Source organism: Delphinus delphis, chromosome 6 (genome assembly GCF_949987515.2).
Source record: "Delphinus delphis chromosome 6, mDelDel1.2, whole genome shotgun sequence".
Classification (NCBI taxonomy): Eukaryota; Metazoa; Chordata; class Mammalia; order Artiodactyla; family Delphinidae; genus Delphinus; species Delphinus delphis.
The window spans coordinates 96,571,715-96,643,803 of NC_082688.1; the positions used below are offsets into that span (position 1 = coordinate 96,571,715).

Consider the following 72,089-nt stretch of genomic DNA (forward strand, 5'->3'; position numbering starts at 1 on the left):
GGGTTTTACTTCTATAGAATGTCTAAATTCTTTGATAAAATCATCCATTCAATCATTTTTGTGTCTTTTTCTCTATTTTTTTAGCATATTAATCATGATTACTTAGAGGTCCTGTCTGCTAAGGTTACTTTTTGGATCATCCATTGAACTTTTCTACTATCTGTTCTTTTTTTCTTGTGGGTTTAGCCACACCATGTTACCTTGTTGCATGTCTTGTAACTTTTAATCGCATGTCACAGATTTTGGATAAAAGAACCTTTGAGGATCTAGATGGTACCTTTTATTACATATCCATTTCTTCTATTAGACAGAAACCATAAGTGGCTGGTTGCTTCCATCCAATTAGTAAATTTCAGTTTGGGTAAGATTTCATTTACCTCTCCCTCATCCTTCTTTCTAAGGTTGGGTCCTCAATAGCTTTCAATTGACAGATTGTTAGATCCTCCAAACAACATAGCCCTAAAGTAGATATTCTAGAATTTAAAAGTACATTATTTAAAATAAAACACAAAAGATGGGTTTAAGAGAGACTCATTTTTGCCCTTTAAAGATTTGTAGCTTAGTCTATCAGCCAACAGCTTCAAAATTTGAAAACTGGACTTCAGTTTTAGATTGGTGATGTAAGGAGTTAGAAAGAGGATTGCCCCCATCCTTAAAACAAGAAAAAAGCTATAACTAACTAATTTTCATGAGACTATAAGAGAACTGAGGACACAGCTGATCGATGAGAATCTGTAGGGAGAACAGCACCAGAACATTTGCTTACCTGAGACAGAAGTTGCCAAATAACATATAAATAGGTAGAAATGTTAAACAAGACATTTTAAACAAATTGTTGAAGCATGGGCTATATTGAGAGTGTGAAGCCTCTGATATGAGGGCGGGATTTTGCCATCTTGCAGTCTTTTCCCTCTAGAAACCCCACCAGACAACCACAGGGAAGATGGGGAGAATGCTGAGAAAGGTACTGGCTGGTGAGGGAACAGCAGCCACTACCAAAACCCCACCCAGACCCCTCCCTCCTTATTTATCCTAAAGAACAAAGATCTTAATTTAAAGGAGGAAGATCAGTTAAATGTGCAGTTTGGGGAGCTGGGGAAGAACAATGGAGGCCACCACTGAAAATCTACCCAGATCCATCTCCCCTATCTTTCCAAATGAATAAAAGCCTCAATCTTCAGAGGGAAGAGTGGCCAAACCATAGGGGAGGGGGCTGATGGAAATCCACGGAACCTGGAGGAGGGGCAAGAACACGAATGAGGTCCATCTCCAAAGACCCAGATTCAGAGTGACTGCTTAAAACTGAGGTTTAATTAAATAATCAGAGGATTCAACGATCATCCAACCTCCATCCCAAGCACCACCCTAACCAGCCTGGAATAAAAATATCAACGGACCACAACAGAGAACTCAACATCACTGGTTTTCAGGAAATGCAAATTAAAATCAGAATGAGATACCACAGTTAGAATTAGTAAAATTAAAACAATAAAATGATGACACTAAATACTGGTGAGTATGCAGAACAGGAATTCTCCTTCACTGCTGATGTGAATCCAAAATGGCAGAGCCACTTTGGAAGACAGCTTCTTGTAAAGTTAAACATATGCTTATGTTACAACCCAGTAATCTCACGCCTGTGCTTTACTCAAGTTAATTGAAAAATTATATTCACACAAAAATGGCCTGTACATGACTGCTTATAGTTGCCAAAAATTGGAAACAATCAAGATATCCTTGAACAGATGAGAAACTAAAAAAACTGTGGTCCACCTGTACAATGGAATACTGCTCAGAAATAAGAAACAATGAGTTGCTGATTCACATAATACCATGAATGAATCTGAAAGGCATTTTGCTAAGTGTAAGAATCTCTCCCAACTTCTCTGTCCCTTGGAAGATGCCTTCTGACAAAAGCACAAAATATGTCCAAGTGAAACACAGCTGTGTTCCTCAGTGTCAATTCACTGCTCTCTAGAACTTTCTTCCCAGTCTGTTTTATTTTCTGGGTCTGTTCACCTTCACCAGGATGGAGGGCACAGGGAAATGTTTTTTTTCCTAAAGATTGTGAAACTAGTAGAGATTTTACTCTGCCTTTTATAAGTTTATTTATTTATTTATTTATTTATTTTTGCAGTATGCGGGCCTCTGACTGTTGTGGCCTCTCCCGTTGCGGAGCACAGGCTCCGGACGCATAGGCTCAGTGGCCATGGCTCACGGGTCCAGCCGCTCCGCGGCGTGTGGGATCTTCCCGGACCGGGGCACGAACCCGTGTCCCCTGCATCGGCAGGTGGACTCTCAACTACTGCGCCGCCAGGGAAGCCCTATCAAGAGTTTTAATTCATCATGGATAATCTGTCGGCAGAAGAAATTCAGCTGAGGGCTAACCAGGTTACTGATGAGTCTCTGGAAAGTACAAGGAGAATCCTAGGTTTAGACATTGAGTCTCAGGATGCACGAATCAAGACTATCACTATGCTGGATGAACAAGGGGAACAACTAAAACACATAGAAGAAGGCATGGACCAAATAAACAAAGACATGAGAGAATCAGAGAAGACGTTAACAGAACTAAGCTAGTGCTGTGGCCTCTGTATATGCCCATGTAATAGTATTAACAAAGGATGCCAGGGAAGACGAAATGGGAGAGAACCTGAATCAAGTGGGCAGTATCCTAGGAAATCTAAAAAACATGGCCCTGGACATGGGCAATGAGATTGAGGCTCAAAATCGACAAATAGAACGGATCACAGAAAAGGCTGACACCAACAAAGGTCGTATTGACAATGCCAATGCCAGAGCAAAGAAACTCATTGACAGCTAAAGCTACTGCTGTACTTCTTTATCATGTATTCACTTCCCTAGCTCCTCCTTCAAAGTCATTACCTTTCCAGAGTTTGAAATTTTGTTTCCACACTCTTCTAATCGGGAGATGATGTGGAAGAAGATCTAGGAGTAACAGCCCCCCTATTCTTTTATTTTCTCTTTTTCCCTTGAGGGTAGACTGCTGCTTAGTTTGCCCTCTAGTATTTTCTTTCTCAGTCCATACTCTTAGGTTGGTATGCATACATCATATATGGTGTTGTTTTTCATTCTCTCCATTTACTTAGCAGGTTCTTCTGCTTTCAAAATTTGGAAGCATTGCCAAACACAGCCATGTAAAAGGAAGCTGGGGGCATTGGGGCAGGCACAAGGACGAGAGGCAAGAGATAAGAGGTTGTTACCTCAGTAAAATCTGCAGACCCTAAAGCCCAAAGTTGCATAACCACAGTGAAGATCTAGTTGGGTTTAATTTCTATTTAAGTTGCAGTTATTGCCAATTTAGGCCAATGCTTGGTTTTGGAGTCTGTATACACAATATTTTTGTTATACATCACAACTTTGCAACCTCTGCTTCAAAAAAGAATTGAATGAGTTTTCTTAAAGTGAGCTTAATTTCTGAACTCTTGGTGATTCATTTATGTACATAAATTCTATGATCCCATTTCATTTTGCACCATATAGGAACACATGGTATGAATGAATGGCTTTTTATTTTCATATTATTAGTACTATCATTTGGACTTCCCTGGTGGCACAGTGGTTAAGAATCCACCTGCCAAAGCAGGGGACACGGGTTCAAGCCCTGGTCTGGGAAGATCCCACATGCCATGGAGCAACTAAGCCCGTGAGCCACAACTACTGAGCCTGTACTCTAGAGCCCGCGAGCCACAGCTACTGAGCCCACGCACCACAACTACTGAAACCCACGTGCCTAGAGCCCGTGCTCTGCAACAGGAGAAGCCACCGCAATGAGAAGCCTGCGCACCGCAATGAAGAGTAGCCCCCGCTCACCACAACTAGAGAAAACCCGCATGTAGCAATGAAGACCCAACACAGCCAAAATAAATTAATTTTAAAAAATAGTATCATGGTCCCATTACAGGCCTATTAACCTCATAAATGTGTCATTAGTCTTTGAAGAAAAAATATGTAAATATGTATATATGAGAATTTCTTTCTACAGCAGGGCTTAAAATTTTTTTGAAAAGTTTGACAAAGTATATCACATGAATTCAGATTTACCTCAATGTCAAGAATTATGTTTAGATAGGAAAACAGAAACTTGTTTTGATCTCAGGTAGAAAATGGTTAGATTACTTTGAGTTTTATGTAGCTTTAAACTTTTTTTAAAACTAGAATTTATTCTGTTTAAAAATGATTTAGAAAATTATGTCTTTGGTTTACTTATTGATGACTGCGCTATCATTCTCTTAGCCTTTTGTATTCAACTTCCAGAATCACATTTGTTTAGACCTTGAACAGTGTTATAAGAATTTGATTGGTATTTGTCACCTTTATTTTAAAACTAGCTTCTGCACACTTCAAAGCTATTGATGTCGATTGGTTTGACCAATAACCACTGTTTGATCCTTATGATTAAATTTTGTAACTTAGGAAACTGTTTTTTCAAATAAGCGATGTGCTTCTGTGACTACTTTTTGGGTGGTGGAAAGCAATAATTTTCTCAACTCTTATTTGACAAACTGAATAAAGCAAAGATCCATAAATAAAAAAAAAAAAAGAAAGAAAGAAATATGGATAGAAGGGAAGAGGGAATCAATAATAAATTAGCCAGGTAAATATGTCTTAAACAATAGGTTTTAAGTAGACCTAGTATCATTAAGATATTAGTTATTCATAAATTAATGTATACATTTAATGTGATCCTAATTAAAATAACAACAGTTTTTGTTTTCATTTTTGTTTTGGTGAGTGGTGAGGTGCTTTAGACAAGCCAATTTGAAAGTTCACATGAAAAATAAACAAAAAAATTTAGTAAAACTCTGAGTAAAGGAGCAATAAAGTGTAACGGCTCCTACCTGATAGTAAACATTCACATCCCTCTCATGTGCCCAGTACATTCACCCCATTCTAATATCCCCCAAAACCTTAACCCATTCCAGCATCAACTCTAAGCTCAAACTCTCACCTAAATATCATCAACATAAAAGGTCCCAAATCTCATCATCTAAATCAGGCATGGGTGAGACTCTGGGTAGTATGGTCCATGCCTGGAAAAACTGTCTCCCCATCTGTGGACCTATGAAACTAGAAAACAACCTTTTGTAATATGGAAGAATCTTTTGTATTCTGTTACAAGTTAATCACTATAAGCTTAAATTATACATAATGGCCCATCTCTGGGAACCCTGCTTTCCAGGTAATGAGCATTAAGCTAAAATACCTTTGTTTAGCTCACAGGAAACATCCTGATCAGGCCCACCTGTGAATGACTGCAGGGAGGAAAATATAAACACATCCCCTCCAGAGGCTGATGGAAACTAGGAAGTGTTTGACTTTACTCTCTCCCCTTTTAGTATAAAAGGAGCCTGAATTCTAACTCAGGCAAGATGGTTCTTTGGGGCACAAGCCCACCATCTTCTCGGTCTGCTGGCTTTCCAAATAAAGTCATATTCCTTGCCCCTACAACCCGTCTCTTGATTATTGGCCTGTCGTGCAGCGAGCAGTATGATCTTAGACTTGGTAACACTTTCTCCTCCAGGATAGAGTGGTGGTACAGGTACAGAATAGACATTCTCGTTTTCATCTAGGAATGGAAAGGGGTCACCAAGCAACTCTAAGCCCAGCAGGACAAATCCCATTAGGTTTCAATGAAGATTCTCTGTGGCTTGATGCCCTGTCCTTTGGGCCCATGGTGGTGGCCTTGTTGGCCCCTGGCCCTAAGCCTGTGTCTCTGGGCTCTACTTCCATGCCCACACTCTGTCTTTGGAACTGTTCATCCTTTTTCCTGAAGGGCAGCCCATGTTTGTAACCAAGTAGTTCTATCAGTCCCATGTCCTGTTTGTAAAATCTCAGGAGTTTAATAGCCTCCCTTCATTACTTCCTGTCTCTGTTCCCTTCAGTCTAAGCTGGTAGTGTTTCTGCTGATGTAACATTCTCAAAAACCCCATTGGTCTTTGGTGCATGTCAAGGGGGTCTACTCCATTAGGCAAAAGAGTTCTTCACTGAATCTTCCCGTATAACCCCATCTCTATTCCAGGATTCTGCTGAGATGGTTGAGTGGACCCAGGAGTCACCTACATAATCTCTTCTGCAACACATTTTCCAGCCACACCTTGGCCCTCTCTCCCCAGCACACTTCCCCCCAAAAATGAATTTCCTCGTTTCTTCATACTTTGTAATCTGGATTGGCTTGAAACACTCCAAATAATCAAGGGCTGGTTCCTTTTTGCCTAGTAGTTCCTTGTTCAGTTTCTCTCTTTCCTCAGGCATTTTACTATCAGCAGGAAGGAGCTTTGCTTGGAAATCTCTTCAGCTCCATATCCAAGTTTATTGCGTGTAAGTTCTATTTTCCACCCAGAATGAAAGAACACAATTCAGCCAAGTTTTCTGCCACTTTATAACAAAAAATACCTTTTCTCCAATTTCCAATACAATGTTCCTCATTTCCTTTTAAAGTCTCACCAGAGAGATTTATATTTATATATTTATGTCAAGATTCTGTTCATGAACAATGGGATGTTCATGATGAGACACTTTCCTTACAATGCTTTTGACTTCTCTCTGAGCTCTCATCAAAATCACCTTTGACAACATATTTCTACTTTCTCATCAAGATGATTGAGGCTTTTCCAATCACCAACCTCTAAATTCTCCTAGTCTTTACTCATTACCCAAATTCAAAGCCACTTCCACATTTTTAGGTATCTGTTACTATGGCACCTTAGTTCCCAGATCTGTATTAGTTTCCTAGGGGCTGCCAAAACAAATTTTCACAAACTTCGTGGCTTAAAACAACAGAATTGTTTTCTCCCTACAGTTCTGGAAGGCCAGAAGTCAAAAAATCAAGGTTTGGGCAAGGTTAGTTCCTTCTGGAGGCTCTGAGGGACTATCTGTTCCATACCTTTCCCCTAGTTTCTGGTGGTTGCTGGCAATCCTTGGCATTTACTGGATTGATCACTCAAATCTCTGCCTCCGTCTCCAATGGTGTTCTCCTTTGCGTCTCTGTGTGTGTTCTTTTCTCTTTCTTATAAGGACAATCTCATTTGATTTAGAGACCACTCTCACCTAATAGGATCTCATCATAATCCTTACCTTAATTACATCTGCAAATACCCCATTGCCAAATACATCACATTCTGAGGTTCTGGGAGGACATGAATTTTGAGGGGACACTATTCAACCCATTATGGTTAGTTATACTTCAAGAAAATTATTTTTAAAAAGTTGCCAGAGCTTGCTTATATAAGATAGATAAGATAGTGTATTAGGGAATTTTTCTTCTACTGAAATGTTCTTCTCTAGCCTGTTTGGCCCATTTTAAAATCCTGTTAGCCACATGGTGATTTAAAGTGATCCTCCTTTTCTGTCAAGTAAATTAGAATTTGTCTCATTATGCCCCCAGTGTTGAATTGTCCTTTTGATCTGATTGACTTCTGAAGTGATAAGTTCACAATTTGTTTTGGTACTTTGAGCATATAGTTGCCGTTTTACACATCAGAGCTTAAGGTCCCCTGAGGGGTTTCTGTGATTTTCCCAGGAATCTCAACAGTAAGTTTCATTCATATTTTCACACCATATTTACTATTACTTTTCAGACTCCGGTTTATTCTATCCATTTGTTGCATTTTCGTTGATGTGTATGCTCTATTTCTCCCTCTCTTGTTCTCTCTGTGGAGTACAGAATGGCTGTGTGCTGCTTTTCTCTGTTACGCGGTGCTGGTGTGACTGGACCCCTCACTAAAGAAGACTCCCTACCCTTCCTGCTGGTTTCTCCTCAAATTTATCAGTTATAAAAATATTCACCTCATAGCAGACCTTATTATGAGGTCTAACATAACACTTGTGCATCAATAAAGCCTTTTTTTTTTTTTTTTGCGGTACGCAGGCCTCTCACTGTTGTGGAATCTCCCGTTGCAGAGCACAGGCTCCGGATGTGCAGGCTCAGCAGCCATGGCTCACGGGCCCAGCCGATCCGCGGCATGTGGGATCTTCCCGGACCGGGGCACGAACCCGTGTCCCCTGCATCGGCAGGCGGACTCTCAACCACTGCGCCACCAGGGAAGCCCAATAAAGCCATTTTTAAAACACTTGTAATTTCCCAACATTTCATGAAGTAAGCAGCTCCATGTTTTTTTAAATGTTTCCAATATCATGATTTCATCTTTTTGTTATGCTACCTGACCGTGACCGATGTTAATGTTGTGGAGGTTGCTTTCTGATACAAACTAAGTTATAAGAACTTATTTATGGTCAGGAGTATATAGGCAACTTGTGGGCCAAATTCTTTTGTCTCTTTCAACATTTTATCCAGCCAAGTACATACACATATCAAAATGCAGCCACGAGCGTCATATAACACTCTGACCTGCTTCCAAATTCAGAGTTCTGTCCTTTTATCTCATAACATGGCTGTTACCATCTTGTCCAGAGCCAAGTGTTCCTTGATAATATGCATTCCTTATCAATGCAGCCTCTGCATGGAAATCCCTGAAGAAGAAGGCTGGTGTAAACCTTCCTATGTCCATGAAAGTGGTATCAACAGTGTTTGATACATGAACAAAGTATGTGTGCACTTCTGATGGAAGTTGGGAGAAAATGTGAAAGAGTGTAATTGATGGAGTACCAAATGAAATAAAATATAACAGTTCAATGGAATGACTAGCAGGATCTTGATCTACAAGATGTATAGATCAGGGATATATACATGTATATGAGAATTAGAGCAAAAATGAGTGGGGATTTTTTGTTTTGTTCTTGAGCTCATAGAGGAGTTGTTAAGAAGACTCTTGAAGTCATATCATGGAGGTGCTACACCCACAAAGTGCTGTCCCTTTGGTTTTTTATGAGAGGGAAATATATATATATAACCTTTATATATATATATATATTTCCCTCTCATAAAAATAATATATATACTACATTAATATTATAGTAAATTATTATATATTATGAAATAGTAATATTACATTAAATTATACATTATCATATTAATTATTATATATTATGTATATTATATTAATAATATCTATATTTCCCATATATATCACCTTTATATATATAGATATAGATATACACATAACCTTTTTAATTGTTCTGGGGCTAGTATTTCTTGCAATTGAGTGCAGTTTCCAGTTTTTCACTCCCATTCTTGCTTCCCCTCAAAGAACAGTTCTTATGCTTACATAGAAGTTACTAAAAATCTCAACATAATTCCCTACTACTCTTCTTGATATAGATAAACAGATACAGATAAATATATAGATATAGATATAAATATATAGATAAAACCAATCAACATTACATTGTATAATTGTGTGGTGATGAAATGCAAATTTATTTTTATTTATATTCTCATATAAAACATCAATAAAATAAGTTCCATGTAAGTAAAAGTCAAAAAATGTATAAAAACTAAATAAATATTCATGCCAGTGAGGTCAGGTAAGGTTATGCTGTGGTATAAAAACTCCAAAAATCTTAGCTGTTAAACAACAACACTGATTTCTTAGTTATATATGTCAAATACATATCATATAGGTTGGCAAGGACAGGCAGGCAAGACTTGACTGAGGCCAAGAGATTTGATCTCCAGTGATTTTTTTAATGATCTCTCTCATTGAGAAGGGTGGCGTTTGTCTAAAAATCCTTCTCTGAGAGCTTTGTCCTTCAATCTATGAATCTATGTAACATCTCAATGGTAAAGAAAAGTGTGTGCTTCTACGTGAAAGTGGCTTGAATATTTAGATGAAAAGAACACAGTTTAAGTTTTAAACAAAGTGAATACTCTCTACCTACAAGGGGGAGAGCTCAATGGACATGTAACTACAATCTTGGTATTAGAAATACGTCTTCTCAAAATAACATTACAGAAATACAACTTGAATTTGCTAAAATAAACAAAAAGAGATTGTTTCTCTTTTCTCTGCTTCCCTATATGTGTGTACTTTATTCTTATCCTCCTGGGTGGGATGGCTTTTTTGTTCCTTCAATGAATGTGGGTACCTAAGATTATGTCTTTTGTTCACGAGATGAATCAGATGGGAGTGGGGAAGTGAAACATTTTAGTCTCATTTTAGATTCCTAGGGAAGAATCCTGATCATCCAACCCTAGGTCAGAAGCTCATCCCTGATGAATCAACCAGGGGTTCGTCAGCTAAGAATATGACACCTTCTGTAGAGATCATGTGGATGGAAGGCATTGCAGAGATGAACAGGGTAGAAAGTGTCTCCCAAAAAGAGAACACTGGACAGATAGAACAATAAGTGTCCAGAAAAAAAACAAATAACAAGACCCAGAAAAGAAGGTGAGTTACACATCACTGCAGAGTTAGCCAGAAGGACAATTTCATCTAATAGACATTGGGGGCTCAGGGGAAAGGAGTGGTCACAGGTCATTGTTACCAAATGATCCAAGGACTCAGGATCTCTTCTTCATCTCCCAAGGGAGCTTGAGACCTAAACTCAAGAGCACTCCTTGTGTCAGCAGGAAGTAGATACCACCTTCCCCATATCCACCCTCCTCTTTCTCCTTCCTTTCATTAGGAGTTCCTAAATTCACATTGTTCTGAATTTTGCCCATTGCCTCCACTGCATAGTATTTTCTTGTTGCTTTAATTTTCTAATTTTTGTACATGCAGTGTATTTTCTTGCCTCTTAAAACCATAGATGATTCCAGGGTTTATTTACTTAAAACAGAAAGGTAATTTTCAGGAACTTGGGAATTTTCTTGTCTGTACCCAACACTATCATGGTCTATTTTGAAATGTGAAAGAATGTGATGATTCCCAGCCTTAGTCTAAAAAGGAGCTAAGTAACTCTGCAATGAAACAAAATTCTAGATATTTAGCATTACTTTTGTTAAAATTGTTTTTAAAAAATATTTGGTTTTTACCTGTGTTTTCTTACTGCTTTACCCCACTCTAGTAGAGGATTACCCCACCCCCAGTAATAAAAAGAAGCAAGCATACAACTTGGCAGAAACCCTCGAGAATATAGAAAAACAAAGTATTTGGATTATTGGTGGAGCTCTTCCCATTTTGTTTTCTACATTCACTATTTAAAATATGCTTCTTACACATAGAAGGGCAGCAAAATGCAATGGCTCTAACAACTTGCAAACATAAAATGTTAATTAAAATTTGTGGCTCTCAAAGTTTCTAATGGCCTATAAAATTCATTCTGCTATTAGAATTTCAGTTTCTGTTCTCTTTTCTTGATGGTATCTCTAATTATAGACTATAAGCTAAAATAATTTTATTTTTATATTTTACAAGAGCTATAAAAGAAAACTAGCAAATGTTTAAAAATATAAATGGCTTCCTAAGGTTCAGTTGATGCAAATACTATTAAATAATTTGGTTTCGCTATGAAGTGAAGACTTCTAACAGAAATGATTGTGCCTTCATGGATTAGAATTTAGGGAAAATAATTTCAAATACTGATAAGGTCTAATTAAATTATGGACATAATCCCATCTGTAGGTGATGATATTACATATTCTTCATTTTCTTTTTTATCTAAATGGCACAAGAATGTGGCAGGAAAAGGTGAGTTATCACTCCATTTTTTGAGTATGTATACAAGTTTGGTCTCTTAATCTTACATAGTAGTTAAGAAGTCGAAATGATGACAAAGAAGAGTCAGAAATCAAGACAATAGTGATACTAATAGCTGCCATTCATTAACTAGCCCCATACACCATGCATTTTTTACCACAACACTGAAAGTTACCAGTGTATTTTATTTTTTTACCAGCTTTATTGATGTATATATATCATATATATATACACATAAAATTATATATTATATGGTATAAGTATACATATATACATACCATAAAAGTCACCAAATTTAGGTGTACAATTTGATAGCTTCTAGTAAATTTGTAATGTTGTACAACTAAGACCACAACCCGACTTTAGAACATTTCTGCCCCCACATAAAGATCCCTCGTGTTCATCTGCAGGCACTCTTCATTCCCACTCCAATTCTAAGTGATCACTAATGTACTTTCTGTCTCTACATATTTATATTTTGTGGATATTTCATATAAATAGAATTTTATAATCTGTGCTTTTTAAAATTTACTTATATCTGAGGTTCATCTGTGTTGTAACATGGATGGGCATTTGTGTTATTTCCACTTTTTAGCTGTTATAAATGATCTGCTATGACCATTCGTGTACAAATCTTTGTACAGACACACATATTTTTATCTCTCTTGGATGGATGCTCAGGAGTTAATTTTCAAATAAGTGAGAGCGGCATCTTTTTATATTCCCTTGAGCAATGAATGAGGATTCCAATTTCTCCACATCTTCTCCAGCACTTGTTATTGTCCAGTGTTTTTATGTAGTCATTCTAGTGATTGTGAATTAGGATCTCATTGTGTTTTTTACTTGCATTACTAAAATGTCTAAAAATATTGAGAATCATGTATGTGCTTGGTCACTCCTATATATATCTTCTTTGATGAAATGTCTATTCAAAAATATTTGTTTATTATTTATTGCATTTTTCTCTTCTGGTAATTGAGTATGCTTTGAAAATATATTTTAGATACAAGTCATTTATCATATATATGCTTTGAAATTTTTTTCTCCCATTCTATGGCCTGTTTTTTCATGTATTAATGATGTCTTTTGAAGTTCAAGATGTTTGAATTTTGATGAAGACCAACTTATCTTTATTTAATCACTTGTGCTTTTTTTTTTTTTTTGCGGTACGCTGGCCTCTCACTGTTGTGGCCTTTCCCGTTGCGGAGCACAGGCTCCGGACGTGCAGGCGCAGCAGCCATGGCTCACGGGCCCAGCCGCTCCGTGGCATGTGGGATCTTCCCGGACCGGGGCACAAACCCGTGTCCCCTGCATTGGCAGGCGGACTCTCAACCACTGCGCCACCAGGGAAGTCCAATCACTTGTGCTTTTGATGTTGTATCTAGGACTTTGCCTAACCCAAGGTCACTCTTTTACTTAATTCTTACTGAAGAGGAAACTGAGGCTTGGCAAAACCAAGGAGACACTTACACGCAAGACTGTGTTCCTCTGCAGGATATTGTCCCTGCACGACTTTCCTCTCCACTCACTGCTACCAGTGTAGAATTCAAGTGAAGTCTGATACTGGGCCAGGTTTTTTGCAAGCTGAAATGTTTCTACAGGCAGCATACCCATTTTGAGTGACTGAAGTTCACACAGAAGGACCAGATGTGTCTTTCCAGAAAACTCTCCTCTAGTTTCTTCTGCGTACCTTTGGGATGAAGGTAAGAAGCATACCTAGAATAGAAATTTTTACTAGGGAGTTTGAATGAGATAATGCAACTCTGCTTTTAGAGCATGAACCTGTTGATCAGCCCTGTCTGCAGCTGGCTGAGCTGTGGTCCTTACTGGGGAGGGAGGAACCTCATCATGACATCTTGGTCTCAAGTGGGCCTTCTGGGTGTATGAAGTGTGAGATCTATGCTGGATACTGATGAGATGATATTCTATGTGAATTTGTCAACATTAACCATTTTACTTCTGCCAAATTACTATTTGAAAGTTCAACTATGTACTCAAACTTGAAAGGTTCTATAAGCAAACACATAGTACAAGTAAGTTTCTGAGGACGATTTAATCATCCCAAAATAAAAAATAATTTTCTTTGAGCTTAAGACCTATAAAAGTATACATTTAAGTTCAACACTGTCCTCTAAACTTTTTAAAAATTTTCTATACAAAAAATTTTTATAAGAGAAACAAAACAAATTAAATGTGGAGTGATCAAAAATTTCAACTGTATTATCAAATTAGAAAAATGGACTATGTATTGTGACAGGCCAACAATTAAGGCTAATTGCAGTGTATGCCGGTTTGATGTTAAGACTGACCAGAGAAATTTTATGATGAATAAATTGTGGAGACTGGCTCATTTTGTATATGTAGAAAGCATTTCAAAAAAGTGTTCTTATGGGAGGCAGCCTCTAAGGTGACCCCCAAAGGCCCCTATCTTCTTGTATCCCCACTGTTGTATGATTCCCCCTTCCCTTAAATATGGGCTAGACTTATTGACTTCCTTCGAACAAACAGTATATAGCAGAAGCATGAATAGAGGTACTGCTTCCAAGATAAGTGACAAAATGACTTGCTCTCCCTCTCTTACTCACTTGCTCTGGAAGAAGCCAGTTTCATGCTATAAGCTGCGCTATGGACAGGCCCACATGGTAGACGCTGGGCCTCTTGCCAACAGTCAGGTAGGCCCTGGGGCTGGGGAGTGTCATTCTCTGGCCCTGGGGAGTGGCCATATCTTCAAGGGATCCTCACCAATGAGAATTTTCAAATCTACAGAAGAGTAAAAATATCCTTTAAATCAGTATGACTTTTGGAAAAACTAATTATTCCAATTAAATGGAGATTGGTCAAACCAAGAGATAGTGAGTTCATTTTAAGTATCCCTCTATTCTCCAAGCATGTTACAGGTAAGGGCTAATGAGAAAACGCTATCAGCAGCCAATGTCACCGCACTAAACTCTGTGGGCAATGAGCTCTGACTGCCATGATGACATAATAATCAAAACAGTTCCTGGCACTGTTTTACTTGAGGGCTGCATTGAGGGACCAAGGATGTCTTGCTCATTCAAACTGCACATTCTTAATACTTGATGTTCTAACTACTAGAATTTAGGGGTTTATTTTATATTCTTGGTTCAGTGGTAGCTTACTGAGCAAAGGATGCAATTCAAAATCAAGCAATTAAAGGGAGCAAAATTTCTTATAACTTACCTCTCTTCAGTTATATTATAATGAATGGTTCTAAGCTACTAGGTATGGAGAACACAGCAATGATGAAAATGGAAATAAACAGGGAATCTTTCAAGGCAGTGCGACTCAAAATGTGCTGATGACTGCAGCATCAACAACATCTTGTATTAGAAAAGCAAATTCCCTCCCCCTAGTCCCAAAATACTGGATCAGAATCTCTGGGTCTGGGGGGGTCCTCCCAGTGATTCTTACATTCTCTGAAGTTTGAGAAACACTACTCAAGAATTTGCTTTCAAAATGTGGCCTTGTCCTAGAACCAAGAGAGTCTCCAAGACTGGCTAAAATTTGATAGCAAATGTAATAGAGAATACTATAGTTTTTCATTTTCCATTCTGCTGAGGATTAGATGTCAGTAAACCAAACTGGACTTATGATTATTCATAATTTGTGGTTATTCATAATATTATGGTTATTCATAATTTGTATTCATAACCTAAGATCAATTATTCAAGTTTAGTGTTTAAACCAGTTTCACTATGTATTTTAGAAATCTGGTTGCAAAATTCCTGCACTAGAAAATAGTCAAAAGTTCCACGTGTTTTCAAGAATGACATTTGGTTATCAGCGCATCATCAGGATACACAGTGGGACTGGTGAAATCTGTTGCTGACTGAGAGGCCAGATTTAGAAGGAAGAATTAGGCCTCATTAGGTATAGTTAAGCAATGAGATCATGCATCTAACAGAAAAAGCAATAAGTCTTTCTTTCTTTCTTTCTTCTTTCTTTCTTTTTGTTTTTATTAATATTTCTTTGCCTCTGTTGAGAGAAATATTACTGCCTGGGACCTTTCCTGGTCCCCAGGTTTTGGAGGATTTGAGATTGGAGAGAATAAGGATGGGGGTTGGTACATGCCCACCTTGAGTTCAAGGATATGGAGGGCAGTGCTTTGTGTGGGGATGTGGGGGAGGACTAGGTCTGATGGTTCAGGACTCAGAGAAGACTGTGTGAGGAGTTTTGGAAGGAAAAGAAGTATTGAGACAAAATTTCCCTTCTTCCTCAGTGAGGCTGTGAGCCCCTCTGAAAAGTTCTTTGCATTTCTGGAAACATTTTGGCTTTTTTTTTTTTTAAATCTGTGCAGCAAGAGTAACTTTTTCTAGCAAATAAAACTGTGAACTGGAAAAATGAATAATCAAAAGAGGAGGGCCTAGGTGGGAAGGGGATTTGGTGATCCCCAGGATCAGCCTGGCATCTTCCTATCTACCTGCCCAATTTAATATCTTTCAGTTCAGTCATGAAGGGGTTTCCAGGGCCTCTAAAGTGGATGTGCCATATGCCCTGACCTGGGAATTTGGCTCTCTCCTTCAATTTAAGACATCTTTAATCCACCTCTCTCTTCTCCCCAAAGTTCAGTCCTCCCTGTGTTATGTGGTCAGAGAGGGTCCCTTTCTCGTGGATTTCTAGGATAGAGATGTCTGCCTCTTTCTTCATACTCATTCCCTTTATTCTATTGCCCTAAGTCTGATGATTATGTTTACCTTTAATTCACTGGGAGGAGGATGTCACGAGAAGGTCGGTGAGGGCCAGGCCTGGGGGAGTGCCACTGGACTGAGGAAGGAGGCTTTGGGTAACATTTCAGAGAAGAGTCTCTGGAAAGGCCGTTCAGTAGGCTGCTTCCTGCCTCTTCCTCAGCTTTTATTTCCAGACTCCATCTACCTCCTCCTTCAAGAATCTTCTGCCTCAAACTAACCTTGCTGCTGACCTCAGTCTCATCATCTACTACCTTTAGAGTATCTAGATTCACTTATTCCCAATAACTGATCTCTTCCCTTTTCCTCATTTCCAATAGTCAACAGTTTCCTTCACCTTTGAAATCCCCTTAAAATGCTGATGTCTGTCTCCTAAAACCTGCCATGCTCTTGCCTACCTCTGTTTATCCTGTGTGCCTAGTGGCCCCTGCACATGTCTTTCCCACCAGAGACAGGGAGGCCCCTGTCCCCTCACTCATGCTATGCTCTCGGCCTCCTACACGTGACTGCTCATGCTACTATTCTCCAAATTGTCAGTCTTTCTTCTTTAAATTTATGTAATTCTGACATATGCTTAAGAACTAGTAATTTATTTTCTAGTCTTTAAAGTATCTACCATGACCTCTACCTAGCTGAATACTTTTTCTTCCCAAATTCTTTCTGCATTTCTAGTGAATTACAAATGGATGCAAGCCATGATTTATACACATTTGCTGTTGGCCATTGGGCTATTAACAAATGATATATTGCTGATTGAGATAGCAACATTTGGAATATCTAAGATGGTTTTTAGTAGCTGACAAATAGAAATTGTCCCCCAAATAGGTGTTACGTGGTGAATAAGAGGTGGTAGGTATGCAGAATAACTCTGATTCTACTGATAAAAATATTTCTGTATTGAAAAATCACTGTGAAATGCAGGTAATAGTTGGGTCATATTCTTTTGGAATTGGTAAAGTGTTAGAATTTTATAGGTGACAGTGAGTTGCCTGGGTTTTTCCCTTTTTGCATCTAATATTCCAGACTTGGGTCTGGAGAAGTCAGCACCCATAAATGCCAATTGGAAAAGGCAAAATAGTGTACAAAGTAAAATAAAATCCCAATAAAAGCCTGTCCTCTCTAGCTAACGGACCAGAATACGTGAGGCCTAAAGATACAGAAAACTTTTAGGCAGTAACTATTCTACTCTAGCCAAACACCACAGAAAAACTACAGCCCCCTCCCCAACCCTACCAGCAAAGTCCAATTTGGGAGTCTAGACTTCCACCCCTGCCAGTCTGCAATAAGGCAACCCAGTACTGACTCCCCCAGTCCCTGGGCGTCAGAGAAGGCCTGAAAAGGTATTGCCAGAGTCGCTCCAGATCTTTGCTCAAAACCCATCCACCCCCAACTTTAGTAGGAGTGTCCTTGCTCACAACCCTCCAACTCTCCCCCCACCAACCTTTAGCAGGAGTGAACATAAATCCTTAAGCTAAAGGGTCCACAGATAAGAAAGGAAGATACACACACAAAAAAAAGAAAAAAAAGAAACACATGGAACCGCTTGAGACCAAGATGGCAACGAATCTGACCTCCAACTGACCCTGAGTCTCATTATATGTTGATTTTACTACATTAGCATATTAAATGACACACCTACTGGTGGCCAGAACCAGACATTAAGGACCAAAAATGTATATAAAGGGGGTAGTATCCCACTTCCTCAAAAAAGCCCTGCCCCTTCCCTGGTTAACTAAGGCATGTGCCTCCCCATCCTCTGCCTCACTCCCTTCCCTTTGTCTTTACTCTTTACAGTTAAATCACTTTCACCAGGTGGGTGAGAAGTTGATCCATGAACTTACTTCCTGCTCCTCCTTTTTTTTTTTTTTGCCCATTGAATAAGGCTTGTGCTGTGTGGATCTCTCGTTATTCGCCTACTCGAAAAAAAAGAACCCTCCCCTGCTGAGCTGGGCCTGAACAAGGTCCATACGACTTAACATAAGGAGCCAGGATATTCATCCTCAGCAGGTGGTAATGCCGGTGGTAATGAGTGACCATCTCAGCAGTGTCCCTGAAGACCACAGAGACCCTGGACTTCCACTTCCACCCAGCAAGAACAAGGCACACTGACCCCTCCCTGCAGAGGTGGTTTCAGAGTCAGGACTCTCACCACCATCCAAAGGTAATGAGGCTCTTCCGTGATGTCAAGTTAGGCAAAAGGAGGTGCAGGAACAAGGCACCCATGCCCCTCCCAGCAGGGGGTATCAGTGAAGGTCCAGTGGGAGCCAGAACTCCCAACCCCACTGAGCAGTAACAAGGAACCCCTCGCTCCCTGGGTGAGAACAGAGACAAATCCAAAACCTGGAGACCATGACCTGGACCCCCATTTCCACCAGGCAGTAATGAGATGGCTTGTCATCCCCTGCTAGAGTGGTGTCAGAAGAGGCAAGTCAAACAGAAAATTTATATAATATCCAGAATCTCATAATGTAATACTCAAAACACCCAGGTTTTTATTGAGAATCACTTATAGTAAGAACCAAGATGATCACAACATATATGAGAAAGGACAAAGACACTCAACGGACACCAACAACAAGATGTCAGACACACTGGAATCATCTGATTCCAACATTCTTGCATAGCACTGGATATTTCATAGGAAAATAAAGAGATCTGATTTATTTGCAGCAAGAACATTCAATAAGTAGGAAATGGGAGAAAACAAAACCACTGCCTTAGTTTACTTAGTTTACATTGTTTTCTAAACTGCTTTGTGCAGAGTCTTGCATCAAGAATACAAAATTTGGGGCTTCCCTGGTGGCACAGTGGTTGAGAGTCCACCTGCCAATGCAGGGGACACGGGTTCGTGTCTGGGAGGATTCCACATGCCACGGAGCAGCTGGGCCCGTGAGCCATGGCCGCTGAGCCTGCGCGTCTGGAGCCTGTGCTCCGCAGCGGGAGAGGCCACAACAGTGGGAGGCCCACGTATCGCAAAAAACAAAAAAAAAGAATACGAAATTTAAAGCTGTAGGGAATCCAACAGGGCTACAGCAGTCTGGTATGAATCATAAGAATTTCTTTATTCCAGGACATGTTTTACTGCCTGGGATATCTACTACTACGGCCTAGAGTTTGGGGAAAGTCCTTAGTTTACTGTCTTGCGGATGTGGCTAAATGATGTAGAAGCACTCATAGATTATGGGAAGTTGCATCCTGGACCACTGAGTAAGCTTCATAAATAACAGTGTTAATCACAGAGAATAAGGTGGTATGAGATACACTATATGATACTGCCATGGACCGTAAACCTTTTCAGACAGGGCTGGATGGTGAAAGGAGGAACCACCCCTGAGTCAGGAGAACCTGGGTTCTGGCCCCAGCTCAGTGCCTGACTGAAGAGAAATTACTTAATCTCTCTGATCATCAGTTTTTTTATCCAGTGTGTGAGATGAGGGATGTCAAAGCCAGTTGTAAAATGCTATCATTCTCACTACTCAATATAAATACCTACAATCTTCACAGTTGTCTTACAAAACAGAACACGTTATGCATCTTCAGGATTATTTTGTTACAACTACACAAACAAAACAATCTATGTGTAAAAATGGTATTTAAATTTCTATGAAGACAGTTATGTATTTTAATTTTGATCTTTTTCAGTAGTGTACATTTTAATCTCCTTAAAAGTACCTTTTATGGCTACCGCGTATATACCCCAGGGTCGGTTAACTCAGAAAGCCACTAGACTGATGTCATACACATTTGATCTGACGTCCCATTGTGAATTCAGTTTTTCCATTTGTGAGGGTCTCCTGATCCTAAGAGGCTTTGCAGTGGTACACCAGGGACTGGGTGTGGTCAGATCATGGCATAAGACCCACATCTATGAAACAACTACAGTCCAACTCCAAAAAAAGATGTAAGAGGCATGTGTCAAAGAAGAAATAGAGTTCTATATTGCGTTTTAGGTTTAAAAGCTGTCAGAAGTATCTTAGTCGAATCCACCTTGTCATAAACAAGGTAGCGGGAGGGAACAGAGAATCACTGTTTCAAAAGCTAGGAACCTCACTGCAATCATTAAGATGTTGTGAAACAAAGCTTTCCTCTGGTGTACAAAGAACCCATTTGAATGTGTTTTTCTGTGTCCTCTGTAATACTTTCTAGCAGACAGGGCTCACTTTTTCTTGTTGCTATTGCTATATTCCTTTTCCCCAATTGTTTGTTGACATTATTGTTTTGATTTGTCTTTTAAAACTTGCAAAATAATGTGTGAAAGTTATGTAGAAGATGTAAAGAATAAAAATAAATGAACACTCATGTGTAACCACTCTTCCTAAAAAGAAAACTTACCCATATCTTTGAAGGCCTCTGTTGGTCCTTCTTTAATCCTAACCTGTTTGTTATTTCCACTGTTTTTCTTTACAGTTTCATCAATATGAATATACTGCTAAATAAGATATTGCTTTGACTTGCATATTTTGAACTTTAAAAAAATGGAATCATACTGTACGTATTCTGCAACTAGCTTTTTGCTCAGTGTTATAATATTATTATGAAAATTTTACTGTAGTCTATTGTCATTGCTTTATTGTATCCCTTATAAATTTATATTAAGCAAATGCATCTATTCCAATTGATTGGATTGTTTTTCCCCCATTTTTGATATTACAATAAAAACAGCTACGAATATTCTTAAATGAGTTTTCTATGTAAAGAAGCTGGAATTTCTCTAGGTTATATACAGTGCAATTGCTGTGTCAAAATGTTTACACCTTCACACCTACGAAATTATGAGAAACTGTTTTCCAAGGTGGTTGTAACAATTTACATCCCTACAAGCAGTTTAAAGACAATGTCACCTTTTTTAAATGTGTCCAATTTGGTGTTGTTCAGGAAATGGTATCTCACTGTGTTTTAATTTACATTTCCTTAATTACTAAGGCAGCAGACAAAGAAAAATAATTTTAGTTATTAATAAATGCCATGAAAAATAAACAAGTCAAGGAGAAAAAGATGGAAAGGGGTTACTTAGGAAGAAGGATCAGGGGAGAGATCTCCCCATGGAGGGTCATCAGTGTTAGAAACAAGTGACAAGATGGGGTGAGCCAGGTAATGAGGTAGGGGCAGGGGGCTGCAGGGCAGAACAAGTGGGTTCCAGCTCTAAGAAGAGGCAGAACAGTCTTTCCTTTTAAGTGCTGAAACTAAGTATTTTTAGTTGATGAGTTAGAGAACAGGCCAGAAGGATCTCAGCTAGACTGGGAGATTTAAACAGATGGTGTTGAAGAGAAAACAGAGCTTTGGGTATGAAAAGGGGGCGTGGAGGGAGCCATACATGGTGCCTATTTATTCTCTTAATTAGGATCTGAATTACTTTGCATTATAAAAAAAATCACATGTGAAAACAAATTTTTTAAAATCCTTGAAAAAAATTAACCTGTCATGAATTATGCAAATATTTTAAACTTAAAAGAACAATTAAGATCTTTCTAGATTTACACAATTTAAACAAATTTTGATCTATTGAATTTAAGATCTGTGTGGTTTTATAGGACAATGCCCTGTCTGTGTTAAATCTAGATGAAGCATTTCCAGTCCTTTGGAGATGCCTCTTATTATTCCCCAAGTTTTATTATCTGCAGTCCCAATGGGTCATTCATTTTCTGGAGTGAAAAATAATCCTTGCTTTCCTACCTTGAATGTTAAGCTGAGTTGAGTGTCGCCATTAATTCCTAGAAAAGGATTCACTTGCTGTTGATCAAGTGGAGTCTAGAGGAGCCCAAAGGAAATTTTTCTTAGTGGATCACTTAGGGTTCTCTTGCAAGCAGATGCCAAGATGAAATCAGACATGTAAGTGATCTGCTGGGGAAACACCTGTGGAGGATAAAGAAGTGATGGAGCAGGAGTAGGAGGGAAAAGCATTCAAACTGCCCTGCAGATCTGACACCTGTGAAAGGAGACAGGGAAGGAGGGAGGATTGTGGAAGAAGAGCCTCAGACTTCAATGCAACTCTGAGAAAGTCTTGGCTACACGTATAGGGAGTCCCGGAGCAAAGGCTGCCAGCTATGGTAATCCCACACAGGGCAGGGAGGGCCGTATTCCATTATCCAAACGTTGGCTGGGAGCAGCCTGGGGAGAGCATAGCCTCAGTGTAAAGGCTGTTGGAGGTCCCAAAGGTCCAGAGGCACAGCAGCTGGAGGCTGTCACTTTCTCACACTTCTCACAGTAGGTTCTTTTGAAGGGTGAGCTGGAAAATGTACTTCCTTAGCTGCCACTTAGAAATAAAATATATCAAATTTGCTAGAACAAGATGCTTACAGTCTTTGATGTCTGTATAACAATGAAATATGATAAATACATCTCGGTTTCTAATCAATATGCTGACTTATTAATTACCATGTATAAGAATAGCTCACTGGTTTTCCTAATGATATTGAAGGGAAATAGGAATTATTTGGCTCAACAGATTATTTTAAAGGACTTTGTTTATAAACAAATTAAAACCTCACAATATTTTTCAATAAAGAATATTCCATTTAGTTTATATTTTTAATTCTCCAAAACCATTCCATGAATGAGCCTGCCCCCTGCCCCCATAAACGCATTTGTTTTTGGTTCAGTTTGATTTACTAATTTATCTCAATAGTTATAACATCAGATTTATTTTAAAATTCCTTCATAACCATTTAGTGACAATTCTTTTTTTTTTTTTTTTTAATTTTTGGCTGTGTTGGGTCTTCATTTCTGTACGAGGGCTTTCTCTAGTTGTGGCAAGTGAGGGCCACTCTTCATCATGGTGCGCGGGCCTCTCACTATCGCAGCCTCTCGTTGCGGAGCACAGGCTCCAGATGCACAGGCTTAGTAGTTGTGGCTCATGGGCCTAGCTGCTCCAGGGCATGTGGGATCTTCCCAGACCAGGGCTCGAACCCGTGTCCCCTGCATTGGCAGGCAGATTCTCAACCACTGCACCACCAGGGAAGCCCTAGTGACATTTTTTTACTCTGATTATAAATAGAAAACAAGAAAATACTGAGATGTATATTTGTGCATGTGTTGTGGTCTATGTCTTTTTATTTCCAACTCCCAAACTTCTTGGCTATTCTGGTTAGTTTTTACATGGCTTAGACAGAGGTTTTCTGTGTATCTCAAAAGTTTTCCTACGGAACGTTTTTCTACAACATTTTGCTCGATTAATTTAGATGTGATTTCCCAAAGGGCACCTGACTTGAAAAAATTATTTTATTCATTCAGGGATTGACAATGCCCAGATTTTAGGAGAATGAAAAAACCTCAGAGAGTATGGGGAGGAGTGAAGTAAAAACTGCAACATAGTTTTGAATGTTGAGTTTTCACTGTGAATATATTTCAAAGGTATCTATGTACATTTTAACACTCTGAATAAAGATGTGCAATCTAAACAAGTTCAGATTGACTACAGTTCAGGGTTTTAAAGCATGTAAACTCTTTGGGGAGCTTTAGCTTTATAAACCTTGTAATAACAAAGCCACATGAGTCCTACAATCATTATTCATACTTCTTAGTTTCTCACCTGGGAAGCATTATTGACTCTTCTTTCTGCAGAGCATACCTCATTTTAAAACACATTGAATTATGGTTATCAAATAGTGTTATAGTAAATAATCTTGTTTGGTTAATGTACATGAAAGGCTAATTGTGTGGAGATAGAGAGCAAAATGTTGCAATTTTGCCTAAGATTGGAGAGGGTAAAGGTTAAATAGTTCCTTGAAAACATAAAAACAGAGAGCAGAAAACAACTCTCAATACTATTCTCTGCCATCTTCTTCACACAAGACATATATTATGTCAATGAATTCAGATAACTAAAAAGCCAAGTGAAAGCAGGTATAAAAATCTCCTATCTTTTACTTTACCTTTTGTTAGATATTGGCAGGTTTGTTATAACTCAGTGGGTAGCATCACCTGGAACATAGAATTTACCGGTTGTGATTCGTTGTGTTGTTTTAGCTGTAGCTTCAGGGTTTCAAATATACATTTTTACTTATTACAGCCTATCTTCAGCTTTTATTATACCACTTCACAGGTAGTATAAGAACCTTACAGCAGTGTACTGTTTTCTCCCCTTGGGCCTTTTTGCTATTATTATCACAGGTTTAATTAACCACTTATACATTTTATTTACCCAGCTTTTGATGGATATTTGGGTTGCTTCACTTTTTGGTTATTATGAATAATTCTTCCAGGAACAGTCATGTGTTGAGTCTTTCTGTAGACATAATGTTTTCATTTCTCTTGAGTAGTTACCTACTAGTGGAATTTTGCTAGGACATGTGGTAAATTTAACAATTTAAGAAAGTGCTGAACTGGTTTCCAAAGTGGCTGTACCATTTTACATTCCTGCCAGCAATGTTCCTCCCCACATCCTCACCAATATTTATCTTCTTTCTCTTCATTGTTAGCCATTCTTGTGGATGTGACTGGGGTTTTAATTTGCATTTCCCTAATAGCTAATGATATCGAACGTCTCTTCATGTGGCATTCACCATTTGTATACCTTCTTTAGGGGAAATGTCTATTCAAATCTTTCGTCCATTTTTAAATTGAATTATTTTGTCTTCTTCTTATTGAGTTTTTAAGAGTTCTTTACATATCCTGGCTATAAGTTCTTTATCAGATATGAATGGCAGATATTTTCTCACGGTCTGTGGCTTATCTTTCCACTATTTTTTTCAGTATTTTTTCCAGTTTATTGAGGTATGAATGACAAATTAAAATTGTATATATTTAGGCTGTACACGTGATTTTTTTAAATGCCATATGTGATGATTTAATATACATATCTACTGTGAAATGATTCCCACAATCAAGTTAATGAACACATCCATTACCTCACATAGTTAGCTTTTCTTAGTGAATTTCAAGTATACATTATAGTATTAACTATAGTCACTAGGCTGTACGTTAGATCCCCAGAACTCGTTCATCTTATAACTGGAAGTCTGTACCCTTTGACCAGCTTCTCCCCATTTTGTCCACGTCCAAGCCTCTGGAAACTACCATTCTACTCTCTGGCTTTATGAGTTCAACTTTTTCAGATTCCAGATGTAAGTGAAATCACACAGCATTTACCTATTTGTGTCTGGCTCATTTCACTTAGCATAATGTCCTCCAGGTTCATGTAAATGGCAGGATATCATTCTTTGTTATGGATAAATAATATTTCATTATATGTCTTTATAGATATATGTGAAACATATACATGTATTTGAATATATCATTTTCTTTATTCAAATAAAACCTCACAATATTTTTTTAATTTACAAATTAAACCAATATAGAGGCATATTCTGTAGTCTCCTTTTTCTATTTAACTGTAAGTACAGTGATTCTCTATTGTGCTCCTATCCTCAGGCACCCTTAATTGGTTTACTGTGAATAGGGTTTCTTCTGCATGAACACATGCTAATTATTTATTTGTAATTCCTCACACAAGAATTGCTATCCCTGACCCAGTGGTCCCAAATCACTCAGGTGTCTCTAGAATGTTCTGTGCCTAGTGATGCTGACATACAACTATGGAAACCAGCCCTCCTACAGTGTTTATTATGTGATGTTCACACCCCTCAGACTTGTTTGCCTCATTGACTTTATTCCTATTAATACCACATCCCATTAAAGCAGAAAAACACAACAACTGGATACACATAAAAGAGGCCAAGCTTAACCAAGAAACTGGTTCTTTATCCCTCTCTTTGTTTTTGATGTTTGGTTTATCTAATTTATAATAGGAAATGGGGTGAATTGGCTCACTTACTAAAAGCAGAAGTAAGTGGAGAAGAAAAATTTATTAGTCAGTTAGAGCAAGGGTTCAGCATGCAGTAGCAGGTTGGCCATCTGTGCGGGAGAATAGAAAGTTGCATTCCTGCAGGAGGTCTCTCTAACGGAAGCCATGTGGCCCAAGGAGGCGCAGAGAACTCTAGAACTGACATACATTTATGCTGTGTGTGACCTGCCTTTATCTAAACCTCTTTCTGTCTCACTAGAACTTCTTACTACCTGGCATGGTTTACCCAGCATTAGCCCCAAAATTGCAGTAAACTTTCTGGGAAGAGAATAACTTTCCAGTTGGAAAACAGTATTCTTTGCTCTCCCAATGGCCTTACCTTCTGGGCCCCTGACTCTGCCTAGGCACCTTTGCCCCTGAATTGCTCTCACTGACCACCTGACTTTCTTTTGCTTCTGTCAAGACCCCTAAGCCCCCTTTAATGGAAACAAAGAGTGTTCAATGACAGTTGCAGGAATACCCATCAAAAACGGAACACAAGTCACTGACCTATTAGAAGACATTGCAAACCAAATAATTAGCTATTCTCAAAATCAAAGCTCACACTGGAAGCCATAACTCCCAAAGCCAAGGAAACTACCTGACTGACAAAAATGTTAACATAGACACTTCCCAAGAAAATCTGTCCTCTGCCACCTACATACTTCCCCTTGCTCAACCTTTTTTAGAGATGGGAAACTCTACTTAAGGAACCTACGGCACAACAGCCTGCTAAAACCTAGGCTGAAAAATCTCATTGGAAACAAGCTGGATGTTTTGCCACTCAGATGGATTTTGGAGACACCCAGATGGCCACTTGGTCTCTTCTTGGTTACTTGTCGAAAATTTACTACACAGCATCCATTAGATTACACATCAGGACAAAGGGAATCTTGAAGATCTCTTTTACAAGTATTGGTGGGACAAGGATGAAAGCTAACTCTTTTATATGGCCCAGGGATCATGTATTAGTATCTCTGTGCTTTTGTCCAACACATGGCTAAAGTTGTAGACTTGAAGCTCTCTATCTGTGTCTGTCTGTATGTATTTTTGTCTATGAATGTGTAATAAGTTTCTACCTTTGGATGGTATTACAAAATTGCACTATGAAATTTCTTAAAGAGAATTCTGTTTTGATTAGCTTAAACATAAACAAACACACATAAATAGTTCTAAAATTACCAGAAATTAAGGAAACTGAACTTCTGATATTTTCATATGCTTAAAAAAGTATTCTTATGGAAACTAACTAAAAAGTTTTTAAAATTCAAGTTTACATAATTAAGGCAAATCTTTGTCAAAAAAGACTAGTTTAATATTACTGGTTTAATAAAAACAGCTATGTTTTCAACATCATACATTTTTATTCTACCTGGATATGCTCTTCCTAAACTTATAAAATTTTTCTGATTGAATAAACTAGCATTGTATCTACCAGATGTTTCAGATTATGAAAAATGTAAATTTTTGTTTAACCAAATTGAATCAATATTCAAACCAATCTTGTCTTAACAGTGCTTATGCTTTGTGGTACGAAGATAGTTTCCAAGATCTTTAGGTAACTCAAAACATTAGACTTATGCTAAACTGAGTTAAATAATAGTATTCTTTAGATACCTATACATTTTTAAATAAGCTAAAATCCTGAAAATTCATTACTAAACATAATTTTAAGTTGATATGATTTTGCCTCTAATTTTCACACGGAAAAGAGAGGGTACAGACTTTTTCCTTACTATAATATTTTATGTTAATACTTCTCTTCTTCATTTTAGAATCCCTCTTTTAAGATGCCTGATCTCCAGAACTCTAAAACACTCATCTTTTCCACTTCCTCTCAACAATTGTTCAAATGATTTTGCAGGAACAACGCCAAACAAGAGTCTTCAGGAGATTATTCCTTAGGCCCAGATTTGACCCACTCAAAGGTTTATGATTGTCTCTGTGTTGTTCAACAATGAATGACATTTCTTGGTCATGAACAAAACTGAGGCCCAACAGTTTTGAATTTTACCTGTGATTTGTGATCTCAGAAAATAGCAACAGTTAAGAAATCACCTTATCCTCTGTTTTCTGAAATCCTCCACCTTTCGTGTACCACAAAGAACCACCCCACTTAAGATAAGATTTGCTACCCAGGCCTTCTCAGGATTCCCCTAAGACCTGGAGATCACTCCCTTGTTTATCTGTGACCAGGGAAACACCAACTTTTCCCCTTTTGCTTTAACCTGCTGATAAGACCAGACACTGATCTCTCAACTTCCCTTTCTTTGTTTCATGAAATATTAGCTGAGCTCAGAACTGGGTGTCCTTCTAAAACTAGCCAGACACAGAGATGAACCTTCCTGTTCATCTAACTGACTGAGACTTCACCTAATTGCAAAATAATTCCAATTGTAAATCAGCCCCACCTGTAACTTTCCTACTTTCCCTAAAAAAGTCTAAGGCAAAAACCACCCTGCAAGACATTCTGATCTTCTTATTGCAAAAGCCTGAATAAAATCAATCCTCTTACTTATTTTTTGTCTTTGAAAACATGAATAAGGGCATATATATCCAGCATTCTATCTGGGCATATTCTGTTACATACATTAATGGGGCATACATAGCTATAGTGAAAGCTGTATTAGCATCCTAAAAAGAACTAAATAATTTAAATAGCCATATGAGGGACAATGTGGAGAGTATCACCTGGAGTGGAGTGGAGAAACTGACTTAAATGTGCTAATTTTTCCAGGATTTTTTACTTTTCAAAAATTCGGAACTGAGGGCAAGAGATGCACCATTAATTTATTTGAGATAGTTTCATAATTAAGCAAGTACACTTAAGGAGCATATTAAATTACTATTTTGGGAATAATTTTAGAATAACAGCAAAGTTGCAAAAATAGTACAGACTGTTCCTTGTACCCAGTTCCCAGTTTCCCCTAATGTTTCCATTTTATCTCCTCATTTAAGAGTGTAAGTTATACTTCTTAAATTTTTTATGGTTTCCTTAGAGTTTACAATATGCATTTTTGAAATAAACTACTCCCACCTTGAAATAACACCACACCATTTCATGGGTTCAGGAACTTTATAACATAGTATTCCCAATTCTTTTCTCCCATCCTTGTGACGTGGCTGTCATTAATTTCACTTATCCATGTGCCATAATTCCTTAACACATTGTTACTACTCTCCCTTAAAACAGTTATATGTTATCCATTAGGCCACCAGGGCTGATAAAAAGTTATTTTTTAGATTGATTAAGAAGCAGAAAACTCAAGGGTTTCATTTTACCAGCATTCATTTCTCCTTGGAAGTTCCTCCTTTATGTAGATATAATTTTCTGATCTTTGTCAGTTGTTCTGTTTTTAATGTTTGTGGTAACATAGGTGCCAAAGGCTTCAAATTCCTCTAATGTCCTTGTTTTTGTCTCTCCTCCTTTTTTTTTTTTTTTAATATTTACTTATTTGGCTGAGCCGGGTCTTAGTTGTGGCATTCAGGATCTGGTTCCCTGACCAGGGATCAAACCTGGGCCCCCTGAATTGGGAGCACAGAGTCTTAACCACTGGACCACCAGGTAAGTCCCTTGTCTCTCATCTTGATGTTGGGGCTTCCCTAGGTACTGTTGCTCAACTTGAGTCTCTGTCTTGCAGTTCTTTTGGCAGTGATCTACTCTTAACTATCCTGGAAGCCTGCAGGTGTGATGGTCAACTGTGAGGGAGGGAAAACATTCTATAATCTTGCAGTAAATCCCGGTCTCTAGTGGGCCTCTGTTTGAGGGTGTGGCCTTCACAAGTGTTTCTGACTCTCCCCAGGGATATGGCTCTTTCCCCTCCCCCTACTCCTTGCCTTGGCTGCAGCATTTCCTTGAAGCCCTATCCCCTGCTGATATGTTCCCCCAACACACCGCATCACATGAGAAAGGAAGGATGTAGAAGGCTGAATTGGGGGAGAATTTATTTCCTCTAGCTGGGATGAGATTTCAGAATCGCACTCTGGCCAAGTCCTTTCTCTGGAGAGTAAGATTCTGCTACACAGAAAGCTCCATTGCCACCCCTTCGTCCCCCCGCCCCCAGAGCCACCAGGGAACCTCTCTCCATCCTCACCATGAGAGCCTGCAGGGGTTCCTGAAGGGAACACCCCACAAGAGTCTGGCTCCCAGGATTTTCTCCCTCTCAATTAGTCATCCGTAAGTCCGCCTGCAAATGAAGCAGAAATCAGTACCCACCATGATCTCCATTGATTCTAGTTGTCTAAATTAGGGACCTCCATGCTCCTCAGGTACCCTAGTTGTTCACACTGAGGACTGTCATGCCCCAGTGACAATATCATAAAGGGTGAAGAGCCTGTAATAAAAGCAACAGTAGATGCTAGAGACGTGTTCTTGAACATGTACATTCATGACAGTATAGCCAAATAAATATTTCACATATTAAGAAAAATTAACCAGGTAGTGATTAAAAAGTACAATCCCTAAGTGAATACCCAATTCCACCTGCCAAAGGGATGTCCAATGATGTTATAGGGGATTTCCTATAAGACTCAAAGTGCCCTCTCTATAAGGTACAGGCAAGACTCGAAGCTCCAGGGTCTGGAGAGGGTAGGGTAGGAGGGCGAAGGCAAGGTGTATTCTGAAAAAGAAAATGTGTAGAACACCCTAGGGATATCATAAAAGGCTACTGTAGACGACTTTAACCCAGGCCTTGGTCCTCCAGTCCCAGTGTCTACTCTAAAGATTAGAACCTAAGCTCACCTAACCCATTTCTGACTTCTGGGAGTTCCACACATGTTTCTAAACTCTGGAGAATGGAGACTGTCTATTTCGGGCAGAGTGAGAAGAAATGTGGTCAAGACAATATACAAAAGATTTAGAGAAAATGAGGACATGCTTAATTTTTGGATTTGACTATACTGCATTGGTCTGTCGAAATGTGTGTGTGTGTGTGTGTGTGTGTGTGTGTGTGTATGTGTGTGTACAGTCTTTGTGAGGCTTTTCTACCTTCAGAAGTATAAAATGTTACTAACACAAAACATATCACTTAGAAGTTTAATTACTTATCTTTTTATTATACTTGGTTTTGTAAATTTGAAATAATAATCATTAGTTTGAATTTTTGTGTTAATTATTCTGAGTGAAGTTGGCAAAGGTGGATGGAAACTATAACAAATTAAATATTCAAAATTAAGTATAAAAAAAGTTCTATTTCTGGATTGATGAAAGTAACAAACTTATATGGGAAAAGTGGTGTTCATATTTGCAACAATGTGGATGAATCTAGAGGACATCATGCTAAGAGAAAGCCAGACAGAGAAAGGCAAATTCTGCCTATTATCAATTATATGCAGAATCTACAAAAAAAAAAGTCAAACTCATAGAAACAGAGGAGTGTTTGCCAAGGGCTAGGGTTGGGGAAAATAAGGAGAGGGTGGCAACAGGGTACAAACTTTGTATGAGATGAAAGTCTTAGGATCTAATGTACAACATGGTGACCAGAGTTGATAATACTGTATTGTATAATTGAAATTTGCTGAGAAAGTATTCATACAACTTAAATGTAAACATGCGAGATGAAAAAACGATGGAATTGTGAACAAAGGAGATTCTGAGAGTATAAATCACTGGGAAACGGCCAAAATCCTGGGAGAATTTCAGAGTTTCAAAGGCTATGAAAATGGTGGGTTCAAGCCGAGATCCCCAAGAGATCTGAGGAATCAGGAAAAATGTGATTTCCAGGTGGAACGAATAGAAAGTTGACTAAGGTCTAGAAGACCCATGAGGGTGGAGGGCTAGAGCTGTGGGGCAGATGTTTAGGGAGGGGCCGTGGTACAGCCTCCTCCTCTATGACTCCCTCCCACACCCTCAGGAGCCCTTTGTGACCAAACCACAGCTCTATGATGTAGGTCTAGGGCTTTAGTCTCCAAGTACATGCCCTGTGCTCAGTTGCCTGCTGGCAGCCCTGTGATTCAGATAATGGAGAATACTCTCTTTCCTCTGAAAAGCACTTTTGATACTTGGCAGTACTCCAGTTGCACTCTCTGTGTGAGTGACATCATCCTAGCCTTCCTGTGTGGACTGGGGCTCTTTTTCCTGTTACTCCGCTACCTCGAGAATAATGTATCTTCACCACCTCCCAGGAAACATGAAAACATCAGGAAGGTAAGGAACCCTTGGGTCAGACCCACAAGCACATGATCCTCTCTTCTTTTCTATCGTTATTTCCACTTTTCTCAGTCAACTACACAGACTCCTGAAATGGGAAAGAACAGGACATCTACTCTCAAGTATAGAACATCATCCCTGTAAGGACACAAGCCAGCCTGGGCAGGGGATAGAGTGAACACTAGGATTTCTATCCAAAGGTCTCAGACCAGTTGCCCAGGTATGGTAGAGGGCTCCAGGGCAAGTCTCACACACAGTGACCGGAGGTCGAGCACTGGATACCGAGTTCAATCTCAGCCAGAGGACAGGCCCATGAGCACTGGATCACCAGCTGTGAACAGGTGTCTCGGATGAGGGCTGATCTGCTGGCAGTGCTGAGGCCCTGAGAGCCTCACAGCTGGCGCTGGAGTGGCCCTGGCCTTGGGAAGCAGAGACCCACCTGCTGGAGCTCAGATGAATCCGTAGTTCAGAGAATGTGTGTGTTTCTTGAGCAGAGGAACAGTGACGAAAGAAATCCAGGGTGAATCTCACATTGAAAATCCTTCTTTATGTTCTTCAGAGAAGGAAAACAGAAAATATTTTTATCGTCTTTAAAAATGAGTGAAAGGAAAGAAAACCCACAGAGCTCTGTTAGTTAAACGTAGAAAGTCATATTATGTTATGGACACTGAGTGTCTGATGCTTGTCTAGAGAGGGGAGAGTGAGAATTGGGTCCCAGGTCCTCATTTGTTCTGCCTCTCAGCATCAAATGGAGCCGAAGGGGAGACGCAAGATTAACGAGAAAAAGAGAGCTGTGAAATGTAAGTTGTGCCATTCATCCCTGTGTGCCCCGAGGGTTAGCCCCCATCTCTCCCAGCCCTGAGGGCCCAGCTCCACAGGCTCCGAGGAGGCCAGTGGCAGGGCCTGTCCCTCAAGAAACAGAATCCTCAGGGAGGCTCCTGGGAAGGAGAGCAGAACCCAGATACCTCCCAGATTCCATGTGCACAATGAAGTGGTAAGGGGCCTGGAAAAGGGTGTGGCCCAGCAGGGGTGTGTGGGCTACAGTGGACCAATAGCGCCTGGGTTGGGAGGTGGGACCTCCAGGTCCAACCGTGGACAAGTTGTTTAACTTTGCTCAGATTCCTCTGTAAGGTGACCCCTGCCCATTCTCCCCCACATGGAGGACGTGGGGTCGGCAAGGGGTAATGGATATGGAAGTACTTTGTAAATGATAAACCCTTTCGTGAGCTTCGCCATCACTGTCAGGGATCATGTGGCTTTGGACGCTGGTGCCTGGGCTGCAATCTCCCAATGGTGTCCCCTTAAAGGGACACTGCACTCAGCCTCCTGTAAGACCCCCTAGGCCCTTGCCTTCACCATCGTGACCCACTCTGCTGATTTCCAGCTTGCAGAAATTCCCTGAAAGAGCTGGAAAAGGCTAGGGACCTGATTTCACTTCTGCGAAGGTAAAGAATCTTTCCCTTCTCTCCTGGGTTCTTCTTCCACCCAAAGCCTATGGTGTGACACCTGGACTGCAGGGAGCCTGGGGCTGAAATGCGAGGGGGAGCCCTGAGGACAGCGTACATCTAAAGCCCTGGGGTGAGGGACAGCAGGAGCACTGTGAAGTCAGCATGGGGGCCGTGGAGGGCCGTGGGGCCACAGGTGCCCACCCCTGCCTGCCCTGCCCAGCCCTCCTGGCCCTGGGGGCTCCTGGCTGCAGCTTGTGCCTCATGTCTCCTGCAGCCACCTGCACAAGCTCCCTGACAAGGGCGGCTTCCATCAGCTCTCCTGTCAAGACCCGCTTGGTGAGGTGGGCAAAGCAGCGCCTGCTGCAGCCCACCAGCCCTGCAGGGAACCTGCAGAAGACGATGTTCCTGCCGTGTGCCCATCAGCTGCCCTGGTTCCTCTGACACAGGGCTCTTTACCTGTGGCCTCCACCCTGTCAACAGAACCTCAAGACCAATCCAACTTGAAGAGAGTCACCCTTGGCACTGTGGCAAAGTGCTCACCTCCAGGTAATTCTTTTTTGGCATCTACCACTGCAGCCATCTTGAGTCTTGGCCTCGCACGCTATCACATTTTGTTCCTGTCCTGCTGGTGGAAGATTACCAAGGCCTTGTTCTTCCCCACCGCATCACAGAGTAAGTCCTGGCAAGAACACCTGTCCCACCAGCCACCAGGGGCCCCGTCCTCGGGAGGGCCCACAGACAAGCAGGTAGAGACTGGTAGCCCCTTATTTGTCAACCCTGAAGTCCAGAAGCTGCTGGAGCTTCTAATCACCAAGAAAGTAAAACTAAACACTTGTAAGGAGAAAGAAAAGGATGGGTCATTCTCAGAACAAATGAGCTCAGACTACCACCTGAACACTTTAGGGAATATGTGGAAATCACTGGGTGCTGAGCAGGACAACACAACCCCTCAATCTTTCTGGAACATGAAAGACAACACAGAGCAGCTAGAGCAGCTACCTGGTCCTCAGCAGCTCTTACACTCCGAGGTCTTGAGGGACCACCTGGAACAGAAATACAGCCAGCTCTACTGGGGTCTCCCCTCTCTGCACAGCGAGTCCCTGGTGGCTATTAGGAGCGCTGCTCAACAGCAGGCACCCTTTGTTTTATTCATGGAGTTTCTCATGGCTTTTCAGTTTCAATTCAACCTAGAATACTTTTAGGTGCTTCCCAGGCCCCAGTCTTGCCCTGCCCGGGGGTCCCACCCCAGCCTTTCACTCAAAACTTGCCTCCCTGCCAGCCCCCACCTCTGGCTCAGATCCAGGCCCAGCCCTACCTCCCATCTTCTCTCCTATCCGAACCACCTTATTCTCCACCCCAGATGAGTACCTGTGGACTAGACTGTCCTACATTTCAGAACAAGACACTATATTTTATCCCAACTGAAACTCAATGTCTGCCCCTTGTTGCAGAAGCAACTGAAAAGTGGGGAGCCTTCACCCTCTGTGGTCAAAAGATCTCAGAAAGGCTTTAACCAACTCATTCTCACCCTTCCTCAAGACAGGGGACGCTCCCAGGCCCAAAGGTCAGCAGTTTCCTTTCATCATGAGGACTTAATTGGCCCTGATCTCCAGAAGCAACATCTTCAAAAGAGGCTCATCAAAGAGCAAACCAAGAGGGGCCTGGCCCGCAGTATCCACCTGTCTCCGTCTCTGGAATTGAGCTCCTCTCAGTGCCAATTTTTAGGGACTTATCAGGCACAGGGCAAGCAGGGACCCTGGCAGCCCTCTGCTTTTACAGGCAAAAGGAGACTGGACCGACAGAAGATAAGGTCCAGGTGCCCTAGGAGATCCCGTAGGAAGGGTCAAATGCAATTCCAACCAGGGCAGGATTTCGGCAAGGGTCTAAGGCCATGTCTGAGGAGGATCTCAAAAGCTTCCTCCAGGACCAGCCTCCCAGTGAAGTTTCTGCTAAGAAACTCTGAAAAGGAGTCAGAAAGATACTTGATGAGCCCCTTGAAGAGTAACTCTGGAAACTGTTTACCCAGTAGCCCAGAGCAGAAACATCTAGAAAAATTCTTGAAAGCCCATTTGAGCACAAAGTTGAGGCAGATTAATCAAGGTATGACGCCTGTGATGGTGCGTCAATCCTGGCTTGCCGCCAACTATGCTTCTTATAAGCCCCACCCTCGTGAGGAAATCAGAAATCTAGCATCCTCGAAGTATTGGAAACCCTGTGTAAACTCCTCCCGTGAGCTTTCCTTCCTCAGTCCAAGCATTCGGCAGATGCTGGAAGCACATGTTATAAGGTGGCGGGTAAGGCACAGGTGGGGCTTACCCAACCAGGCCTTTGAGCCCATAAATCTCAAGCCAGGTGGGGCTCAATCCTTGTCCTCTCCAAGGTCCACCTTTTCCCCCTCTGCCACCTGTCAATCTAGAGCACACTCAAAAGCCAACTTGGCTAATAAGCTCTCTGGAAAACCTCAGCCCCATCAGGGAATGAAAGTGATAACAAAAGCAACAGTCCCCACCCTGGTGAGTCCCCTCCCTGTTCCCTCATCTGAGCATACAGAAATCCAGAGGGCCCTGGGACAGACTTCACCTGGTGACAGGTATGGGCCCTCAGAGGCCCCTCTGAATGGACAGGAGGGCAGGCTGCCTTATCAGATGCCCATAGTCAACCTCATGGGCAGAAGCTGGGAGAATGGAACTGTCTTGGGGTTTCCAGCCACTAGGAAAACCCTGTCACCACCAACAAAGTCACTTGCCCAACCTCCAAAGGAGCCATGCCTTAAAACACAGGTGGCTCAAGGCCGTGCCACTGGTGAGCTCCTTCCAGACTCTCACAGTGACATCCTCCTTCAAGACTATGCCATTGGCATGCCCCTCCAGGACTTTGCCACCAATGTGCTCCTTCAGGACCATCGCACTGATGTGTTCCTTTCTTCAGACATCTTGGCTTCTCACAGGTCTCTTTCTAGTTCCCAGAGGGAACATGCTAGTGAGGACGCACCAGCTTTCCAGGTGGTGCCATATGACCTCAACGTCAGGGAACAGAGCAGCCGGGGGCAGCAGACATTCAAAACACCACAACTTCAGGACCCATTTAAAGGCCAGAGGGAGATGTCTGCCCCAACTGAGGAGTGGAGGGACTTTCAGAGGCCCCAACCAAAAGAGCATGAAGAAATGAAGAGCCAGAGGGAGATGCTCGCATCAGCTGAGGAGTGGAGGGGTTTCACGAAGCCCCAACCAGGACAGCATGAAGAAACAAAAAGCCAGAGCAACGTGCCTGCCCCAGCTGAGGAGTGGAGGTGCGTTAGGAGCCTCCAAGCAGGAGAACATGAAGAAACGAGAAGCAACCAGGAACAACAGGAACCCAGGAAACCAAAAGTTAGGGACCCGTGGAAGGGCCAGTTTGCCTCGACTGAGGGGAGGGAGGACAACTGGAAGCCCAAACCAGGAGAGTATAAAGAAAGGTCTTCAGGACTAAAGGCTTCGCAAGCAAGTGGGATGAGCCACGCTTCTCAGGTCAGGGAAAGAGGAGAGTCCCTTGGGAGCAAACACCCCCAGCTCTCACCAGGGAAGAGACAGCTTTCACCAGAAAGCCAAAAAAGGACGAGGCAGTATGTCAGCCACGATAAAAAAGGCAAAGGAATAGAAGAATCCCTTCAAAAAGGCAAGCCTGCATCAGCCACCGCTCACCAGCAGAAACCAATCAAAGGCAAACCTGTTGGAGAGAGCAGGGCTATTGACCCTTGTGCGACTGCAAGAGCTTTTGGACAGGTCCTAAGAGAGAAACTGGGGCTTCACCAAGGACTCTGTGCCTCAAAGTTAAATCTGCACCCAGAACAGCTCCAGGCCCCAGCACAGGGGCATTCCCACCACCACAGGGTTCTCTCCTCTTCAGAACAGAGAAGGTTGTTGAAAGATACAGCCTACAGTCACCAAGCCAGCCCCAAGGACCACAGCTACCTTAACAAGAGCAGGCATACCACAGGCAGGGGCGACAAGTTAGCCTTCCCACCCAGGGAACTGGAGTCCCCAGTCAGACGCTGCCAGCATGGACCAAGGCTGGCTGGTGACTCAGGCCACCTGCGCCATCACTCAGCATGTCCTCAAAAATGTGTTCCCTCTGGTCAGCCAGAGTGTGCTTCTCATGCCTTTCCTGGGGGGAAAGTGGTGCCAAAGAAAGTTCAGTTCATGGAAAGAAAACCTGCTTCTTCTCACGTTAACAAATCATCTATGCGCTAATGGCTTCTCTTCCTACCACAATTTTTATTGTTTCCCAAAATACATGTTTTTTCTCATGAGAGGTGGTGGTCTCTGTCTGTGCCCTGCTGGGGGGAAGGGAAGGGATCAGGGTCCACTCTTCCCAGGTGCCTGCTCTGGCTTCCAGATGGGATGGGGCCATGGAGGGAGGTTGATCCCAGCGTGGAATACTCATCCTCACCTCAATTCCCTCACTGCACTTAAGTTTCCATAATAGCAGCATTACAGAAACAAGCAACAGCATTCAGGACGTGTCAAGGTGAACTAAACCTAAAGACCTCCCCCTTCTCAGGAACCGGCTCAGTCCTCTCCTGCTCTCTCTCTACCTTGAACTTGTGGGACTGTAGGGGAGGGGTTTGCAGAGGCTGAAATTCCCCTCAGGCTCCAGAAAGTGTCACAGACTAGTTCACATGTCAGAATAAGGAGGGGAGTTTGGGGGCAGTGCTAGCCCAGAGTCCAGAGGTGGCAGAAACCTTGCCCCCATGTCTTGGTGGGGACAGATGATGCCTGCCCTGGAAGCTCCTTCTCTCCCTGATGGAGCTGGGATTGAGATGGGCTGGGAGTGTCACCAGGCCTCTGCCTTCCTCACAGTCTGGAGCAGCGGTGAGAACAAAGACCACGCACTCCCAGCTCTGAGGGTGTGAGGTGAGGACCATGGAGGCCGCCAAGGGCCGTCCACTCCTGCCCCAGAGGAGAGGACAGCCCTACTCACAGTGTCTACCTCCCCCAGGGAGCGAGCAGGGATGTGACTGTGTTTGCAGTCACCTCACTGTCTGTCATGTGCCCCTAGGGTGGGATGCAGAGGACGGAGGCAAGTGGCAGAGGTGCCCATAAATGGCACAGTGACCAAGGAGCCCCTGGCGTCCCACCACCGTGTACAGGCCCAGAGAAAAGAAGTTAGGGGCCAGTGGCTCACGGTGGCCCCAGCCCAGACTCTCCCCCGACTCCAGCTCCCAGAGCCCAGTCAGAGGGAAGGCGCCTGGAGCTCCCCTCCACAGAGGGTCAGGCTCCCAGAGGCCGTGGAGTCGCCAAGCAGGGAAGGTTCACTTCCCCACAATGTAGTTAATCAACTTTCACAGGACTGGTAGCTCACGACAGACTCGCCGTCTGTGACCTTTACCTACACGTGTGGCCCAAGGAGGCTCCCAGGGGACAGGTGGGACTTAACAGGCTCAGGGACTGTGCTGGGGTCGTAGCAAGTCTCATCTGCTATCAGCCTTGCTCACTCCAGAGTCTGGAGAGGGAAGAGGCCAGCAGACAGGATGTGTCACCCAGTGGGTGGGAAGTGACCTGTGGAGAACGAGGGTGCCGTCAGCTTTCCTCTCCGGCCCGTCCACACAGGAAACCAGGGAGACAGGAGCAATTCTACAGAGCAATTTGGGGCTCTGTGTCACAGTCACTCCCGTGGTGGAGAGTCCTGCTCCAGGAGGGTCCCCTGATCCAGGTGACAGCTTGAATGGCCCTGCCCTATGCCTGTCAGGATCCCAACATGTGGGACCAGGACCTGCTGCGGGGGAGCAGGCACAGGCCTGCTTGTGCTGTGGTTTCTCCCTGAAGCCAGGTCTCACCTCTGGGCTCCATCCTCCAGGGTGGACACAGCACTGGGGGCACAGCCAGGGCCTGAGGGAGGGGCTGGAACCCAGAGCACAGAACAACCTCCAGAGCTCAAGAGAGGGTGGCACAGAGCGGAGACCCTGAGCCTGACTGCTGCCAGGTCCTCTCAGGGGCACCAAGAGGTGAGTGCTGGGTTTGAGGGTGCTGGACGCCCAAGGCACGTGTTGAGAGAAGTGACACAGAGGGACACTGACAGAAGAGTAAGAAACAAGAAGGTGCAAGTCCCTTTGCCCTTCTGCTGTGAGGTGCAGAAAGGCCAGCAATGGAGGGCCCCTCACTAAAAGTCCCCAACACAGGGATCCACACTCACCCCACACGGGGACCCACATTGATTCCACACGGGGACCCACAGTGACCTCACACGTGGACCCACACTGATTCCACACGGGGACCCACACTCACCCCACACAGGGACCTCTCAGAGATAATACACAGACTTCACAGAGACCTCTCACAGGAGCCTTATACAGAGCCCTCTATGAGAAGAGAAATCTCAAGAGACCTGCACACAGTTCCATGCAGTCCACACACAGGCACCCAGTGCCCCACCGAGACCACAGAGACCCTTCAAACAGCGGCCTGACACCCACTCAAATGAGCCTGAGCCACCAGCTGGCTCTGAGTGCACCCCAAGCCATGTAGCAAACTGAAGGTGCAGAAGGAGATCAGTACCAGTGCCCACAGAGAAAATTCTTGTGTAGTTTTTAATTACTTCTGAAAAAAAAGAATTACACATTCCCCATGAAAACCCACAAAATCCTTTCCTTCACGGGTTTTACTTAGCTTGAGCTCTGACTCACAGCTGAAAGAATGACAGACTTTGAAAAGGAGCAAAACTCTGCCCGCATCTAATGAGGGAAAAATCTTTGTCCAATTTTAAATATCATTCAGTCAAATGGCATCAGGGGGTCACATGCTTTGTTTTGCTGGGGACAAGTTCCTGCATTCAAAGTGACTTCTTTCCTTTGGAAACATGATGCAGAGAGGCCTACAGCAAGTGGGATCCATGGTGAAATGAACCAGCAAAGAGGCATCTAACCCCTACTTCCTAGCTGTGCAAACGGCATGGGATTTCGCACAGAATAGCTTGTGTCAGGTTTGTGAGGTTTGCTTCATTTTTCAATGAAGTGAGCCACCTTATCAAACACACGAAGCTTATTCACAAATGTGACAGATTTTTAGCAATGTCTCTATTACATTAACTGGCATATTTGTACTTAACTGCCTAATATTAAATGATATTGTTTATTTTACTCCTTTTAAAATATAGTAGTACAGTCAAGATGGTTGTATGGTATGCATGTCTCTAGAACATGAAAAAATCCTAATGTTCACCTGTGATAACTTAAACTTCTGAACCATTTAGAAGAATTCATATTTTATATAATTCTAAGAAATGTGCATTTTCCAAGACTCAGGAAATTTATATTTTATTTATTTATTACAGGGCTACAAAAAGGATACATTGCTTAAAAGAATTTTGAAATCTTAGAAAAGATGTCACTTAATTGGTGCTTGAAATATATATTACCTCATATTGCTTGGGAATTGGCATTTTAACATCTGTTAAAGAAAGTATACCTTTAATCGGCATTTCTATTATAATAATAATAGAGGTCTCACTGTCTGCCTAATACTTTCCAAACTGCACTCAGTTGAGACTACATATATGTCATTGCTCATAAATTCCGTTGCCCCTTTACATGGTAAAATCTGGATAATGTACAGATGTCAAGTATTATGTCTGGTTAAGTCTCTCAGGCTACTCTGTGGGGTAACAGTGTCATGGTCCTTTCTCTCAAAAGAGAAGAGTGAGCTGATGTGAGGGTCCTGTGTATTTTTTTTAATTAAGAAAAACAAATATTCAGGCTGTAAAATATTTTTAAAAATCATAGCTATTAATTTTTTGAAATGTGCTCCCTTTGTGACATTTTCTTATGTTATGGAATCACAGAACTTTGGAAAGTAGCCACAGATGTCCTCTAATAGCCAATCAATAATATTTACTAACTAGACGAGCTCATCATTCTCCTATAGATACCCACACCTACAACATCTCACATTCATGAAAATGACACTCTCTTTTCGGAAGTTTAAGCCAATATTTCTAAACCATGTGTTTGAGATAAAACTAAATTCTAGTAAGAGGCGTTATAAAATAATGTAATTCCCAACAAAATATATGAGGATTTAGGAAATACTGGCATCTTTCATAGGAAAACAGTTGCCTCATCTCATCCTGATAACAAGAAATTTGAGTGACACAGCTCTTTGGTCTAAGCATTTGTGTGTGTGTGTGTGTTTTAGCTGGTCCTCTGGATTGGATGCATTAATATTCTATTTTTAAGATGTGTGGGCTAGAATATTTTTACATAAGTGATGCATAGGATATGTGGTTTATAAATTAGGCTCTATGGCCATTCTTATCCCTCATGGAATGGAACATGAGAGTAAACAGAACAACCAGCACAAATAGTTTCTGGAAAAACAATTACATTCCCTTGAACTTTCCCAGTAGAAGAAAAAAGGTGGAGACTTCAGGTAGGCAGCTGAGATACATTTGCCCCACAAATAAGTACATAAATTTTAGTCTATTAAAACTGGAAGGGGGTCTTCCAAGAAGATGGCAGAAGAGTAAGGCGTGGAGATCACCTTCCTCCCCACAGATACACCAGAAATACATCTACACTTGGAACAACTCCTACAGAACACCTAATGAACGCTAGCAGAAGACCTCAGACCTCCCAAAAGGAAAGAAACCTCCCACGTACCTGGGTAGGGCAAAAGAAAACAGAATAAACAGAGACAAAAGGATAGGGATGGGACCTGCACCAGTGGGAGCGAGCTGTGAAGGAGAAAAGGTTTCCACACACTAGGAAGTCCCTTCGCGGGCAGAGACTGCGGGTGGCGAAGGGGGAAAGCTTCGGAGCCGCGGAAGAGAGCACAGTAACAGGGGTGCGGGGGGCAAAGCGGAGAGATTCCCGCACAGAGGATCGGTGCTGACCAGCACTCACCAGCCCGAGAGGTTTGTCTGCTCCCCCGCCGGGGCGGGCGGGGCTGGGAGCTGAGGCTCGGGCTTTGGTCGGAGTGCAGGGAGAGGACTGGAGTTGGCGGCATGAACACAGCCTGCAGGGGGTTAGTGCGCCACGGCTGGCCGGGACGGAGTCCGGGGAAAAGTCTGGACCTGCCGAAGAGGCAAGAGACTTTTTCTTCCCTCTTTGTTTCCTGGTGCGCGAGGAGAGGAGATTAAGAACGCTGCTTAAAGGAGCTCCAGAGACGGGCACGAGCCGCGGCTAAAAGCGCGGACACCAGAGACAGGCATGAGACGCTAAGGCTGCTGCTGCTGCCACCAAGAAGCCTGTGTGCAAGCACATGTCACTATCCACACCCCCCTTCCGGGGAGCCTGTGCAGCCCGCCACTGCCAGGGTCCCGGGATCCAGGGCAACTCCCCCGGGAGAATGCATGGCGCGCCTCAGGCTGGTGCAACGTCACGCCGGCCTCTGCCACCGCAGGGTCGCCCCGCACTCCGTGCCCCTCCCTCCCCACCGGCCTGAGTAAGCCAGAGCCCCCGAACCAGCGGCTCCTTTAACCCCGTCCTGTCTGAGCGAAGAACAGACGACCACCGGCGACCTACAAGCAGAGGAGGGGCCAAATCCAAAGCTGAGCCCCTGGGAGCTGTGAGAACAAAGAAGAGAAAGGGAAATCTCTCCCAGCAGCCTCAGAAGCAGCGGATTAAAGCTCCACAATCAACTTAATGTACCCTGCATCTGTGGAATACATGAATAGACAACGAATCATCCCAAATTAAGGAGGTGGGCTTTGAGAGCAAGATTTATGATTTTTTCCCCTTTTCCTCTTTTTGTGAGTGTGCATGTGTATGCTTCTGTGTCAGATTTTGTCTGTATAGCTTCGCTTCCACCACTTGTCCTAGGCTTCTATCCGTCCGTTTTCTTTTTTCTCTTAATAATTATTTTTTTATTTTAATAACTTTATTATATTTTATCTTACTTTATTTTACTTTATCTTCTTTCTTTCTGTTTTCCTTCCTTCCCTCCTTCCTTCCTTCCTCCCTCCCTCCTTTCTTTCCTTCTTTCTTTCTTTCTTTCTTTCTTTCTTTCTACTTCTACTAATTCTTTCTTTCTACTTTTTCTCCCTTTTATTCTGAGCCGTGTGGATGAAAGGCTCTTGGTGCTGCAGCCAGGAGTCAGTGCTGTGCCTCTGAGGTAGGAGAGCCAACTTCAGGACACTGGTCCACAAGAGACCTCCCAGCTCCACATAATATCAAACAGTGAAAATCTCACAGAGATCTCCATCTCAGCACCAGCACCCAGCTTCACTCAATGACCAGCAAGCTACAGTGCGGGACACCCTATGCCAAACAACTAGCAAGACAGGAACACAACCCCACCCATTAGCAGAGAGGCTGCCTAAAATCATAATAAGTCCACAGACACCCCAAAACACACCACCAGACGTGGACCTGCCCACCAGAGACACAAGATCCAGCCTCATCCACCAGAACACAGGCACTAGTCCCCTCCACCAGGAAGCCTACACAACCCACTGAACCAACCTTAGCCACTGGGGAAAGACACCAGAAACAATGGGAACTACGAACCTGCAGCCTGCAAAAAGGAGACCCCAAACACAGTAAGGTAAGCAAAATGAGAAGACAGAAAAACACACAGCAGATGAAGGAGCAAGATAAAAACCCACCAGACCTAACAAATGAAGAGGAGATAGGTAGTCCTGAAAAAGTATTCAGAATAATGATAGTAAAGATGATCCAAAATCTTGGAAATAGAATAGACAAAATGCAAGAAACATTTAACAAGGACCTAGAAGAACTAAAGATGAAACAAACAATGATGAACAACACAATAAATGCAATGAAAAATACTCTAGATGGGATCAATAGCAGAATAACTGAGGCAGAAGGACGGATAAGTGACCTGGAAGATAAAATAGTGGAAATAACTACTGCAGAGCAGAAGAAAGAAAAAAGAATGAAAAGAACTGAGGACAGTCTCAGAGACCTCTGGGACAACATTAAATGCACCAACATTCGAATTATAGGGGTTCCAGAAGAAGAAGAGAAAAAGAAAGGGACTGAGAAAATATTTGAAGAGATTATAGTCGAAAACTTCCCTAATATGGGAAAGGAAATAGTTAATGAAGTCCAGGAAGCACAGAGAGTCCCATACAGGATAAATCCAAGGAGAAATATGCCAAGACACATATTAATCAAACTGTCAAAAATTAAATACAAAGAAAACATATTAAAAGCAGCAAGGGAAAAACAACAAATAACACACAAGGGAACCCCCATAAGGTTAACAGCTGATCTTTCAGCAGAAACTCTGCAAGCCAGAAGGGACTGGCAGGACATATTTAAAGTGATGAAGGAGAAAAACCTGAAACCAAGATTACTCTACCCAGCAAGGATCTCATTCAGATTTGATGGAGAAATTAAAACCTTTACAGACAAGCAAAAGCTGAGAGAGTTCAGCACCACCAAACCAGCTCTACAACAACTGCTAAAGGAACTTCTCTAGGCAAGAAACACAAGAGAAGGAAAAGAACTACAATAACAAACACAAAACAATTAAGAAAATGTTAATAGGAACATACATATTGATAATTACCTTAAATGTAAATGGACTAAATGCTCCCACCAAAAGACACAGATTGGCTGAATGGATACAAAAACAAGACCGATATATTTGCTGTCTACAAGAGACCCACTTCAGACCTAGAGACACATACAGACTGAAAGTAAGGGGATGGAAAAAGATATTTCATGCAAATGGAAACCAAATGAAAGCTGGAGTAGCAATTCTCATATCAGACAAAATAGACTTAAAAATAAAGACTATTAGAAGAGACAAAGAAGGACACTACACAATGATCAAGTGATCGATCCAAGAAAAAGATATAACAATTGTAAATATTTCTGCACCCAACATAGGAGCACCTCAATACATAAGGCAAATACTAAGAGCCATAAAAGGGGAAATCGACAGTAACACATTCATAGTAGGGGACTTTAACACCCCTCTTTCACCAATGGACAGATCATCCAAAATGAAAATAAATAAGGAAACACAGCTTTAAATGATACATTAAACAAGATGGACTTAATTGATATTTATAGGACATTCCATCCAAAAACAACAGAATACACATTTTTCTCAAGTGCTCATGGAACGTTCTTCAGGATAGATCATATCTTGGGTCACAAATCAAGCCTTGGTAAATTTAAGAAAATTGAAATTGTATCAAGTATCTTTTCTGACCACAATGCTATAAGACTAGGTATCAATTACAGGAAAAGATCTGTAAAAAATACAAACACATGGAGGCTAAACAATACACTACTTATTAACGAAGTGATCACTGAAGAAATCAAAAAATACTTAGAAACAAATGACAATGGAAACATGACGACCCAAAATCTATGGGATGCAGCAAAAGCAGTTCTAAGAGGGAAGTTTATAGCAATACAATCCTACCTTAAGAAACAGGAAACATCTCAAATAACCAACCTAACCTTGCACCTAAAGCAATTAGAGAAAGAAGAACAAAAAATCCCCAAAGTTAGCAGAAGGAAAGAAATCATAAAAATCAGAAAAAAATGAAAAAGAAATGAAGGAAACGATAGTAAAGATCAATAAAACTAAAAGCCGGTTCTTTGAGGAGATAAACAAAATTGATAAACCATTAGCCAGACTCATCATGAAAAAACGGGAGAAGACTTAAATCAATAGAATTAGAAATGAAAAAGGAGAAGTAACAACTGACACTGCAGAAATACAAAGGATAATGAGAGATTACTACAAGCAACTCTATGCCAATAAAATGGACAACCTGGAAGAAATGGACAAATTCTTAGAAATGTACAACCTGCCAAGACTGAACCAGGAAGAAATAGAAAATATGAACAGACCAATCACAAGCACTGAAATTGAAACTGTGATTAAAAATCTTCCAACAAGCAAAAGCCCAAGACCAGATGGTTTCACAGGTGAATTCTATCAAACATTTAGAGAAGAGCTAACACCTATCCTTCTCAAACTCTTCCAAAATATAGCAGAGGGAGGAACACTCCCAAACTCATTCTATGAGGCCACCATCACTTTGATATCAAAACCAGACAAGGATGTCACAAAGAAAGAAAACTACAGGCCAATATCACGGATGAACATAGATGCAAAAATCCTCAACAAAATACTAGCAAATCCAACAGCACATTAAACGGATCATACACCATGACCAAGTGGGGTTTATTCCAAGAATGCAAGGATTCTTCAAGATATGCAAGTCAATCAACGTGATACACCATATTAACAAATTGTAGGAGAAAAACCATATGATCATCTCAATAGATGCAGAGAAAGCTTTCGACAAAATTCAACACCCATTTATGACAATAACCCTGCAGAAATTAGGCATAGAGGGAACTTTCCTCAACATAATAAAGGCCATATATGACAAACCCACAGGCAACATCGTCCTCAATGGTGAAAAACTGAAAGCATTTCCACTAAGATCAGGAACAAGACAAGGCTGCCCACTCTCACCACTATTATTCAACATAGTTTTGGAATTTTTAGCCACAGCAATCAGAGAAGAAAAGGAAATAAAAGAAATCCAAATCAGAAAAGAAGAAGTAAGGCTGTCACTGTTTGCAGATGACATGATACTGTACATAGAGAATCCTAACGATGCGACCAGAAAACTACTAGAGCTAATCAATGAATTTGGTAAAGTAGCAGGATAGAAAATTAATGCACAGAAATCTCTGGCACTCCTATACACTAATAATGAAAAATCTGAAAGTGAAATCAAGAAAACATTCTCATTTACCACTGCAACAAAAAGAATAAAATATCTAGGAATAAACCTACCTAAGGAGACAAAAGACCTGTATGCAGAAAATTATAAGACACTGATGAAAGAAATTAAAGATGATACAAATAGATGGATAGATATACCATGTTCTTGGATTGGAAGAATCAACATTGTGAAAATGACTCTACTGCCCGAAGTAATCTACAGATTCAATGCAATCCCTATCAAACTACTTCTGGCATTTTTCACAGACTAGAACAAAAAATTTCACAATTTGTATGGAAACACAAAAGACCCTGAATAGGCAAAGCAATATTGAGAACGAAAAATGGAGCTGGAGGAATCAGGCTCCCTGACTTCAGACTATACTACAAAGTGACAGTAATCAAGACAGTATGGTACTGGTACAAAAAAAGAAAGATAGATCAATGGAACAGGATAGAAAGCCCAGAGATAAACCCACGCACATATGGTCACCTTATCTTTGATAAAGGAGGCAGAAATGTACAGTGGAGAAAAGATAGCCTCTTCAATAAGTGGTGCTGGGAAAACTGAACAGGTACATGTAAAAGTATGAGATCAGATCACTCCATAACACCATACACAAAAATAAGCTCAAAATGGATTAAAAACCTAAATGTAAGGCCAGAAACTATCAAACTCTTAGAGGAAAACATAGGCAGGACACACTATGACATAAATCACAGCAAGATCCTTTTTGACCCACCTCCTAGAGAAATGGAAATAAAAACAAAAATAAACAAATGGGACCTAATGAAACTTCAAAGCTTTTGCACAGCAAAGGAAACCATAAACAAGACCAAAAAACAACCCTCAGAATGGGAGAATATATTTGCAAATGAAGCAACTGACAAAGGATTAATCTCCAAAATTTATAAGCAGCTCATGCAGCTTAATAACAAAAAAACAAACAACCCAATCCAAAAATGGGCGGAACACCTAAATAGACATTTCTCCAAAGAAGATATACAGACTGCCAACAAACACATGAAAGAATGCTCAACATCACTAATCATTAGAGAAATGCAAATCAAAACTACAGTGAGATATCATCTCAAACCAGTCAGAATGGCCATCACCAAAAAATCTAGAAACAATAAATGCTGGAGAGGGTGTGGAGAAAAGGGAACCCTCTTGCACTGTTGGTGGGAATGTAAATTGATACAGCCACTGTGGAGAACAGTATGGAGGTTCCTTAAAGAACTACAAATAGAACTACCATATGACTCAGCAATCCCACTACTGGGCATATACCCTGAGAAAACCATAATTCAAAGAGTCATGTACCAAAATGTTCATTGCAGCTCTATTTACAATAGCCCAGAGATGGAAACAACCTGAGTGCCCATCATTGGATGAATGGATAAAGAAGAAGTGGCACATATATACAATGGAATAGTACTCAGCCATAAAAAGTAACGAAATTGAGCTATTTGTATTGAGGTGGATAGACCTAGAGTCTGTCATACAGAGTGAAGTAAGTCAGAAAGAGAGAGACAAATACCATATGCTAACACATATATATGGAATTTAAGAAAAAAAATGTCATGAAGAACCTAGGGGTAAGACAGGAATAAAGACACAGACCTACTAGAGAATGGACTTGAGGATATGGGGAGGGGGAAGGGTAAGCTGTGATAAAGGGAGAGAGAGGCATGGACATATATACACTACCAAACGTAAGGTAGATAGCTAGTGGGAAGCAGCTGCATAGCACAGGGAGATCAGCTCGGTGCTTTGTGACCACCTGGAGGGGTGGGATAGGGAGGGTGGGAGGGAGGGAGACGCAAGAGGGAAGAGATATGGGAACATATGTATATATATATAACTGATTCATTTTGTTGTAAAGCAGAAACTAACACACCATTGTAAAGCAATTATACTCCAATAAAGATGTGTAAAAAGAAAAAAAACAAGTGGAAGGACTCCCCCAAAGCTATTTGATGAAAGGATTTGCAAAGAGTAGATCAAGAAGGACAGGCAGGTCTAGGGTCTGCTGACCATGGCCAGGATACCACCTAAAAGATTTGTCCATAATTGAAGTAGGAACCACAACTTGGCCAAAGTGATGGGTGCTGCTCCTTCCCTCTATTTACTCCTAGATGACACTGCCTTTCACCACCCTACACTCTATAGCCCTCCTTCATTGTCTGTCTGGGGACTTACTGGGGACTTTAGGTGAAGGAGATTAGGTGAGGAAGAAGAAGAGGAGAAGGAGGAGAGCAGGAGTAGGGAGGGAACAGGAGAAGGAGGATAATGAAGGAAAGTCATTACCAAAAAATGACTGTGGCCTCTTCTTTTTTTTTTTTTTAAAACATCTTTATTGGAGTATAATTGCTTTACAATGGTATGTTAGTTTCAGCTTCACAACAAAATGAATCAGTTATATATATACATATGTTCCCATATCTCTTCCCACTTGCGTCTCCCTCCCTCCCACCCTCCTTATCCCACCCCTCCAGGCGGTCACAAAGCACCGAGCTGATCTCCCTGTGCTATGTGGCTGCTTCCCACTAGCTATCTACCTTACGTTTGGTAGTGTATATATGTCCATGCCTCTTTATCGCTTTGTCTCCGTTTACCCTTCCCCCTCCCCATAGCCTCAAGTCCATTCTCTAGTAAGTCTGTGTCTTTATTCCTGTTTCACCCCTAGGTTTTTCATGACATTTTTTTTTCTTAAATTCCATATATATGTGTTAGCATACGGTATTTGTCTCTCTCTTTCTGACTTACTTCACTCTGTATGACAGACTCTAGGTCTATCCACCTCATTACAAATAGCTCAGTTTCGTCTCTTTTTATGGCTGAGTACTATTCCATTGTATATATGTGCTACATCTTCTTTATCCATTCATCCGATGATGGACACTTAGGTTGTTTCCATCTCTGGGCTATTGTAAATAGAGCTGCAATGAACATTTTGGTACATGACTCTTTTTGAATTATGGTTTTCTCAGGGTATATGCCCAGTAGTGGGATTGCTGGGTCATATGGTAGTTCTATTTGTAGCTTTTTAAGGAACCTCCATACTGTTCTCCACAGTGGCTGTATCAATTTACATTCCCACCAACAGTGTAAGAGGGTTCCCTTTTCTCCACACCCTCTCCAGCATTTATTGTTTCTAGATTTTTTGATGATGGCCATTCTGACTGGTGTGAGATGATATCTCATTGTAGTTTTGATTTGCATTTCTCTAATGATTAGTGATGTTGAGCATTCTTTCATGTGTTTGTTGGCAGTCTGTATATCTTCTCTGGAGAAATGTCTATTTAGGTGTTCTGCCCATTTTTGGATTGGGTTGTTTGTTTTTTTGTTATTAAGCTGCATGAGCTGCTTATAAATTTTGGAGATTAATCCTTTGTCATTTGCTTCATTTGCAAATATTTTCTCCCATTCTGAGGGTTGTCTTTTGGTCTTCTTTATGGTTTCCTTTGCTGTGCAAAAGCTTTTAACTTTCATTAGGTTCCATTTGTTTACTTTTGTTTTTATTTCCATTTCTCTAGGAGGTGGGTCAAAAAGGATCTTGCTGCGATTTATGTCATAGAGTGTTCTGCCTATGTTTTCCTCTAAGAGTTTGATAGTTTCTGGCCTTACATTTAGGTCTTTAATCCATTTTGAGCTTATTTTTGTGTATGGTGTTATGGAGTGATCTAATCTCATACTTTTACATGTAGCTGTGCAGTTTTCCCAGCACCAGTTATTGAATAGGTTGTCCTTTCTCCACTGTACATTTCTGCCTCCTTTGTCAAAGATAAGGTGACCATATGTGCGTGGGTTTATCTCTGGGCTTTCTATCCTGTTCCATTGATCTATATTTCTGTTTTTGTGCCAGTACCATACTGTCTTGATCACTGTAGCTTTGTAGTATAGTCTGAAGTCAGGAAGCCTGATTCCTCCAGTTCCATTTTTCGTTCTCAAGATTGCTTTGGCTATTCGGGGTCTTTTGTTTTTCCATACAAATTGTGAAATTTTTTGTTCTAGTTCTGTGAAAAATGCCCTCTTCTGTAGTCTGGTCACCTAATGAACAAATGGGGACCCTGAGACAGAGATTCCCCAAACCATACAGATATTCACTTTCCACAACTGACGCAGACCAAATGCTTCCTCTGCTACATCATATAACCTGTGTGAAAGAATCCTTTTCATAGATCATCCAGATGATCAACCTAGTGTAAATTATTTCCACCACCACGAGGTTATGGTACGTGTTACTGTTTTAGCAAAGAAAAAAAAAGTCATTTTGCCACTTAAGTATTTAAGAGTATACTACCCTTCTTTGATAGCAGTCTGTTATTTTTCATCATAACATGGTTTAAGAGGAAAAGAATAACAAGAGAAAGACATTTCCAGGAAAAACAATGAAATGTAGTGTGATCCACATCCACTTCTCTGGATAGAACTCCATCATGAAGAACATAACTGTCTGAATCTTGAGTCCACCTGCAATTCAAGGTCATCCATGCAGATTTTGAGAGTTGAAGTCAAAAGTACACAAAATCCAGTTCCTGGAAATACCATCCCTGCTTTGCCCCCATGTCCCTACACACACCCTCACCTGAGCAGCATGGAGACTCACTAAGAGACATATTGATGGGGAAGCCCACGAGTCAGAGTGGACAAGACAGTATAGTAGGATGCAGGAAGAAAATATTAGAACTTCCATTTGTATTCCTTCTCTTCTCATTCTTTTAAAATTCCTATATCTGTATAATTTTTGTCTTGCATATAAATTACAGAACCATAGTACATACATTTAATTTGAAAACGCATAAATATACACACTGTATCTTCATGCTCAGAAAACTTTTTTCTGAGTAGGAGAAGGATAGAAGTGTTGGAGAACACTAACATGAACCAGATTCCTGGCCTTTTCTAAGGAATCAAACCAGAATCCAAAACAGCCATGGGCTCTGGGCTCTGGGCTCTGTCAGGCAAAGCACATGTGTGTGGCCTGTCCAGGGAGAAGGAGAACCATGAATAAACTCTAGAATATCTGTTTCACCAAACTCTGAAACTCAGAGGGACCCCGTCAGCCCTGAGTTTCACCTTGTAGGCAGAGGGCAGATTACACAGGTAAGTGAACCATTCTCCCCCTACTAGCCTGCAAACACCATGCAGCTGTGGATTGGTAGGGACCCCAAGTCCATAGTAAGAGCACAGATCCAGTTAGAATACAGTGAAGGAACTTCCGGACCTTCCAGCAGCATCAGAGCTGCAGGGGGAATGTGTGAGGGTGTAGAAGCAAGGGGGACCTCAGGCAGCATCTAGCAGAGATTGGTGAACAGCAGCACACACCAATCCCAGGACAATGGCTTTTAGTTAAGAATGCAGTGGTTTGCATTTACATTAGATTGTTGAAAGGATCCTGTTGCTTTTGAGGTAAAATTCTGAAGGCAGTAGTTTTATTTACTAATTTAAAAAACAGGTTTTACATATAGAAAATCCACTGGAAGGTGTTTTGGATCAGGTAAACAGTTCTGAAGAAAGAAAAGAAAAATGGACGCATTAAGTCAAATTTATGGATATAGTGACTTGACTAGTAAGCAGAAGAGTAAAAATATTAGAGAAAATTAAACATCAGATCAATATACCTAGGGTGCACAACCACTGAGCACACTCACAAACTGGCATATTGAGAAAGGGTCTCAGCTATTAGGCCAAGCAACTGCTGTGATCCAGCTTAAGCACAGGCAGATCGGATACACTTTCTCCCAATTCAGGGGTTTTAAGCTAAGATGAGGGGAGTTTAGTCAATAATGAAGTTTTAGTGAAAGCAGCATCTGTAGTTGTCAGCACTTGCCATTGGAAGATAATGTGTGAACAGCAAGTTGAGAAAGAGAAGTATTTCAGTTTTGAGGCCAAAACCAATCACTTGAACACATTATTAGATGTAGGAAATGGACTTAAGAGTCTATACTGGTCGATCCACTGCACACTGTCTACATTACCCAGTAATCTTCAGTAGTTGTCATTATTTCACACACTGATCTCTAACACAGCGGGGAGGTCAGATATACTTGTCAAGGTCAAGCTGGATGTCAGTGAAGGACTCAGTGAAAGTGTGGAAATCTCGCAACTTGCTCTCAGATAGATGACCATCAAATGAAACATTTCATGATATGATATGTAATAAATGATATGTAATATGACATGACATGATTAATGTATCAATATACAAAGGAATGGTAAAAAATACTGATTGATATGATATGATATGAAATGACATATAATACACAATATATGATACAATATGACATGATTGATTTATCAACACAAAAAGGAATGGTAAAAAAAAATACTATACAATACAAACTTGAAAAAAGTGTTGCCTGATAATCTCTGGAGACATACTCTATTTTTAATTTCATCCCACATGGCTTCATGGGCTATCATGTCTACACTCTTTTTATTAGGGTAACATTTTTTCTTTTACTCAGTATATGGATAATTTAGCAGTGGTTAAATTCTTTTTTATTGAAACACTTTGTATTCAAATTATGAGCAGACTTTATATACAGTATTTTTGTGCATGTGGATGTCTTCTTGGCTTTATGTCATCCCACTCTGATATCATTTCACCAGTTTCCTACTGAATAGAGTTGAGGAGGTGTACTGATATGGGATTTAAATCCTAAGCAAAGGGAATCAATGCTCCCAGGCTGAGAAAGTATTTAAGGGAAGATGGATGAACTGAAATCTCACTGGTGGTCTTCACATTTATGAATTTTTACTATATCAAAATATAACAAGTATAAAATATGGGAGTAGGGGAGCTAAGCAAATCTTAGAAAATACATTCAAGCTAACAATGCACTTACTCTGTTAATCTGTTTGTCCTTCATACAAACAGATGTATGGGTTTGTCTAGAAGACCTGTACTTTTCCATTGATTTCTAAAATTCTAGAATGATGCCTTCCAATTGAAGCTAAATGTTTCTCCCATGCTTCATTTGTCTTGTGAGAGAAAAAAAAAAAGCAAAAACAACAACAGCCCTGATGATATCCAGAGGTAAGCCTGGACATAAATACCAAAAGGTATCACAGAATACCAATCAATGCCAAGAAAGATTACTCTGAGATAATGATGAAGTGAGAAAAAGTGAAGGCAATTCACAACTGTTTTCTAAGTACAGAAAAAGAAGTCACTGTGCCATCCCCCCAAAATACCAAACACTCCATTCTCTTGGTTAAAACGAGTGACATCTACTTTGTTTCCAGTAATGGCTTTATTTTGACTACAGTCTTCCCTCTTGTAGCTAAAATTTATTGAGATGAATTATAGAATTGCCTTGGCTTTCACCATCCAATTTAAGTAATAATTGAAATTAGGAGCTTAGTGGATAGGCTAAATGAATAGATTAGACAGAACTTGAATCTAATGGACACATCTACAAAGAAAACTCTGTCCGATTCTTCAGAATACATATTCTTTTCATATATGTACATAGAACATATGTGAAAATTGCCAAATGCTGTTCCATAAATCAAGCCTCCACAATTTCAAAGGAATGAAATCATGGAGTACTATGACCACAGTGGAATTAAGTTAGAAATCAATAATTATAAACAAATAATAATCAAAGTGGGAACTAAAACATTCTTATGTTAGAAAATTGTGAAACACCAATCTAAATAATCCAATGGTCAAATAATAAAATGGAAGAGAAAATTTAAAATATTATGAGCTGAATGATAATGAAATAATGGAAAATCAAGACTTGTGGGATGGCTTAGAGGGACATTTATAATAGCTTTAAATGTGCATATCTGAAAAGAGTTTTTTAAAAACAATAATCTAAGCATCCATCTGTGTAAGCAAGAAGAAGAACAGCTAAAGCAAAAGAAAGAAAGAAAAAATAAAGATGAGAGCAGAAATCAATGAAGAAGAAACATACATAGTTTTAACATTGCTAAAACTAGTTCTTAGAAAGACTATAAAATTAATAAACCCAGTGGCATTTGGTAAATTTTTCTTATAATCTGGAAACCTTCTATCAAGGGACATTTTGAATCTGGATCTGAAGGAAGATCTTCCCACCCTCCACACCCCATCATATATGGGGCTCACAAAACTCTGTGCTGTCCCTCATTTCACATTGTTTTTCCATTCCAGAGCATTTATTTTAGAATGCAGTTAAAAATGGAAAAAATGAAGGTGCAACTAATTATTTCCGGGTTTATAAAAATGTGAGTTAGAATGTTTCATCCATTCAAAACAGCCAGTTGTGAGATTAAAAACCTAATTCATTCATTTAATGCTTTTCAGCAGACATCACAAGAATAAAGACATTCTCATAGCTCAAAACCTGTGTCCAGGACATTTTTTCTTGGTTCGGATTTCAGCAGCTATGGAGTAAAAACTCTTTTATCTCCAGGGACTGTGTCACTTAACATAAAGCCTCCAACAATAACAACAAAAAAAAGTAAAAGAAAACATGAATTCAGCATACTAATAATGATCATAGGTATGAAGATATATATTTTCCAAACCTGATAACTGTAACACTGTTCAAGTTAGTATGTTTTTAGAATAAAAAATTACCTTTCTGAAGCCACTTGACTGATATAAGAACAAGAAAAAATGACATCCATGTTAACAGGAGCTGTCAACAAATAGATTATTATTAGTCAAATGTACAAACTAGATCATTCGTTTTGTAACTTTATGTCTTCCAAGCAACATGGTGCACAAAGTTGAGGTTATAGTGTTCAGAAAATATAACAAACATGAAAACTTTGATCCTGTGGTCACTGTCACATGCGTCACATTTGTGACATTTGAATGTATATGCCACAAAAGAATTAGACACACACATATCCACACACATACACACCTACTTACACACAAATACTCACATATGTACACATGTAAACATGAAAACAGAAACGTACACATATATATATACACATACATTTCGACTTACACACATAAACACCTACTTATACACATGAACATATTTATACACATGCACACCTACTTACACATACATACACCCATGCATGAATACACATACTACACACACATACCCTACCACACATACACACACACTACAGAGTATAGATGTATAGATGTCCAAAAAATAATTTTTAGGATTAGGGTTTTGAAAATATGAAAACATCCCAATAAATGCTGCATTAAAACCAAGTAAAATATGTAAGTGCTCACTTGGACAACAGAACCTTTAGCAAAAGAAATGTCCTTGAAAATATTGTGATTATTATGAGCTGTGAGTACAAATGTACTCTATAATATAAAGCTCAAATATTCTCATTTGTAGAGCTGTTCCATTTCATCCTATCATCTTTTCCTATTCTGTGTCTGCCCCAGTTCTCTCTTCTCCTCCCATGATGTTTCAGCCCTGACTTGAAAGCAGCAGAAGTTTAATGCTGAAAGTAACCAGGATTTTACAGGCTGATTGCCATTGCTGGGCTATTAGTAGAAATAAAGATGGCTTAATAAACTCTAGCATTCCACGCTAGTTAATGTCATTCCAGGTGTAGAGAGAGATAAAGAATTCTATGTCTTCATTGTAATGATATTAAAACAAACTACTGTGTATTAAATCATGCTTGGAAATGAGCAGACACTGCAGCCAGAAGCAAGCTCAGGAAACCATGGGAAACTATTTTGACTACTTCATCCAGGTTCCTTTTGAGGGAGAAGGCTCTGTATAAGGAAATGAGCTGCCTCAGAGCCCCATCTTGACTTACACAAAGACCATCACTGACTTGCTGTGATTCTCAACTACTCAGTAGAAGAAACAGGGGCAGCATGGAGAGGAGATGCAGAGGAGCACGAGGATGGACCACTGGGCAAGCAGTGATCAGAAGAAAAAGCTTATTTCTCTAATATTCAGCAATTCCTAGTCATTTGTGTTCTAGGCTTACTCCACCATAAGAACTGAAACACTGCCAGGAAATGCACAATATTAGATTCCTTGAGAGAAACCTCCTTGGGCCTGGACACATGTACACTGTCTTGGGTCATTTTACATTTTTCCACAGAGCTCACAGCAGAAGACTGAATAGTTAAAAGATACAACTAATCTTATTTTCACTTAAAGATTCTTAAATTCTACCAGTGCAGCATGGCTAATAAATTGGGAAAACAAATCTAACTTTAAAGCAGTGCAATCCTCTATAATAATTTGAAAACTTTAAACTCTTTCCTCTCTGGAATTTTAAATAGATGACAGACTCATAACCATTTAAAAATATGTTATGCTATGGAAATTGACAAATAATTGATTATCAGCTTAAGTTGAAATAATATTCTACTCTAAATCCAGGACTAAGGACGGATGAAAAGCTTAACTTTGGGGCCTCATTTTTGGACATTGAATTAAGAGAGAACGGGAGCAGCAGGCATGTGGTGTAGGGAATGGTGGAAGGGAGGAATAAATACTGGGAGTGCAGAGGAGGAAAAGTTGACACCTGTTTCACACTTCCCCTCTATTTCTACTCCAATGTTCCTGGCTTGGGTATTACCATCTTTCACCCAAATGACTCATGGACCCCACAGCTGCCTCCTTAGCTGATGTTTTGTTGCATTGCTTTCATGTACAATGAAGTAATGGATACGCCCTGCTTTATGTAACCTTTTTGTACTTTCAGCAGTCCTCAATGCAAATCTGTTTTATTAAAACTTAGAATAAACATGGAATTCAGTAACTGCCCAAATTCTAGAAGGAAGTAAAAAAAGATGTAGGAAGGATGATTCATAGTTCAAGTTATTTTTTAAACATAATTTCTATAAACTTTGTACATACTGGAAAAAATAGAATCAACGCCTTAATCCTTTCTTAGTGTCTGGCTGTGTCCATTAAGGACCGTGCATACGCACAGACACATATGTTACCCAGCTGTCTGCTTTGTGGGACTCACAGGTGTCCTATGTCTACGTGCCATCATCCAGGGAGAAACAGGATCATGCCATTTCAGAGAGGCCTTAAGGCTGTTGAGCACCCCTTCCTCTGACAGCTCAGGATTGGTCGTGAGTGGTCACAAAGAAGTGTTCACTGAATACGTTTATTAAGGACTGGATTAAATGTTTTACAACAACAACAATACACATTTGGGGGCATAAAAGAAATAGCTCAAAACATTAAACATGCTAATATTGGAAAATATTAGCATTTCCAATCACTGCTAAATTATCCTGATTCAGCTTCCCAGTGACAGTCCTATTTCCTTCACTTTTTTGCTGGATCATGTGGTAGTTGTATTTTTAAATTTTTGAGGAACCTCCATACTGTTTCCCATTACGGCTGTACCAAATTACATTCCCACCAACACTGTACAAGGCTTTTCTTTTCTCCACACTCTTGCCTTTTTGGAACTTTAAGGTAATCCAAAAACATTATCCCTGCATTGTATGTATGCAGTTAAGGTAGAAGCACCAGGGAATGGAGAGAGCAACAATCTCCTTAAGTCAGTGTTTGCATCTGAAAAAACACGAGGGGATTTATGCCTGCCATTATTTTTTAAAAGGGCAGTAGAATGCTGATCACACACAGGTGGGATGCTTAAAGTAAATCCTGCATGTGGACTAAAAAGGAAGAGGCTCGGCCTGGACCTTGCACGGAATATTCTACCTATTCTTTTCTTTTAAATTTTTATTGCAGTCTAGTTGAGTTACAATTTTGTGTTAGTTTCAGGTGTACAGCAAAGGAAATAAGTTATATATATACATATATCCACTCTTTCTTAGATTCTTTTCCCATATAGGCCATTACAGACTATTGAGTAGAGTTCTCTGTGCAATACAGTAGGTTCTTATTAGTTATCTATTTTATATATAGTAGTATGTGTATGTCAATCCCAATCTCTCAATTTATCCCTCGCCCTCCGCTTTCCCCCCCGGTAACCATAAGTTTGTTTTCTACATCTGTGACTCTATTTCTGTTTTGTAAATAAGTTCATTTGTACCATTTTTTTAAATTCCACATATGATACCATATGATATTTGTCTTTCTCTTACTTACTTCACTCAGTATAACAATCTCTAGGTCCATCCATGTTGCTGCAAATGGCATTATTCTTTTTTATGGCTGAGTAATATTCCATCGTGTGTGTATATATATACACACATATATATGTATATATATATGTGTGTGTGTCTATATATATATTTATATTTATATATATATATATATATATATATATATATATATATATATATATATATATATACACCAAATCTTCTTTATCCATTTCTTTGTTGATGGACATTTGCTTGTGCTGATTCTTAAAGTAGTCCTCTTCCTAACAGGTTCAGTGGTGGTTACATGAAGCATATTAGCTATTACATACCTTGTCCCCTGTTTCTCATTAAGCAGAAGCCCTTTTGGAGTGGGAAATGTCCCGAAGTGAAAGAACTTATTCTAAGATGACCCTCATTATCTTATAGATAAAATGTCAATATGGCATCAATTCATTAAACAAAAAATATAGATTGTGAAGCAGTTTCCATGAGGTTTCAGGATTTGAGTCACTCCCTAAAACATGCTCAAGTGAAGACGAATCCTTCACCTCTCCAGGATGTGCACGGTCAGCCTTCCTAGCAGTCCCTTGTAGGGGGCCTTTAAGCAGCTCCCCCAGAGCCTGAGGGCCAGGACAGTCAGACTGAATTTTGATCTCCCACAATGAACCACTTCTACACTTCATTCAGCCACTTCTTTGTGGAGCACTTCTGAAAGCTGAATCATGTGATGTGGAGAAGGACAGTGACTTTAGCACCAGCCAACAAAAGTATAATTTCTTCAAGATTACAGTTTTCTCTTCCAATGTTTTAATAGTTTGAGTATAAATATTTTCACAAAGAACATTTATGAGCTATTTTATTCTTTGAATGTGCTCTGTACAAATGAAATTGTCTCTAGCCTCACTGGGATAATTATTTTGGCTATAATTTAATTGTCATGCAGAATCTAGAGCAAACCAAGCATTGAAAAAGAGAAGAGGAGAAGGAAGAAAAGACGTGTAGGTGTGGGAAAAATAAAACTAAAGTAGCATTGTTACTATATAAATGTTCTTGCATTTTTCTAGCAGCTTTTCTTTTTCTATCTTGAAGTATTTCATGAACTGTTGCTGTAGGAAAGCCATGAGATGCAGATTATTAAGAAAAAAAGACATCAGGATTATCCTAACCCTACGATTCTGCATGACCTTTGCTACAGTTCCATTGACAGATAATTACCTGAGGAGAGAAGTAACAGCCATGTGCTGAGCACCTCTGAAGTCCAAGTATTTTCTCCAGCATCTTCACTGCTAACCTCTACCCTGTGAGGTAGCTGTTACCAGCATTTTACAGAGGTTCCCAAGAATCAAGAAAATGGTCCCAAGTGGTGTGCGTGTGTGTGTGTATGTGTGTGTATATATATATATATATATATATATATATATATATATATATATATATATATATACACACATACACACACACACACACACATATATATATAATGGAATATTACTCAGCCATAAAAAAGAATGAAATAACGCTATTTGTGGCAACATGGATGGACCTAGAGATTATCATACTAAGTGAAGTAAGCCAGACAAAGACAAATATTGTATGATATCACTTATATGTGAAATCTACAAAAAAGTGATACAAATGAACGTATTTACAAAACAGAAATAGACTCACAGACATAGAAAACAAACTTATGGTTACCAAAGGGGAGGGGAGGAGAGGGACAAATTAGGAGTTTAGGACTAACTTATACACAGTACTATATATAAAATAGGTAAAAAACAAGGGCCTACTGTATAGCATCGGGAGCTATACTTAATATCTTGTAATAACCTATAATGGAAGAGAATGTAAAAAAAGAATACATATATTTATACATATGTATAACTGAATAACTTTACTGTACACCTGAAACTAACACAAAATGTAAAACAACTATATTTCAATAAAAATAAAGAAAAGAAAACAATAAATTAACCAAATCACATGAAGAAAAAAAAGAAAGAAAATGGCCCGAGGTACTCTGCCTTGTGGATCTTGGGTGAACAACTGAGCTCCAAATCAGTGTGTATTTCCTTCTTCATTTATGCTCATCCCTCAAATGAAATATGAGACATGTTAACTGCTATTTGGCAAGGGTATAGGGCAGGCAGGCTCCAAAATGCAACATTCTTGGCATTACAAAAAGTTGAGGTGCATGCCAATTCCAGAAGACTCAGAGGGAACTGAGCAAGTGCTCAGACTGACCAGTATCACTGCCCAAGGTGACCTGGACATCTTTATGCCAAGAAACAATGTATAGAAATGGCATTGATGACAGAGGCCAGCAAGGCATGGGTCAGGGGCTCCTTTCCACCCCTTACCAACTCCCCATTCCATAATGCATGTAAGCCCCTCGCATAAAAACAGATACACAAAGAACTTGGATTCCCACAGCAAAACCTTGCATTGACTGAGAAATTTCTGCAATGAGTTGAGAAACCTGAAATTGACTAGATTATTTTCTACTGTCAAGCAAAAATGAAATTTTATGATGAAAAATGAGATATTTTTTAAATTACAATTTTGCCTTCTTTACTGGCTTTTTGGACTGCAACTATGAAACTTAAGCATGGTTTTAGACTTATTTTCAAAACAAATGTTTTAAAACCTTTAATGAAGTAGAAGTAACATAAAATAAACTGCACTTGCAGTGTACAGTTTCATAGGTTTGATATATGTGTGCCCATGAAACCATCAGCCTAATTAAGATAGTGAACACATCCATCACCCCCAAAAGTTTCCTCATGCCCTTCTGTAACCCCTTCCTACTCCCCTCATTCCTTCCATCCCCAGGCAAACATTTAACTACTTTTTGTAATGATTTATTTGCATTTTCTAGAACTTCATACACATAGACTCATACAGTATTTTTTTCTAGCTTCTTTCCCTCAGCATAATTGAGATTAATCATGCTGTTGTGTGTACCAATAGTTTACTTCCTTTTATTGTCATGCATTATTCTACTGCAGGGATATATCATACTCTCTTTATCCATTCACTTGTTGACGGATATATGGGTTATTTACTGGTTTGGGCTGTTCCAAATAAACCTGCTATGAACATCCATACACAAGTCTTTGTGTGGATATATGATTTATTTGTCGTGGGTAATATCTAAGCGCAGAATGGCTGCATTATAAGATGGCTTTGTATGATGGGTGTCTGCTTGGCTTTCTAAGAAACTGCCAAACTGCAAAACAGGTACCTTCTAAGAATATTAAAATCAACTCACTGATTTTTGCCAAATGCCAAAGGAAAGTGTACGATCTTCTTTTTATCTCTTTGTTTTTCTACTGAATGTATTATGTTTTCACTTTGAAAACAGGATTCCCCTCCCCTCTTAATACTGAAACATTTTACTGACCAAAGCAGGCAATGTAAAAAATATCTCATCCCTTTTAATATTATAAGCCTTTTATTGTTACAACTTTTTTCCTCCTCAGAAAGCCATCCCCTGTTATTCCAGACCCACAGATGTGGGAAGGGAGTACTGTATCAAGCAGCCTCCCAAGCGACAGGACATTAATTACTGAGACAAGAAAAACCATGGCCTAATTATCATTAATCCAAGTGCATCTCTATTCTAGAAAAGCAGAGTGCTGTGAAGGGCAGAGAATATGCCTATTCATAACATTATGTCCCTACTAAGTAACTCGTGATCTATTTCAACTTCTCTACTGATACCTCAAGTCCAGAGAATTACTCTCTGGTTTCCACCAAGTGCCTGAAAAAATAACTTTTTTTCCCCACTGATTTTCTTTTTCTGGCCCTCAGAAAATTCTATCATCTTAAGCAGATATGATTGTATTTTGAATTCCTCTGCAGGCTCTTTCTGCTTCACTGTCCCCCTGTGAGGTTTAGCAGTTCATCCATGAGAGGTAATGCTCTTCTATGAGTGAATTACACTCAGTGGTTGACATACACTTACCTGTCCCCACCACTTCTATTATCTGGCATATTCCCTAAAATAGGTCTGCCTCCATTTTCCTGGTACTCTTACCTTACTAAAAGAAAAGAAAACATAATCAGTGCCAGTGTTTTCACTGGCTTCAGTTAAGGTTGAAGTCAGGAATAAATCATAAACTTTTTAGTGGGGATTTGTTCTTCCCTTTTTTTTTAACACTTAAAATAATATTTATACTACTTTTTCCCCATGGAACGTGTTTTTTTTTATGCCCACTATTTGGATCATTTACAAGTTTCAAGACAAATCAATAGAATCTTAGCTTTAAGGTAAGTCTCAGGTTTAAATCCCAACTTTGTTGACCAACTAATGGTGGTGATTGTGCAAGTTACATAATCTCTCTGCATTGTGTTTATTTCTCCATGAAGTTGGAGTACCTCCAATCACAGAGCTCCCTGAGGGCACGTATCTTGGGCCATTTTGTTCATTATTATATAGCTGATGCCAAGAATTGTGCCTGACATATGGGAGGCACTAAATAAATAATGACTGAATGTATAAAACAAAAACAGCAATTATAATAACATAACTACCTTCACACAATTTGCTGCACGAAGCCAGTGGATAAACAATACTATTTAACTTCCATTACATACAAAAGTGTTCTACCAGGAAGAGAGCAAAGTAAGTGATGATTTCACCATCAGAGAATTTAGAAGGAATGATTTCCAGGGATCCTAGACCTGGGATCTGTGATTTATTCCTGACATCAATCTTAACTGAGGCAAATGAAAACAACAGCACTGATTGCCTTACATTTTCTTTCCTTTCTGTAAGGTAAGGGTACTAAAAAATGGATCATGATAGACCACATGAAATTCTATGCTAAGAAAGTAAGAATTTTACATGTCAATCTTTTCCAGTTGTCACATAACAAAGTGCCACTTTGTAGAGAAATACACCCAGGTCCATTCTAGTAGAGTAGTTAGGACACAGGGCCTGAAGCAATGCCCAAGACACCCAATATGTGGCCATAAACATAACTGAATTACTTTCCCAATTTCAGAGCAGAACTACTTGTAAAAATGGAAAGAAGAGATCCCAGAGACATCCTCAGAAAAGAAAAAGAACTCACCTCTAGGCGGGGCTCACTGTGTCTGAGAGTTACTAGGTAAACATATTGTGCCCCTTCGACAAGATTTGTCCAGCATCTACTGCAAGAGCAACATACCTTGAAACCTTCTCCCAATGCTATAGCTCACATGGAGAGTAGTGGCTCAGAATATGCAATGGACCCAGTAATAAACAGAAACCATGGCCCTAACTCATCATCAGACAACAAGGCAGCAGGTAGCAGCACCTTGAAAAGTCTAAAATACCTTCCTAAACTACATAAGGGATAAATAATGAAGACAGCTTGGAATTAACTTCTGATGATGCGTATTTTACTATTTACGTGTTGTTCAGGATGCATTATATTTATAAAACCAAGGAAGAAGGATCCAGAAAAAAAGTATGATGATACAGGCAGGGCCACCAAGTCAGTGAGCAGAGCAAGAACTCTGGTTCCTGGGAAAAGAGCCTGAGGAGCTGCAGTGGAAGTTACAGGACAGTGGTGGGTCTCAGGGTTCCCAGGAGAGGCTCTGATTACAGCTGCCACAGTTGTCAGTCACTTCTCCAAAACTTGGAGTCGCTCTGGCTTGACTGAGTTTTAGAAGGTCTTTTTACTCTGTGTACCCTTGAGAAAGACAGATTCTCTGTACAAGTCAGATGAAAAGGAAGGAGAATGGGATCCTTCTGTCTCTTGAGAGATGGCTATTCCTCCTGCCTGCTCTCATCCTCCAAGAATGGGAGAACCTAGTCACCAAAGGCACATTGCAGAGCTTATCAATTAAAAACACTCTGAAGAAATATAACCCTTCTAGGTTTCTTTCTTCTAAGGACCCCTCCCAGTGTCCACTCCCAGGAGCATCCATTCCTGAGGGCGAAGTGAGGACAGCCAACCCCACTGTGCACACAGCTCTGCAGGTCCGGCCCAGACTGACCCCACCTGCACAAACACCACCACCCAGTCAGAGAAAGACCAATTCCCATGTTCACATTAATCCTGACTGAGCCAGCCCTTGATTTCTGGCAATGTTTCATCTTTCTCTTTGTGAACCGTTCCTTCAAATCCTTAGGTGTTTAGCATTTCTTGTTTTTAGGTACCATGTTTCTTTCCTGTGTGCATGGAACACTTTTTCAAGGAAAGGTAATTCTTACTTGATTAGTGTGTTGTGGGCTCTTTGTACTGTTTTTGCTAATGGAATTTAATTCATATCAACCCTCCATGGCAAATGTCATTCCTATTTTAAATATGCAGGAGCGAAGACTCAGGGAGATTAAGTAAGTTGTCTGTGGATACTCCACAAATAAAGAGATCTAGGTCTGTCCAATTCTGAAATCCCCATTTTTTCACTATGCTAAGTAGTGTCTGAGAACAGGAGGCACATACATTTAACAAATAAATCTACTAAATTATCTATAACACGCCACGATTAAGCCAGGACAGGGAATAGTTTATAAATGGACTAAATAAATATCTCATATGTATCATATGTTCATGATGAATAGAGAGATGTTTTCAAAGTCATAGGAATAGAACTTCCAAAAAAAACAAACTCATATGGCCAAGTGAGAGTTTTAAGAAAGGTTTTCTCGCAAAAATATGTTATTTTGCCATTCGGATATTTTTCTTCTAAAGAAATCTTGTTTGATCTCTTTATTAGTGGCATACAAGACAAAAAGATAATGATAAGGACATACATATTATACAACCTGTCCCTTCAAACTATAAATCAAGAAGTATTTTTTATCCTCCAACCTAATAAGAGGAGTCATGTTAATGTTTTTTCTTACTTTGAAGGAAATAAAGGCAAATTCATCACTTAAGAATTTTATCTGCTTCAGAGTCATTATGAAATAACTAACAAAATAATGTAGAGTATTTTTAATTAGGGTATAGTTGCTTTACAATGTTGTGTTAGTTTCTTCTGTACAGAAAAGTGAATCAGCTATACATATAAATATATCCCCTCTTTTTTGGATTTCCGTCCCATTTAGGTCATCACACAGCATCGAGTAGAGTTCCCTGTGCTATACAGCAGGTTCTCATTAGTTACCTATTTTATACATATTAGTGTATATATGTCAATCCCAATCTCCCAATTCATTCCCCACCCCTCACCTTCCCTCCTTGGTATCCATACATTTGTTCTCTACATCTATGTCTCTATTTCTGCCTTGTAAGTTGGTTCATCTGTACCATTTTTCTAGATTCCACATGTATGTGTTACTATATGATATTTGTTTTTCTCTTTCTGACTTCACTCTGTATGACAGTCTCTAGGTCCATCCACATCTCTACAAATGACCCAATTTTGTTCCTTTTTATGGCTGACTAATATTCCATTGTACATATGTACCACATCTTCTATTTAGGGTCTTTTGTGTCTCCATACAAATTTTAAGGCTTTTTGTTCTAGTTCTGTGAAAAATGCCATTGGTAATTTGATAGGGATTGGACTGAATCTGTAGATGGCTTTGGGTAGTATAGTCATTTTCACAATATTGATTCTTCCAGTCCAAGAACATGTATATGTCTCCATCTGTTTGTGTCATCTTTGATTTCTTTCATCAGTGTCTTATAGTCTTCTGAGTACAGGTCTTTCACCTCCTTAGGTAGGTTTATTCCTAGGTATTGCATTCTTTTTGTTGCAATGGTGAATGGGAGTGTTTCCTTAATTTCTCTTGCTGATCTTTTGTTGTTAGTGTATAGGAGTGCAAGAGATTTCTGTGCATTAATTTTGTCTCCTGAAACTTCACCAAATTCATTGATTAGTTCTAGTAGTTTTCTGGTGGCATCTTTAGGATTTTCTATGTATAGTATCATATCATCTGCAAACAGTGACAGTTTTACTTCTTCTTTTCCGATTTGGATTCCTTTTACTTCTTTTTCTTCTCTGATTGCCATGGATAGGACTTCCAATGCTAGTATGGAAGTTAGTAGAAGGAAAGAAATCATAAAGATCAGAGCAGAAATAAATGAAATAGGAACAAAGAAAACAACAGCAAAGATCAATTTTTTAAAAAGCTAGTTCTTTGAGAAGATAAACAAAATTGATAAACCTTTAGCCAGACTCATCAAGAAAAACAGGGAGAGGACGCAAATCAATAAAATTAGAAATGAAAAAGAAGAAGTTAAAACAGACATCACAGAAATACGAAGCATCATCATGACTACTACAAGCAACTGTATGCCAATAAAATGGACAACCTGGAAGAAATGGACAAAGTCTTAGAAAGGTGTAACATTCCAAGACTGAACCAGGAGGAAATAATATAAACAGACCAATCACATGTAATGAAATTGAAACTGTGATTAAAAATCTTCCAACAAACAAAAGTCTAGGACCAGATGGCTTCACAGGCGAATTCTATCAAACATTTAGAGAAGAGCTAACATTTATCCTTCTCAAACTCTTCCAAAAAACTGCAGAGGAAGGAACATGCCTAAGCTCATTCTATGGGGCCACCATCACCCTGATACCAAAACCAGACAAAGATATCACATAAAAAGAAAATTACAGACCAATATCACTGATGAATATAGACGCAAAAATCCTCACCAAAATACTAGCAGACAGAATCCAACAACACATTAAAAGAATCATACACCATGATTAAGTGGTATTTATCCCAGGGATACAAGGGTTCTTCAATATACGTAAATCAATCAATGTGATACACCATATTAACAAATTGAAGGAAAAAAAAACTCATATGATCATCTCAATAGATGCAGAAAAAGCTTTTGACAAAATTCAACACCGATTTATGATAAAAACTCTCCAGAAAGTGGGCATAGAGGGAACCTACCTCAACATAATAAAGGCCATATATGACAAACCCACAGCAAACATCATCGTCAATGGTGAAAAACTGAAAGCATTTCCTCTAAGATCAGGAACAAGACAAGGATGTCCACTCTCATCACTATTAATCTAAAGTATTTTTAAAGTGCTAAAGTGCTAAGAAATAGCTGTCTAGTACTAGTGTAAAGATGTCCGCAGAGGGCTACTGCAGAAAGTCTACACTCTGGATCTCCACATGGAGCAGAGTTAAAGATGCTGATTAGCTGCATATAAGGGCATTCCAGACAGGAGTCCAAGAAATTACAGACTCAGAAGTTCTAGGGACAAGTAGAAAAGAAAGAAAACAACATGCCTTAGCAAGTCTTAAGATGTTTATTGTATGTGGATCTTTCATTTTTATTAATATTCCATAAGTATCTAGTCCATATGCCTCCTGCATCTATTAAATCTACAGAAGGCACAATCCTGTTTGTGACAGAGGAATTAACAAAAATAAGACTATTTCTGACCTTGAGAAACCCTATTACCTGGTTGGTGAGGATGTGGAGAAAAGGGAATCTTAACACACGGTGGTGGGTAAATTGGTGAGCCACTGTAGAAAACAGAATGGAGGTTCCTCAAAAAACTAAAAATAGAGCTACTATATTATTTGGTTATTCCATTTCTGGGTATATATCCAAAGAAAACAAAAACACTAATTCAAAAAGATACATGCACCCCAACGTTCATAGCAGCATTATTTACATTAGCCAAGATATAGAAGCAACCTAAGTGTCCATCAACAGATGAAAGGATAAAGAACATGTGGTATATATATATATATATATAATGGAATATTACTCAACCACTAAAAAAAAGGACATTTTGCCATTTGCAACAACATGGATGAACCTGGAGGGTACTGTGCTTAGTGAAATAAGTCAGACAGAGAAAGACAAATACTGTGTGCTCTCACTTATATATGGAATCTAAAAGATAAAGCAAACAGATGATCAACAAAAGCAACAAAACAGAAATAGACTCACAGTTATAGAGAACAAACTAGTGGTTACCAATAGGGAGACAGAAGGGGAGAGGGGTAAAATGGGGTAGGGGATTAAGAGGCACAAACTGCTATGTATAAAATAAGTAAGCTTCAAGCATCTATTGTACAGCACAGGGAATAGAGCCAATACTTTACAGTAATAACTTTAAATGGAGTATAATCTATAAAAATATTGAATCACTATGTTGTGCACCTGAAACTACTGATAATATAATATTGAAAATCAAGAATACTTCAATAAAAAAAAGAAAAAAGAAACCCTATAGCCTGGAGGTGCAGACACCTACGCATCAACATGCTTTCAACTGGAGAGAGAGGTGGTTGCTAAGTGTCATGAGTCCTCCTTTAAGGAAACAACTCCATCAGAAACAATAACCCATGATAACATCTGTGTCCAAGGCTCCAGATCCCTCAGACTGATTGCTTTGTGGCATAAACTGCTGTCAGTCAATCCTTCCACAGCTGCCAGCACCAACAGGCATGTATAGAAATGCTCACTATGAGCCATTAGAATTGTAATTGCAGTGTGGTTTGGAATAGCCCAAAACTGGAAACTATGAAATGTCCATCAAAAGCATAAAGGAGAATAAATTGCAAATGTAAAGTGGAAAACAACACAGCAACGAGCATAAATGCTCTACCACTATGTGTGATAATACAGATGAATACAAAAACACAATATTATGCAAAAGGAGCCCATGACAAGAGACTACCTGCTGCACCATCTCACTCATATAAAGGACAAGAATGGGAAACATCAAGCTACATGAAGCTCAATGACAAAAAAGACAAACAATTCAGTTACAATATAAGCAAAGCACTCGAATAGATATTGTTCCAAAGAAGACATACAAATGGCCAGCAAGCACATGAAAAGATGCTCCACATCATTATTCGTTAGGGAAATGCAAATCAAAACCATAATGAGATACCACTTTACACCCACTAGGATGGCTATAATCAAAACAGTGGAATATATCAACTGTTGGCAAGGATGTGGAAAAATCAAAACCCTTGTCCAATGCTAGTGGGAATAGAAAATGGTACAATCAGTATGGAAAACAGTTTGACATTTCCTAAAAAAATTAAACTTAGAATTACTGCAATTCTACTCGTAGGTATATATTCCAAACAGGTGTGGAAGTAAAAACTTCTATATAAATATTAATAGCAACACTATTCACAATAGCCAAAAGGTGAGAACAAACCAAAACAAAGTTTGGAAGTACTATTTTTAATATCAGCCAAAAGAAAACATCTGTGAGATTTGGAATTCTGGTCTATTCCCTGCATGCTGAGGTCATCAAATTGTACTTTCCAAAAATCTTTGCATGTGATGTTTATCACCTCAATCCATATTGAAATAGGAACATCCAGCAAACTTGTAATTTTCCTAATTCAGACATCCGGATGTCACAATCTAAGTGAGATCTAAATGTATTTCATTTAGGCCTAGGGTCATACTTTTCTGGTAAAAGGAATGCTTTTCCATCTTCAGAGCTGGCTTGTTCCCAGAATCCTCTTTCACTGGCCTGATGCTAATGATTCATGTGCATGAGTTCTGGCTCTTTAGGTAGTCACTAGAATGTGCAACCCCCTCAAGAGAGTACCTGCTTCTAGATCCTTCCTAAATCTCTACCACCAACATTCTTTTCATTAATTCCAAAGATTTTTTGTGTGTTCTTTTTTTTTTTTTTTTTTGCCGTACGCGGGCCTCTCACTGTTGTGGCCTCTCCCGTTGTGGACCACAGGCTCTGGACGCACAGGCTCAGTGGCCATGGCTCACGGGCCCAGCCGCTCCGCGGCATGTGGGATCTTCCCGGACCGGGGCACAAACCCGTGTCCCCTGCATCAGCAGGCGGACCCTCAACCACTGTGCCACCAGAGAAGCCCAATTCCAAAGTTTTGACTGCATACATTATATGACCCTTAATGAGTATGTGGGCAGTCCATATGTCACACATCAGTCACTTTCCTCTCTTCCTCAAAACAGAGGGTTGTTTTGTTACTTTAAAGAATCTAACAGGGAATATCCAACAAAGCCAGAGGGGATTTTCTGAATACAGTGGGACAATGCCTACAACCCAAGAGCCCTGCCGGCTCTTCTCTACTACTTGGCTGTGCTTCTGCTCACTTTCAGAACGGAAGTGAGACAATTTGTTCCCACATCTCCCTCAGAATCCTTCCAGTCCATGTCACCATCACGTGGAGGTCCTCTTCTTAAAGTCACCTATTCTAGTAGGGGACAGAAGGGATACTGATGAGTATTAAGAAAAACATGAACTGTCAGGCACTGACAGGAAGAGCAGGAAGCTCTCACTTTTGTGAGATGGAGCCCACTAGCAATGCATATTTCACTTTTAAATATATGCACCAACCGGAGATTTTAAAAGGTAACTTACAATTACCTGTTCCTGAAATGGTGCTCTCCTTCTCACTGCAGACATCTTAGAGTACTTGCAGTTACTTTACCATTTAACATGCAGTGGTCTGAGCCAGGAATTCACTGAAGGTGATGGATTCACACTGTACTTTTTTGGCTCTCACAAAAGTAAAATCATTTATTTCTGTATATAACTTTCCTCTACTTTTCCTTGACAGAGATTAGAGAAATAAGCAAAAGGCATCAATCAATCCCAAGAATGCATTGATTAACTGTCATGGGCCAGGCAGCTATCTGGATCCTGGAGTCAGAGAATGAGTTACCTGCCAGCAAAGACCATAGACTCTGGCAGAAGCACAACAAAGATGTACCCAATCAATCAATAATCGCCCACTGAACAGTACATGTGAAAGGCACTCTGCTGAGAACCGGAGACAGAAAGATCAA

At 40.2% G+C, this 72,089-nt stretch overlaps 1 protein-coding gene and 1 pseudogene across 1 annotated transcript; both read left to right on the forward strand.

Annotated features, from left to right (window-relative positions):
• The first annotated feature begins 2,346 nt into the window (after nt 1-2,346).
• On the forward strand, nt 2,347-2,870 carry LOC132426758 (synaptosomal-associated protein 23 pseudogene; annotated as a pseudogene).
• Nucleotides 2,871-32,007: 29,137 nt separating this feature from the next.
• LOC138414121 (spermatogenesis-associated protein 31E1-like) lies at nt 32,008-37,873 on the forward strand. Its single transcript, XM_069540811.1, has 5 exons — nt 32,008-32,193; nt 32,939-32,996; nt 33,581-33,641; nt 33,919-34,777; nt 35,096-37,873. Exons 1-5 carry the CDS (start codon nt 32,008-32,010, stop codon nt 37,871-37,873), a joined length of 3,942 nt encoding a protein of 1,313 aa, XP_069396912.1.
• The last annotated feature ends 34,216 nt before the right edge of the window (nt 37,874-72,089 follow it).

What these genes read in the sequence shown, in the direction of transcription:
- LOC138414121 (XM_069540811.1), top strand. Translation starts at nt 32,008, where the DNA reads ATGGAGAATACTCTCTTTCCTCTGAAAAGCACTTTTGATACTTGGCAG. An exon ending in GAAAAAGAGAGCTGTGAAAT is followed by an intron (nt 32,997 to 33,580) that starts GTAAGTTGTGCC and finishes GCTGATTTCCAG; the next exon opens with CTTGCAGAAATTCCCTGAAA. An exon ending in CTGATTTCACTTCTGCGAAG is followed by an intron (nt 33,642 to 33,918) that starts GTAAAGAATCTT and finishes TGTCTCCTGCAG; the next exon opens with CCACCTGCACAAGCTCCCTG.